A 72,089-nucleotide genomic window follows, 5' to 3' on the forward strand; every position below is an offset into this window, starting at 1 on the left:
ATGGTCACAGAACAAAACGAACTGGTTTGCAGAAGGAAGGATCGAGAGTGATTTTTGGTGTTCCTAAGCCTGGAAAGAAGAGAAAATTCATGGAAGTAAGCAAACATTATGTTGCAGGTCAGAGCAATAAGATTACTGAAGCAAATGACTCTTTCAAATTACTCAAATATTCGTTGCCTCAAGGATCAGGATCCCGTGGATGGAAAAATAGTTCTAAAAGTGATTTGAAGGGAAAACAGCTTACTGAAACCAAGCCCAGAGCTCTTAAGTCTGGAAAAGTGCAAAGTGTCCCTAGTAGAATTATTCCAGCTAAGGACAACCTTTTGAGTGCAGTTTCTGCTCCTGATGGTGGTTCTCTGACAGATCATTCAGCGAAAGGGAAGGATTCTGCAAGTCATGCTGAGAATTTAGCAGGAAAGAACAACAAGATGGAAATTGGATCACTTTCTAGCCCTGAAGGAGTCACAGAGGGCCCGCTTTTATTTACTTCCCTGGCTCCCTCATCTGACGGATCTTCCAGGAAAGTTTCCACTTCAAACAAGAAATCAGAAAGAGCGAATAGAGGAAAACTTGGCCCTGCTGGTGGAAAGTTGTCTAGAATTGAAGAGGACAAAGTTTTTAATGGCAATCCTGCAAGACCAACCTCTGAAACTGCTGAACCTCGTAGATCAGTTCGCAGAATTCAACCAACTTCGAGAGTAAGTGTTTAGAAACATTTGTCTTGTTCTAAATATATTTTCTTCCTGGAACCCTAACTCAAATGGCATCTCCTCTCCCTTAAAACGAGCTTGAGAGTGAAATTCTAATGGGTTTGTGGTCCATTAGGGGCAAGCAGGCGTATGCTCGAATGCTTGCAGGTCTTTGTGAAACCATTTTTAAAGAATTCGTTTGTATGTGAACTAAAGGCATCCATCCCCTTTCCCTCCCTCGTGTGACTCCCCCCCTCATATTCTTCTTGTACTGGGTAACACATTTATGTTCTTAAACTTTGTGCCTTTTGCGCTTATTGATTGTACTGGCTACAGCTGCTAGAAGGACTGCAAAGCTCATTGATCATCTCAAAGATTCCTTCTGTTTCGCACGACAAGGGTCACAAGAGTCATAATAAGAGTGCATCTAGGGGTAAGATGTTACCTGAGAATTCATTTTGGACATTTCCATTTTAGTGTCGTGGCAATCATCAAAACTTCTCTTCTCTGGTCTCTGGTATGTGAACCAGCATTCATAAAACTGATTGCTTGATTTTTTGACAGGGAGTAACAATGGTTGAAAGGAGAATTTGCTATGGAGGGCTCCAGTCCTGAAAATTTTAGTCTTTGAATGACCAACACACCAAGCTTAGTTTGTGTATATTTATAGTAGGGAAGGGTTAGGAATGGAAATTCTTGCTTCCTGTTGTTTAGTCAAATATCTAGTGGGTAGATAATATTGGTTTTAATTTCTTCAAAAGTATAATCTAGATCCTCCCCTAATAGGTTGTATATGGAAATTTCTCCATGTAATTGGGCTTGAAATTACTGAGGAAGTTTGTAGATGATCAATCAGGAGATGCTGCTCTGCTTCTTTTCTTGCTGATATCAACTTCTTCGATGTGCTCTCTGTTTTCGCGTGCGTGCATGTATAGTGCGTTCCTTCTGTATTTCGATGTGGCCTTTTATAGCTGTCAGCCGGAAATCCAAACCCACCCATTCCCCCACCCCTCCAAAAAAAAAAAAAAATAAATAAATAAATAAATAGTAGTTTGATTGTTCGGATCATTTAAAGTACTTTATTACTTTGTAACCCTCCAACGGAACATCTTTTAACTTTTGGCTTTGGGGCCACCTTAGATGATATGAACCCGTGGGAATGAATTCCCTTGAATCCACAATCAATTTGAAAACTCTCCAAGAAAGCCAAAAATCAAGTCAAGGATGGAGAATCTAGACCCGATGAGAACCCATTTCAAGAACCTAGATTATATTAAAATCTAGACCCGTTGAAGAATCCGTCTCAAGAACCCAGATTACAAGGGAGGAACGCCACAAATGTTGTGATTTACCTTTGATAAGTTCAAGAGTTCAATCAAGAACAAGAGGAGAAAACTCAACTCACAAATAAAATTCAATATTGTCTAACTCTCAAATGAGGCTACAAAGAGTTTTTAAAGCCAAACTTAATCAAAATCCTAGTCAAAATAATGTCCATTTTACCCAAAATTACCCTTGATGAACAGTACCGGCTACAGTACGCGCGGCTACAGTAACCTCAACAGTAAATTGATAAAACCCTAGTTCCTAAAATGTAATTTTCTAAATAAGCCCTTGGCCAAAATACAAGGCCTTCCCAAAAACATAGTTCAAAAGAAATAAGACATGTGAGCCAAGCATCTTCAAGCCCACTTATTCTAAACTAATAAAATAAATCATTTAACCAAATTGGAAGTCTCCAATAACAATAGGCCGTATCTTTAAGTCATGTCTTCCACAGCTTGAATAAAGTGGATCAAAGCTGGTTCTTCTTCTTTCAGACCCATCTTCAGTGTTGGGCTCTTGCTGGCTTCATCACAGGTAGATTGCACCAATCCTTGCATTGCTTCCTTGATCTTCTTGGCCCTTGATCTTGTAATTGGCCCATCTGGAACTTGCAAAGGATATTTAAGAGTAGGCCCACCTTGGTTCCTATCATTCCCCCTCTCCTCAAAAGGATTCGACCTCGAATCTTCACCTACATCAAAAGGAGAAAGATCAGAAACATTGAAAGTTGCAGAAACTTTATACTCACCTGGAAGATCCACTTTATATGCATTGTCATTAATTTTCTCAAGAATTTGGTAAGGTCCATCTCCTCGAGGATGCAACTTAGTCCTTCTATGGGCTGGGAATCTTTCTTTGCGCATGTGAACCCAAACCCAATCTCCTGGTTCAAAGATGACACGCCTTCGTCCTTTATTGGCTTGGGAAGCAACCCTTTCATTCTTTTGGGCAATTTGAAGCCGTACCCTCTCATGAAGTGACTTCACCAACTCCGCCTTCTTTTGTCCATCCAAACTACTCCTGTCATCAACAGGTAAAGGCATCAAATCCAAAGGAGTAAGTGGATTAAATCCATAAACAATTTCAAAAGGAGAGTATGAAGTAGTAGTATGCATTGTCCTATTATATGCAAACTCTATAAATGGCAAACAATCCTCCCAAGTTTTTAAATTCTTATGAACAACAGTGCGTAAAAGCTGAGTTAAAGTCCTATTAACTACTTCAGTCTGACCATCAGTCTGTGGATGACAAGTAGTGGAAAATAAGAGCTTAGTACCCAATTTCCCACACAACACCTTCCAAAAGTAGCTAAGAAATTTAACATCCCTATCAGAAACAATACTCCTAGGTACACCATGGAGTCGCACTATCTCCTTGAAAAACAAGTCAGCTATATTTGTTGCATCATCTGTTTTATGGCATGGAATGAAATGTGCCATCTTACTGAATCTATCCACAACAACAAAAATAGAATCTCTACCCCTTTTGGTCCTAGGCAGCCCCAAAACAAAGTCCATAGATATGTCTACCCATGGCTCACTAGGAACGGGTAAGGGTGTATACAACCCATGTGGCAAAACCTTAGATTTCGCCTTTCTATATGTAATGCACCTTCCACAAATACGGTTAACATCTCTCTTCATCTTAGGCCAAAAGAAATGTTCATGCAAAATGTCTAAAGTTTTCTTGACACCAAAGTGTCCCATTAATCCCCCACCATGTGCCTCACGCACCAATAACTCACGCATAGAACAATTTGGCAGACAAAGTTTGCTTTCTTTAAACAAATAACCATCATGCTTGTAAAACTTACCAAATGCCGCCTTATCACATGCCACATACACATTTGAAAAATCAGCATCATCGGCATACATGTCTTTCACGTATTCAAACCCAAGCATTTTGGCACTCATAGAAGTAAGAAGTACATACCTCCGGGATAGAGCATCAGCAACAATGTTCTCCTTACCTTACTTGTAACGGATGACATAGGGAAAGGTCTCAATGTATTCCATCCATCTAGCATGCCTTTTATTCAACTTACCTTGACCCTTGAGATGCTTCAATGATTCATGATCGGTATGGATCACAAATTCTCTTGGCCATAGGTAGTGCTGCCAAGTCTCTAATGCACGAACAAGAGCATAAAGCTCTTTATCATAAGTAGGGTACTTCAGGGATGCCCCACTTAACTTTTCACTGAAGAAGGCTATGGGCCGCCTATCCTGCATCAAAACGGCTCCAATCCCTATTCCTGAGGCATCACATTCAATCTCAAAAGTTTTGTTAAAATCAGGTAATGCTAACACAGGTGCAGAGCACAACCTTTCTTTAATAGTGGCAAAAGCATTCTCTTGATTAGCCCCCCAATGAAACCCAACATTCTTTTTAATTACCTCAGTGAGTGGTGCAGCAATGGTGCTGAAGTCTTTAACAAAACGCCGATAAAAGCTAGCTAACCCATGAAAGCTTCTTACCTCAGTGATGCTTTTTGGCGTTGGCCACTCCTTGATGGCCTTCACTTTCTCTTCATCCACCTCAATACCCTTTGTACTAACAACGTAACCAAGAAAAACAACTTTTTCCATGCAAAAGGCACATTTCTTGAAATTAGCATACAACTTTTCACATCTCAACACATCAAACACATATCTCAAATGCTCAATATGTTCATTTAAGTTCTTGCTGTACACTAAGATATCATCAAAGTACACAACCACAAACTTGCCTATGAATGCACGTAGGACATGGTTCATTAATCTCATGAAAGTACTGGGCGCATTTGTAAGTCCAAATGGCATAACCAACCATTCATAAAGCCCATACTTAGTCTTAAAAGCAGTTTTCCATTCATCACCCTCTTTCATTCTAATTTGATGGTACCCACTTTTAAGATCAATTTTACTGAAAATACATGAGCCATGCAATTCATCAAGCATATCATCCAATCTAGGAATGGGATGGCGATACTTTACCGTGATATTGTTGACCGCCCTGCAATCAATGCACATCCTCCACGTCCCATCCTTCTTTGGCACTAGTAGCACTGGTACTGCACAAGGGCTCATGCTCTCCCTCACGTACCCCTTGCTCATCAAATCCTCAACTTGCCTCTGAAGCTCCTTTGTCTCCTCTGGATTACTCCTATAGGCTGGTCGGTTTGGAATAGCAGCCCCGGGCACAAAATCAATCTGGTGCTCAATGCCTCGAATGGGTGGCAACTCATTTGGCATCTCCTCCGGGAATACATCCTCAAACTCCTGCAACAAAGAAACAGCCAAACTAGGAAGAGACTGATTAGTTTCATCAAGAGTAAGATAAGACTCTTTATAGACAAGAAAAATCATAGGGCGATCTGCGAAGAAAGCCCTCTTAACCTCACTCTCTCTTGCATAGAAACTCACTTTTGCCTTTCCTTTTCTCTCAGAAGACTCTCTTTCTTTTTTCTCTCGTGGCTCCACTCTTTTTTCTTTACTCTCAGCCACCTCTCTACTTTCTTTTTCACTCTTTCTTTCATGCTCATATTCACTCTTACTCTTTCTTTTTTGCTCAATCTCTTTTTCACTCTTCCTTTTTTGATCACTCTCATTTTCACTCTTTCTCTTCTGATCACTCTCATTTTCACTCTTTCTTTTTTGAGCAACCTCACTTTTCAATTTCAGTTGGTCCTCATAGACCTGGCTTGGAGTTAAAGGAGCAAGTTTAATTGTTTTGCCCTCCTTTTCAAAGCTGTACATGTTCTTGAACCCATCATGTGTCACTCTCCTATCATACTGCCACGGCCTCCCCAACAAAATATGGCCCGCATGCATAGGCACAACATCACAAAGCACCTCATCTTGATACTTCCCAATAGAAAAAGTAACCAACACTTGTTTATCCACCCTAACCTCTCCACAATCATTCAACCACTGCAATTTGTATGGTCTAGAGTGTTTTAAGGTTGGTAAATTCAATTTCTCAACCAAAGTAGTGCTAGCCACATTAGTACAACTCCCTCCATCAATGATCATACTACATACCTTATTGTTGACATGGCATCTAGTATGAAAAATGTTCTCTCGCTGTTGCTCTGCATCATCCACCTTAATGTGTGCATTAAGAGCACGCCTGGCAACAAGAGACTCACCTGTCACAGGGTATACCACTCCATCATCATCACTAGCATCATCCAACTCGGGCACCTCATCACTATCATCCTCACTCTCAGTCATCACCTCCCCATTGTCACGCATAATCATCACCCTCCTATTTGGACATTGAGAAGCAATGTGCCCTGAACCCAAACACTTAAAACATTTGATATCTCTATTCCGTGAAGGTTGGGATTCTACCTTGGGTTTGTTGCTAGTTCCCTCATCTTTTCCCTTAGGTGGTTCGGTCCTTCTCTTTGCTTCAGCTGGATCATTCCTATCCCATTTTGATTTCCAAGTAGTGCTAGAAACCGTAGTGTACCTTGCTGTCCATTTTCTCTTTAATTGCCTCTCCACATTCATAGCCATGTGCACCATGTCCTCTATCTCCACATAATGCTGCAATTCAATTACATTGGCTATGTCCCTATTCAACCCACTCAAAAATCTAGCCATGGTGGCCTCTCGGTCCTCCTCTACATTAGCCCGAATCATCGCCACCTCCATCTCCTTATGGTAATCCTCCACACTCCTAGACCCCTGTGTAAGATTTTGTAATTTCTGGAAAAGGTCTCTATAGTAATGGCTAGGAACAAATCTCCGCCTCATGAGAGCTTTCAACTCTCCCCATGTCTCTATAGGCCTCTCATAATTCCTTCTCCTATTGATCACTAATTGATCCCACCAAATAATAGCATAATCAGTGAACTCAATTACCGCCAACTTCACTTTCTTCTCCTCAGAGTAATTATGGCAATCAAACACCAACTCTATTTTTTTCTCCCACTCTAGATAAACCTCAGGGTCAGTTCTACCTTGGAAAGATGGTATTTTCATTTTGATGCTACCAAGGTCTCTATCTACACCATCCCGACCCCTTAGATTCCCCTCAAGTCCTCTTTCATGCCTAACTCCTCTATTTCTACCCGACCCAACGTCAGATGCTAAATCTTCCTCTTCCTCACCATCTCCTTCATTCTCATACTGATTTTCAACTCTATGCTCACGTCGCCTCCTATCCCTCCTACCTTGTAGATTTCTAATCGCTGCTTCTTGATGATCCATCCTATCCCTCACTTCACCCAACACCAAGTTCAACCGCTCAAACTGTTGTTGCATGGCTTGCAGCACAAAGGATGAGTTATCTGCTCTCCCCCTTGGTGATGCGCTACTCCGATGAGACATTATCAGGCGCTGCACAAGAGAATGTTAGTGGCAAAAAAAAAAATAAACCTCACACACTCCCTCACGTGTTTACACTCGAATAACGACACTCCACTCGTGTTTCACTCCTAATTGGCTTTTTCCGATAATAGTCTCACACTCTCTTTGCCTTTTACCTCAAGAGTTTTCCCACTCAAGTTCTTTAAGAACTAATTGACTCAATCAAGACAAAGCAACCTTATTTTATCCCAACTAGTAATTAGATCCAAGAAACAAGAACAAGAGAAACACGGAAGGAATGGAAAAAAAAAATGGCACGTGAATCAAGGAAATTATACGAATGAAACAGTAACAATAAGACAAGATACCAACTAGAATCACCCCCTTTGATGATAAGGCTCAAGAAAAAAAATCTCGAATTTTTTTTTTTTTTCACGATTTTTTTTTTTTCCTTTTCTTTCTTTTCTTTTCTTTTCTTTTCTTTTCCTTTCACCAACTGATTTGATCACAATCAAGAATAAGCAGTTGAGAAAAACCCTAACAATAACTCAAAAACCCTTGGGCAAGTGATATACGGCAGCCCCTAGAACAAGAGATTTCAGCCAACACAAACCCTAGAACAATGAATTTCAGCAACCCTAATAATAGTGAAGAAATCTGCTAACCACCACTATTTTTTTTTTTTTGTAATCAATCCTAGAAGAATGACGCCCTAGAATTAAATATGCAAGAAATAAAAGATAGAATAAGACCTGATTGGAAACCTTGCTCTGAATACCAAATGATATGAACCCGTGGGAATGAATTCCCTTGAACCCACAATCAATTTGAAAACTCCCCAAGAAAGCCAAAAATCAAGTCAAGGATGGAGAATCTAGACCCGATGAGAACCCGTTTCAAGAACCTAGATTATATTAAAATCTAGACCCGTTGAAGAACCCGTCTCAAGAACCAAGATTACAAGGGAGGAACGCCACAAAGGTTGTGATTTACCTTTGATAAGTTCAAGAGTTCAATCAAGAACAAGAGGAGAAAACTCAACTCACAAATAAAATTCAATATTGTCTAACTCTCAAATGAGGCTACAAAGAGTTTTTAAAGCCAAACCTAATCAAAACCCTAGCCAAAATAATGCCCATTTTACCCAAAATTACCCTTGATGAACAGTACCGGCTACAGTACGCGCGGCTACAGTAACCCCAACAGTAAATTGATGAAACCCTAGTTCCTAAAATGTAATTTTCCAAATAAGCCCTTGGCCAAAATACAAGGCCTTCCCAAAAACATAGTTCAAAAGAAATAAGACATGTGAGCCAAGCATCTTCAAGCCCACTTATTCTAAACTAATAAAATAAATCATTTAACCAAATTGGAAGCCTCCAATAACAATAGGCCGTATCTTTAAGTCATGTCTTCCACAGCTTGAATAAAGTGGATCAAAGCTGGTTCTTCTTCTTTCAGACCCATCTTCAGTGTTGGGCTCTTGCTGGCTTCATCCCAGGTGGATTGCACCAATCCTTGCATTGCTTCCTTGATCTTCTTGGCCCTTGATCTTGTAATTGGCCCATCTGGAACTTGCAAAGGATCTTTAAGAGTAGGCCCACCTTGGTTCCTATCACTAGAGAATAATAATGATCAACTGTAGTTTGCTGTTCTTCGCAGCTGTAAATTGTCTGTAATTGTGATAATCCGCACTTGGCGGGCAGTGTAGTTGAATAGGTGTGTTACACACCGGATCTGCACTCACTTCGACGGTGAGTGGCCTCCAAGAATTGCAGAAAAGAAAGAGAGAGAGAGAGAAGCGAACTATAAAGTAGTATTGATTTTGCATAATGGGAGAATTCTCTCGTACATGATATATACACTTCTCGTAACAAACTTCGCTTGAGCATCTACAGTGTTACCACACGTGATACCTAATTAAAAGACAAATGTTTGTAACTGGACTTCACAAGCCTAATTACTGATAGGCTCGAGGCCTTTTAGGGAACTATAAATAATATTACTACATACTTGACTTGAAGACTGAATTGGACTTAACTAAAGGCTTTTAACAAAGTAAATGGCCACAAGGCTAAACCCAACACCAACGCCCCGTAAGCCCTTGATGATACTTGCTTCCTTCCTGATCCTAATTCCTTCATTATTCACATTCGAAACCCTAAACACCAAGCCATCTTGACCCCCTGGCTGCGTCTGTCGGTGAGTAGCCTCGAACCGTCATAATGCCCCCCTCTTTTAGAGCATCTTACCCACAAGGAGCGAGAATGAAGCTTTCAACATATAATAATTTTCCCAAGTGGAGTCCTCTCAGTTTTGCCCTTGCCAGTGTACTAATAGCTTCATCATGGGCCGTTTGTTTAGGGGACAAACTCTTCTATACAATATCTCTTTGGGCTCTGGTTGTAAGACCCCTTGGGGTCCGATTGGAAGAATTACGGTCGCTATGGTGATGTGCTCTCCTAGGCATTTTTTGAGGTGTGAGATGTGGAAGAAAGGGCAGATTTGCACCTCTGTTGGTAGCTTCAATTTGTATGCCACCTTATCACGCTCCTCTACTTGGAAGGCCCCAAAGAACGACAGTGCCAGTTTCAAGTTCCTGCGTTGGGCCACCGTGATTTGCCTGGAAGGCTAGAGCCTAAAGTATACTTGATCTCCTACCTTGAATTTATGTTCCCTTCTTCACAAGTTTGCATATTTCATCATTCTCTCCTGAGCCCTATGTAGGTTATGGCGGAGGAGTTGAAACATTAGATCTCTGTAATGTAGAGTTTTTTCAATTCCTTCGACTCTGGTTGTACCAAGGCATAGGACAGTAGCTTGGGGGGTAGATACAAGTATAGAGCCTTAAAAGGCATAGTCTTTGTAGGTGCATGCTGTGGTGTTGTACCAATACTCGGCCAGTGGCACCCAATTCACCCAGTCCCTAGGTCTGTCACCCACAAAGCATTTTAAGTAAGTCTCCCAACACTTGTTCAGGCATCTGATCACCCATCGGTCCGAGAGTGGTAGGTTGTGCTAAATGCTAGCTGAACCCCATAGACCTTAAACAGCTCCTTCCAAAACTGACTGGTGAAAGTGCTATCCGTGTCTAAGACTATGGACTGGGGTAGCCCATGTAGTTTGAACACGTGATTTAGGAACAAATGAGCCACTGACTTGGCTAAGTAAGGGTGGCCCAAGGGGATAAAGTGGTTGTACTTAGTCAAGCAATCCATCACCACTCATACTGTACTAAAACCACTGGAGTTAGGTATAGTGTTTTCATTTTCGTTCTATTCCGGTCCGAATGGCAGAAATTTGTCGCACTGGAATAATAACCAGCACGACTTAGGTGGATGTTCCATATCAGCTAATATTCTAGCCATTTCGGTCTATTCTAGTCCATTTTGGTATTCTGGCCGAAAGTATTGTTCCGGTCCGAAACATGCTTTGAACATTGAGTTGAAAAGTTTGTACGAGAGAGAGAGAGAGAGAGAGAGAGAGAGAGAGAGAGAGAGAGAGAGAGAGAGAGAGAGAGAGAGAGAGAGAGCAGGGAGAGGAAGCGTTGAGCATACAAATCACTATTAATAAAACAGAAGGCATCCACAAAGTTCCAAACCTTAAAAACAAAAAACTTCGATGAAGATTGGGGTTTTTATATTTTGAAACAGGAAGATGCACAGGGCTCAAACTCGTTGAAGTATAGTTTCATAAACTAACCCCATGTAAACAAGCGAAAATTACAAACGAAAGGCATAACAATTAAAAAGTGAAACCCTATTGGGAAGGAAGAAGTAATCAAAGAGAAAAGAACTCACGGGGCTTCTAAAATTAAAAAAAAAAAAAACTTAGAAACTTGGTCACCCCACTTCTCTTTCTTCCTCTCTCTCAGCTTTCTTTCAAAAAAATAATTATCTTATTCTCTCTCTTAGGTTTATGGAGCAACGTGTACCTACAAATGAAAAATATCTATTACTTTCTCTTATTCTCTCTCTTAGGTTAGGTTTCTGGAGCAACCTGTACTCCTTCCTACAAATGAAAAATACCTACTGACAATACCGTGACTTCACTTTTTCAAATTACTTTTTATTATGTTTTCAAGTATTTGATATTTTCAAGACTTGGTATATAGTTTATATATATAAACATTTAATTTATCGATATAATGACTATCTCGGAACGATATACCGAAACATACCGGTACTGAAGTATTTCATTCTAGTACCTTAACCGGAATATTCACCAGAACGGAATTCAAAACTTTGGTTAGGTAACCCCTCTATGAAGTTCATTGTGATATGAGTTCACGACTGAGAGGGAATTTGGAGGGGCTGTAGAAGTCCCTTGGGGAAGGACTTTTTTTTCTATATTTGACAAACTTCACACTTTCTGATAAGGGTCTTCACATCTATTTTTAGCCAGGGCCAATAGAACTCTTTCTCACCTTATGGATAGTTTTTTCAAACCCTCAGTGAACCCCCAAGTGCTGCCATGTAGGAATTACAATAGTTTAGTTTTGGACTTAGGACAGTTGGCTATGTAAAGCTTGACTTTGTAGAATAGATACCTTCCCTTACATTATAATATGGGGATAATAGCCCTTGATCACATTTTGCCTTTAGTTCTTCTAAGCTAGAATCCAGAGCATACCCTTGCTTGATTTCTTCCATCCATTCCAAAGATGGTATAGAAATTAGTGCCAAAGTCACATCTTCTTCTTCCCTTCCAGACAAGGCATCTGCTGCCTTAGGGTCCCAATTTTCTGGTCAAGTAGGTACTTGAGACTATTGTGGTTAGTTCTAACCATAAAAGACCTCTCCAATAGATAGGGCCTCCACTTATAAACTATTGCCACCAGGACATACAACTCATTTTCATAAGTTGATAATAGGAGAGCCCTACCCTTCCATGCTTGACTAAAAAAATAAATGGGTCTATCCTACTGCATCATGACAGCTCTTACCCCCTGTCCCATGGCAGCACACTCAATTACAAATGATTGAGAAAAAATTAGGCAGAACTAACACTAGGAACTAGCTCATGGTAGTATGTGTAGTTGTTGTAACCCCATAATACTTAATAAATCTCCTATAATACCCAGTCAATTCTAGGAATCCCCTTTGGGCCTTTATGCTCCTTGGTCATGGTCATTCCACCATTGCTTTCAACTGTTCAGGATCAGTTCTCGCCCACTGACCAGAAATTAAATGGCCTAGGTGGTACCCAATCTCTTGGCACCCAAACATGCACTTAGATAATTTAGCAAACAACTGATGTTTCTTCCGCAGGCTTAGGGTTAACCTCAAGTGCTCTAGATGCTTTTCCTCAATTCATTCAACAATTCCTCTACTACTGGAATGGAAAACTTATCATCAACGATGACTTACTTGGTTAAGGGTCCTGTAGTCCACACATCCTCCAAATTCTATTTGTTTTTCTGACCAGCAATACCAGGGAGGAATATGGGCTTTAACTAGGCTGAGTCACCCCATAATTTAAAAGTTCTAGTTCAATCCTCTTGATTTCATCATTTTGGAAAGAATGATACCTATAGGGCCTCACAGAAACTAGCTTAGCCCTTGGCAGCAAGTTGATAGAGTGGTCATATGTTCTAAAAGGGGGCAGACCATGTGTTTCATTGAATACCTCAGCATACTATTGCAATATCTTCTTCATTGACTTGAACTGATTATGTTCTCTAGTGAGTTCTTCCTCCTCTATTAACTATATTATGACTCCATTCCTTTCTAATATGTTACACTTGTTGTAGGGAAATTCTTCTAGCAGCTGAGAAGATGTCATTCCTTGCAAGGTAACAAGCTAATTCTCAAAAGAAACTTGCATGGTAAGTTGTCTGAAATTCCATGTGAACGTGCCCAGCATTTACAGCCACTGTATTCCCAAAACCATATCACACCCAGCCAACTCTAACACAAATAAGTCCATAATGAATAGAGTTCCCTGAATAACCACCTTGACACTCACACATTTCCCTTCACTAACCAATTGGTCTCCATTACTTACCCTTACCTTCACCCTTTCTTCCAAATAAATTGAAAACTTAGACCTCTTGGCCACACTTGGGTCTATGAAGTTGTGGGTGCTGCCTAATTCTTTCGGCAGCACCACCCACTGCCTTGCCACTTTATCCTTAACGCTCATAGTCTGAGGGTTTGATGACCCCACTAAGGCATGAAGGGAAATCTCTTGTTTGTTGGTCACCTCAGGTAATTCCACCATTTCCTTGCCTACTTCAGCTTGAGAAAACTAAGTAGGCATTTCCCATTCTTCATCCCCTTTGTCTTCCACTTCAATAAAAAACAACTTAGAAGTCTTGCTTTTGTGGTCTAGATTCCACTTGGAATCATAGTAATAACACGACCCTTTTCTCTTCTTTCTTTCATTTGAGTGTAATTAATTTTATGCACATGTACTATAGCTTTACTATAGGTTCTATTGGGGTTAGGTGTTGGATTGTGAAATCCTTTTGTATTTCCAACATCCATGTAATTAGGGTTAGTTCCCCTGAGTCTTTTTTTTTTTTTTGGACTGAATTTCACATGTTCTTCTTGGATCTTAACCAATTTGAAGGTTGTTAAAAGATCAAGAGGGTTAAACATGGAGTTGGATTTCATTCCTCAGTGCACTCAAAAAACAATTGAGTCTATAAGGATCAGACATTTTTTACAGGTTGGGGTTCTCCATAGGATCATCATACTAGTTAGGGCCAAACCTGGTGAGGAAGGCCTTAACAAAAGTGTCATAGTTTGTGATGATTCCAGATTCCTCAAGATCTTAGAACCACACCATGTCCTTCCCTTCCATGTGGATGGAAGTTAATCTCAACTTATGTTAAGGCATTGTATTGTAAAACAGAAAGAATTGGTCAGCCATGTAGAGCCAACCCAAGGGGTCTTCCCCTTGAAATAAAGGAAAATCCAATCTTATTGACCTAGGTACCACATCATTACTGACTTCACCCGTTTTGATGGGAACCAAGGTGGACCTAGTCTTAAAGATCTTTTGCAAGTCTCAGATGGGCCAATTACAAGATCAAGAGTTAAGAAAATCAAAGAAGCAATGCAATGATTGGTGCAATCGACTTGAGACGAGTCTAGCAAGAGTCGAGTATTCAAGATGGGCTTGAGAGAAGGAGATCCAGTGATCATCCACGTGATACAAGCTATGGAAGAGTGCAACATAAATTATGGCCTATTATTATAATTATGTGATTAAAGGTCTTGGACTTGTTTATTTCATTAATGGGGCTTATCTTATTAGTTATAGGAATTAGTCTAGAATAATTGGGTTTGAGGATGCTTGGCCCACATATGTCTTATTTCTTATGAACTAGGATTTTTTGGGAAGACCTTGTATTTTGGCCAATGGCTTATTTAGAAAGTTACTTTTTAGGAACTGGTACTGTAGCGAGTTACTGTAGACGCGGTACTATTCATCCAAGGGTATTTTTAGAAGAAATGACTTTATTTTGGCTAGGTTTTTAATTAGGTTTGGGTTTAAATACTCTTTGTAGTCTCATTTTAAGAAGTTTATGAAATTTGATGAATTTATTCATTGTGAGTTGAGTTTATCTCCACTTGTTCTTGATTAAACTTTTGAACTTATCAAAGGTAAATCACAACCCTTGTGTCGTTCCTCCTTGTAATCTGGGTTCTTGAGATGGGTTCTTCAACGGGTCTAGATTTTAATATAATCTAAGTTCTTGAAACGAGTTCTCATTGGGTCTAGATTCCCCATCCATTGACTTGATTTTGACTTTATTGGGTAAGTTTTCAAATTGATTGTGGGTTCAAGGGATTCCATTCCCGCGGGTTCATATCATTTAGTATTCAGAGCAAGGTTTCTAATCAGGTCTGATTCTATTTTTCTTTTAATTCTTGCATCTTTAATTTTGATTCTAGGGCTCCATTGATCTAGGTTTGCAAAAAAAAAAAAAAAAAAAAAACAAAAACAAAAACAAAAAAAAAAGTAGACTACCAAAATTCTTAGGGTTTTTGGTTTGGCTGAAATTTGCATCACCTAGGGTTTCAAAATTCTAGGGTTTCCTGCATCTCTATGTTTGTCAATTGCTTGGAATGTCGTTCCATTTATTCTCTTTTATTTCATTGTCAATACTTGTGTGCTTGAATTCAATTGCTTGATTTTCACAATTGAGTATTGCTGTTTGTGATCTAATTAGAGAGAAGAAGAGAAAAGAAAAGAAAAGAAAGGAAAAAAAAAAAATTCGAAAAGAAGAAGAAGAAGAAGAAGATAAGAAAATGTAGCATATTCAAATGTTGCTACATAGTTACAACAAAGAGAAGGAAATACATTTATTGATTGAGCTTTATGATCAAAGGGGCTAAATACATCTTTTTAGTTGGTATCTTGTTTTATAACTACTATTTCCTTTATATAAATTCATTGAGTCTCATGTCATTTTATTCCTTCCTTGTTTCTTGGATTTATATTACTGGTTGGAATAATACAAGGTTGTATTGTCTTGATTTTAGTTCAACTAGTTCTTAAAGAACTTGAGCAGGAAAACTGTTGAGGTGAAAGACAAGAGAGTGTGAGACTCTTATTGGGAAAAATCCAATTAAGAGTGAAACACAAGTGAAGTGCCATTATTCTAGTGTAAACACGTAAGGGAGTGTGTGAGATTTTCCACTAACATTCATTTTGTACAAAACATTACGATGTCTCATAGGAGTGACTCATCACCAAAGGGGATGCCAGATAACTCATCATTTGTGTTACAAGCCATGCAACAACAGTTTGAGCTGTTGAACTTGGTGTTGGGTCAAGTGAGAGATAGGATGGATCATCAAGATGCCGTAATTAGAAATCTACAGGGTAGGAGAGATAGGAGGCGACATGAGTCTAGTGTTGAAAATGGGTATGAGAAAGAAGAGTATGGTGATTCTCTTGTTACTAGGCGTGCACTCAATGCACAAATTAGGATGGATGATACAGAGTAGCAAAGAGAGAACATTTTTCATACTAGATGTCACATCAATAACAAAGTTTATAGTATGATCATTGATTTGAGGAGTTGTATTAACTTGGCTATCATTACTTTAGTTGAGAAGTTGAATTTACCTACCTTGAAACACCATAGACCATACAAGTTGCAGTGGTTGAATGATTGTAGGGAGGTTAGGATAAATAAACAAGTGCTGGTTTCTTTTTCAATTGGGAAATACTCGGATATGGTGCTTTGTGATGTAGTGCTTATGCATGCTGGTAATATTTTGTTGGGGAAGCCGGAACATGTATTGTTTTGAAAATGATGGAAAAATAATCAAACTTGCTTCTTTAACTCCAACACAGGTCCATGGAGACCAACTGAAATTGAAAAGTGAAGATGAGAATGAGAACAAAAGAAATAGTGAGGCCGAAAATGAGAGAAAGAGAAAAATGAGAGAGAAAAAAGATGAGGGTGACGATGAAACCTCAATAAAAAAAAGAATGAGTTGAAAAAATATTGTGAGGCCGAGAGTTCAAAAAAATAGGAGAGTGAAAGAAAAAGAGAGCGTGAAACGAAAAAAGAGAGTGAAAGGAAAAAAAGGAATGAGGCCAAAACATCAAGAGAAAGAGAGAGTGAAAAAGAAAATAGAGAGGTGGCTGAGAGTCAAGAAAAAATAGTGAAGCCACGTGAGAAAAAAGAAAGAGAGATTGCGAAGAGAAACAGAAAAAAAGTCACTTTTTATACTAAGGCAAGCTTTTATACTAACGAATTTAACGACTCTTTGCCTAGTATTGTTTTTTTGTTGCAGGGATATAAGGTCATGATTCATAGTGGAGTGTTTAGTGGATTGCCACCTATTAGAGAGATAGAGCATTATATTGATTTTGTGCCAAGTGCGACAATTCCTATCCGACCTTTCTTTGAAGAACACGAGTCATTCACAGACTTGAAGGGACAAAGAAAGTAAGTTGTTGACTAGAATGCATGCTAAGTGGGAAGACTGTATTGAGATTTCTCATGTAACCAATTACACACATGGTGTGGAAAATTTTGTGGTTAATGCATTAGCAAGAAGGTATGTCCTTATTTTTATTTTAAATGCAAAGTTATTGAGATTTGAACATGATAAGAAATTGCATGCTAATGACGATGAGTTTGCTAGTTTGTATGGAATATGTGAGAAATCATCCTTTGGTAAGTTCTATAAACTAGATCGGTACTTGTTTAGAGAGAATAGACTTTGTGTGCCTACTAGTTTTATGCATAAGTTGCTTGTGTGTGATAGACATGGTAGTTTGTTGGATAACTTTGGTGTAAGGAAGACTTTTGATGTGTTGCATGAATGTTTGTGAGAGTATCATTCGCCATTTATTGACGTGTTGCACGAACGTTTGTGGAAGTATCATTTGTTATTCATTAACGTGTTGCATGAACGTTTGTAGGAGTATTGCTTGCCATTTATAGAGTTTGCATATAATAGGACCATGCATACTACTACTTCATATTCACATTTTGAAATTGTTTTTAGACTTAATCCATTTACTCCTTTTGATTTAATGCCTTTACCAGTCGATGACAAGAGTAGTAGCTTTGATAGACTTTTCTAAATTCTTAAACAAATTAATGATAATGCATATCAAGTGGATCTTCCGGGTAAGTATCATGTTTATGCTATTTTCAATGTTACTAACTTTTTTTCCTTTGATTTAGATAAAGTTTCGAGATCGAATCCTTTTGAGGAGAGGGGGAATTATGGGAACCAAGGTGGGCCTAGTCTTAAAGATCTTTTGCAAGTTCCAGATGGGTCAATTACAAGATCAAGAGCTAAGAAAATCAAAGAAGCAATGCAATGATTGGTGCAATCGACTTGGGACGAGTCTAGCAAGAGTCGAATATTCAAGATGGGTTTGAGAGAAGGAGATCCAGTGATCATCCACGTGATACAAGCTATGGAAGAGTGCAACATATAGGGCCTATTATTATGATTATGTGATTGAAGGCCTTAGACTAGATTGAAGGCCTTAGACTAGTTTATTTCATTAAATGAGTTTATTTTATTAGTTATATGAATTAGTCTAGAATAATTGGGCTTGAGGATGCTTGGCCCACATATGTCTTATTTCTTATGAACTATGTGTTTTTTGGAAGGCCTTGTATTTTGGCCAAGTGCTTATTTATAAAGTTACTTTTTAGGAACTATGGTTTAAAGAGGTACTGTAGCTAGTTACTGTAGAAGCGGTATGTAGCCGTGACACTATTTATCCAGGGGTATTTTTGGAAGAAAGGCTTTTATTTTTGCTAGGTTGTTAATTAGGTTTGGGTTTAAATATTCTTTGTAGCCTCATTTTAAGAAATTTATGAAATTTGATGAATTTATTCATTGTGAGTTGAGTTTATCTCCTCTTGGTTTTGATTGAATTTTTGAACTTATCAAAGGTAAATTATAACATTTGTGGCGTTCCTCCTTGTAATTTGGATTCTTAAGATGGGTTCTTCAACGGGTCTAGATTTTAATATAATCTGAGTTCTTGAAACGAGTTCTCATCGGGTTTAAATTCTCCATCCATTGACTTGATTTTGACTTTCTTGGGTGAGTTTTCAAATTAATTGTGGGTTCAAGGGATTCCATTTCTACGGGTTCATATTATGTTCCATCCGTTTTGTGATGGCTCCCATATGAGGATTCTGCTTGGTGCTGATTTGAATTCTTTTTTGCAGCTCAAGAGTCAAGCCTGCCAGTTGTTGAATCACAAAATTCGATTGTCTATTAAGTGACAACATCTCTGCCTCCAACATTATCAGTTGAGATTATGTTGCTCTTTTGAAACCATTTAATCCATCTTGTAGTTAATTAATACGTGTACCCTTTGCCATTGTAGTGAAAGCTACTGCCGAGGAAGGCTGGCTTTGGATACCAACTTGTTACACACCTAATCTACAAGTACTGCTGAGTAGGGGTATAACTGGTTCGGTTTGGTCTGGTTTTGGACGTATTTTATAACCGAACCGGTATACATCGGTTTTGAAAATTGAAGAACCGATATCGGGCCAATTCATCCCTGAAACCGATACTTTCGATTTTATCGGTTTCAGTTTAATTCAATTTCACTGATTTTTCCGATGTACTAGCAAGGTCAGGCACCTAGGAAATCGAGCTTGGAACAACAAACTGATAATTTTTTTTTTTTAAAAAATATCTAGATATAAAAATTATATGCAACAAAAAATAAGAATTGTAGTAAAACTATTATATTATATGTATATTATTTATAAGAATCATATTATCATATATGTTAGTGATAATACGATGGTTACATATACTAAAACTATTAGTCAATTTATATTGTAGTATACATATATTATTTTATAATAATTAACGCATACTAGTATAGTATTGAGTTTAACTATACTACTATACTCTATATAAGTTACACTATACACTTTTTATATGAGTGTATATGATCAAATATGTATAAATGTATTTATTAAAAAAATATATATTATAATTTATTATAACATAAAATGTATTTATCGTTGATATAATATATATACATATCAAAAGTAGGTTTATATTAATAACTTAATATTAATGTTCATATTTAAGATTAAAACTTTATATTATATTAATTTTATGTTATAAAATTAAAATTTATATGATATATCAAATGTTATATTAATTTTACGTTATTATATTATTATGTATGAAAAATAAGATTTTAAAATTTCATGTTATATTAATTAGCAATTTAGCATAAAATATATATAATATAATATAAAAATAATTATATATGATATAACAAAATCATATAAAAAATATTTTTATATAATATAAAAATATATATCTTCTATATATAAAAGTGGCTATTCGAAAAGCAACAATGTTTTTTGGTTCAATTTTATTCTAACAGTTTTATTTCTCTCATGGATTTGTTTGTTTTGTCTCTCATGAATTTGTCTGAAAGTTTCTTTGTCTGACACTTTTTTTCTCTCTCCATCTCTCTCTCTTTCTTCAGCCACTGCCATAATGAAGTTCTCTCTCTCTCTCTCGCTCTCTCTCTCTCTCCCCTACTGAAAAGGCTAAATCAAAACAGCGAAATCTTCTGTCTCTTCCGTTGCTGCTGGCTTTTGGTAAGTGTTTCTCTTTCCCTTTTGTTTCACACGAGCCTGAATTTTTTGGTGATTCTTATGAGTTTGGAAACCCTTTTCATCCAATTATTTTGGGTTTATAATTTTACCAATGATGAAGATGATGAGTTTAACTATGTGCTATTATTGTTTTTTTTTTAAATAAGGTTACTTTCTGGATTGATGATTTCGGCTGCTCTTTCGATATATTTTCATTTGAGATCTCATGGTTTCATATGCTTGTTTTTTTATTAAAGTTTTAGTATATTTGTTTTGTTTTCTCCCTCTCGTATCTGGAAGTAATTGCATTTGGAGCAAGAGTTTCCCTTCCATAAAGTAACAATCAATATATATATATAGCCACGTGTGATTCGCTTTTAAATGAATAGGTTTATTGTTTATAGGGGTGAATTTGGTTCAGTCCGGTCGGTCCCGAGAAGGTTTTGTGGATCGGACCAGACCTATTTGGTCCAGGGTTTTCCCACCCTAGACCGGACTGAACAGCATAAGGACCGATCTAGTCTGGTCGGTCCGTTCAGCCCCATTTGGGGCGGACAGTCCGGTCTGGTTGGTCCAACCTTGTACCAAATGGGCCAATGGCCCAATCCCTATATCCTATGTTTTTCGACCCAACAATCATTTTAACTTTTTGGCCACTAACATTTTATCCAATTTTAAATCCAAATATACTAAAAAAGAACTTGAAAGGAAAATAAAAATATTCATAAAAAGAAAATTTTCTATATATAATAAATTTAAATAAAAAGGATTTACTACAAAAGAATATAAATTTTCTATATCCATCCAAACAACTAAAACAAGATTAACAATCATAGTAATAAAATTAAAAAAATAGAGAGAAATTTAAAACAATTCCTAATCAGTGAAATCCCTAATAAGTAATAAGTAATCATCCAATTTATCCAAATTTCAAACTCCGAATAAAAAAAGAAAAAAAACACAAAACACAATTACATTAATACACAACTTTCACTGTCTCAGCCTCTCATATTTATATCAATACAAAATACAAATATATATATATATATATATAAACCGAAAAGTTACATTAATACAAATATAAAAAACATTAGTTAAATATTACTACATTAGTCATATTAAAGAAACAATGCGCTATAGTCTGCAGGCCTACTCCATCACTGTAAGAGCACAACTGTCTCCATGCACTGCAGTCTGCACATGCCAATGCTTCCTCAACTGTCTAGAGGCAACATATTACTATCAGACATCTAAGGGAAATTTGACATTAAGATTCATGAAAGGATAAGGGACAAACCTGGATAGGGAAGGGGAACACATAGAACCAACCCAATCTCTTTCTCATGAATCTCTACTGTGTGACGTGTCTAGGTTAACCTTCCGTGATTGTTGTCACCAACTTTTTTTGTTTTTGTTTTTCTTTATTCAAGATTTAGTTTGGTAAGCATTAGATATATTCTTTGATTAAAGTGATGTGTTTCTCAAATTCCAAGAATGTTATTTCCAAAAGCCAAAGCTAAGTGTTAAAAAAGCAAGAGCAAGGAAGGAGACCACAAACATTATCATCATCTTTATTCATAGACAAGGTCTCAAATCATGATTAAAAAACCATAACCAACAATCTTCTCGCCTCTTTAGTCTTTAATCAACATTAGGTGTAGGGTCGGTAGGCATTGAATTTGACGCCTCCACAAAATCAGCAAAGTGCCTAACAAGTTCTATCCATAAAAATTTAAAACAAAACAAGTTAAATAAAGTTACATAACATAGAAGATAAAACAAATAAACCACAAAAGATATCAAAAGTAAATGCATTACATACCCATATCCAATTGCTTCTCAAATTCCTCCACTTCATCCATTAAAGTCCTAAGGCTTATTGGAGTAGAAGAAGAACGAAGCCAGTTTTGTACACATATGAGACCCTCAACACTCATCGGATTTAAACTACTTCTGAAATGGTCAAGTATAAGACCCGCAGTGCTAAATGTACATTCAGAGGCCACAGTAGATACCGGTATTGCAAGTACATCGCGTGCAACCTTTGAAAGCATGCGATATCTAACTGAATTCACCTTCCACCAAATTATAAGGTCAAAACTATCATCTTGATCCTCACATCTTTCAGCTAGATATCTATCCACCTCTAACTTGCTTTCTAAACTGTCTTCTGACTATAATTGCTTAAATTAGGCCATCAAATGTGTCTTTCTACTCGCAATCTTGTTAGCTAAAGGACTTATATCTTCATGTGGGGAACTTGCGAACTGAGGAGAAGTCCTTTCTTCATTTCCCATGTATGCCTCATACATGCGGATAAATTCATTTTTCACATTCCAACTGAAATCAATTTTTTTTGTATGATCATGTGCATACATTTGTCCCAACCCAAACTCAAGATATTGCATCTTGTAGTAAGGATCAAGAAGAATCACAACATACAACAACATATTCTGATTATCCAAGTTCTCCCAATACTTTTCAAACTTTCTCTTCATGTTTCTGGCCATTAATCCCACCACAGGGTTTCATTTTTTACACTCCACGTTAATGGCATCTTTAATAGTAACCAACTCCGAAAAAAAACATTTCAAGTTACATATTCACCCTCGAGAAGCGTAAAGTTGCATCATGAAATAATTAGAAACCTCACAAACAACTTTACCTTTTCCCAATCGGATGCATTGGGAGACCCTAACTTCTTTGACTTTCTCCTATTCACCACATCTTCATCATCGTCATCATCATCATCTCCAATACTACCATGGAAGAATGAATCTTCTTCCTCCAACCGATCAAAAGCCTTTCTAAATTTTGAAGCCCTCTCCAACATAAGATAGGTGGAATTCCATCTAGTCGGTACATCTAGGCAAACTTGGCTTTTAGATTGAATATCTTCCAACCCCACACATTTCTTAAATGTACTCCACCTTTGAGGAGAGGATTTAACATACTTCACAACACCTCTCACCTTCGCAATAGACTCATCATATTCTTTCAACCCCTCACGAACGATTAAATTCAAAATGTGGGCATAACATCGAACATGCAAGAATTCATGTTCCAAGACCGTGTCTCTCCTATACTTGGTTTTTTTTTCAAATAAGAAACGACCTCAATATTAGAACTTGCATTATCAAGAGTGAGTGCAAGTATTTTTGGTCGCCCCCAATCATACAAACACATCTCTATGCCTTTACCAAGTGTATCACCCTTGTGATTTTCAACCAAAGAAAAGGAAAAAATCCTCTTATGTAGCTTCCAGTCATCATCAATAAAGTGTGCTGTGAGACACATATAGTTTAGGTTTAGCACGGATATCCATGTATCTGTGGTGACAGAAATTCGTTGCCCTCGAAGAGCATTTCTCAAATTTTTTCCCTAAAAAACAAACTAAAACAGTCATTGGCAATCGTCATACGGGATACAATTCCTACCCACTTAAGGCAAACCACAAGCATAAACTTCATGAAACTCTCCTCTTCAACATGGCTAAAGGGCAACTCATCAAGAATAATCATATTTGCTAAGGCTTGTCGACAAGCCTCAACACTAAATGCAATGGGCACAAGTCCCCCACTTCCACTTCCTCCCTCCACCTTCCAACCTAGAGTCTTCTGGGACTTATTTGTCTTCTTAAACATACATGTTTTACATTACTTCTCAATGCGATACTTCATGGATTTCGTACTGTTGGTCTTCATATCACATGCATACGAAGCACCATAATAATTTCAAGCAGCCCTAGGTTTAGTGGGATCACCTTTTGATATTTTTATAAAGTGATCTCAAACCATTGACCCTGCCACTTTGTGACCCACCAACAGATTTATTTATAACAAAGGATATCCATTGAGTTTTTAATTAAAAAAATACTTATTTCTTTCCCTTGTATCGGGACCATTTGTTGTGAATTTAAATTCATATCAAACGGTTTTATATTTTTTGTGGGGTTTTTAGATTCAACAAATACAAATTACAATACTTAAGATCAAAACAAATACATCAAGATAAAAAAGAAAAATACATCAACAAATACATCAAGGATTCAACATCAAAACAAATTGCAATGTATAAGTTTATAACCTTCGGCTTCAGGGGCTGTGAGTCGTGAAGGAAGGACCGGAGAGGGCAGCCTGGCAATGGTTGCGAGTTGCGACGGAGGGGCTAGTTTGTTGGAGGAGATGCGACGAAGAGGCTGGTTTATGGGAAGGCATGCGACGAATGGGCTGGAGAGGTGGCGGATGGACAGAGAGGCTGGAGAGGGGAGTGTGACAAGCAGACAGCGATCGAGTCACAGAGGCTGCTAGGGTTCTGGGTTCCTAAGGGCTGAGAGAGGTGAGAGGACTGAGAAGGTGATTAGGGATTATGGGAGAATAGGGGAATTGTGCCCTAAGACCAAAACGACGCTGTTTAGGGTTAAAATAACTCTAAACAATGCCGTTTCAATATAAAGAAATTTAAAAAAAAATAAACTGGGACGTCGTTTCACGCAACGTTTTAAATTTCCTTCCCACAGGTCCAATTTTACACTAAACGGTGCCGTTTTCTATAATGCATAAAATGTGATTTTCAATTCTTTTATCTTTTGGCACATAAATTAATAAAAAAATTATTTAAATTAATAAAATTAAAATTAAGTAAACCATTTAATATGGATTATTTAATTAACACATTAAAAAAATAATTAATTAAAATTATATTGATGTTGTTAATTTCTAATTTGTTACTAACTTAGAGTATGTCACATTGTCAATGTATTAATGAGCTATATTAAACTTTTTACATTTTGTATATGAAGCATAAATAATTGAATTATCCATAGGGCCATAGAGTCATAGACTCGTCACTCCATACATGCTTTATATTAACTTCCAAGTTAGGTATTTTACAAAAAATTTATCTAGTAACTTTAATTAGATTATAGATATAGATGTTAATAATTAGTTAATGGTGAATTGGTGATAGGTTAGTTAATGGTCCAGTCTCGAGTCAGTCTGGTCCGGACAGAAATGGCTCGTCCGGTTGGTTTTTTGGGTCCGGACCTACCGAATCTCACCCCTAATTGTTTATGCTTTGGTTATTCTCTTACTTTCCCAATAATGGTTGCATTTATTTTTTTCGACATAGTAAGCATTTTCCACATGAGGCTACCTATCTTATTCCTAACCAACACAACTTTGAGACAAGGGCATCAACATCTTCTCGAGGTAAAGACAAATTTAGAAATGGGTCATACTTCTTCTCGATTTCTTCTGTCTCATTTCTTCCTTCTTGTTCGACCATTGCTTTAATAACATTTTTTACATCATTTAAAAGTTTTATTTTTTTGTTCACTCTACGATTTCTTTATGCCATAGGAAAACAACATCAACGATCCGCTAACTTTAAGCAAATATTACAAACTGTACCACTTGAGGCAAATTTGTTATCATTGGTGTTGTTGTGTAAATATTGTTAGGTAAAAAGATTTTATCACGAGACAAATGGTTTCTATTATGCCGACGGGACAATTTCGTTAATTGCTAATGATGTTTCTGATCAATTGTATCAACTATTTACTTCCAACTCAGCTGAATCTAATGAGTTTCTTACCTATGTGCACACACATAATAATAAATTTGCTTTTACATAATTCAGAGTTAAATTTGATCAAGATCTATGCAAAAGAAACAAAGAGATTTACACATTCTGAGACAAATATATCATTACGTTAATAATTTAATCTTTCTGGATGGACGCCCTTCTTATTCACAATAGTATTTTTTTATATTGAACATGAATTAGAAAATCGTGTTTATGATTTGGAAGATTAAATCCTTTGATTATTGCGAGACTCATGGATATAATTGATGTTAATCCATACTCTGCTTTCTTCTGAACTCTTGGTGATGTGTCTAATTTGGAAAACCACAATATTCATATTAGATCAGATATTGGTTTGTATCAACGTGTTTATAATGCTCTATCGGTCTTGCAAGTAGCAGTTATTTAGATTGAAAATGAAGATTCTGAAAGCTTAGTGGGCCGAGACATTGTGGTCTTCAATCATGCAGGTAGAAGTTATATAGTTCAATATTGTTTTAGTTGTTATGATTCGCTATCATATCCATTGTTACTTCTTTTCGGTGATACTAGTTGGCATCAAGACATATATAGGGTAATGAAAAGGGAAAGAATCAATTGTTTCATGCTGTGAATACTACTGTTACAAGTTATAAATAAATAAATATAACAACTGGTGTATTTTGTTATTGTCTGGTTGTCTATTACAACAATTTGTTGTTGATATGTATGTTAAAATCGAAACATCAAAATTAGATTATTTTCATAATAAGTAATAACAGATTCAATCTGAGGTATATTGGTATTGTTGATAGTATTTCAATTCGACAAACTAAGGTTTCCAAAAGTGGCAAGCATATTATTTTGCCTTCATCTTTTATTGGAAGCCCAAGAGATATGCATATAAGATATATGGAAAGAATGACTTTGATCCAACATTTTAGAAAACCTGATATTTTCTTGACCATGACATGTAATCTAAGTTGAGAAAAAATTTAGATGAGTTGAGATCACAAGAAGAGGCACAAAATCGTCCAGACTTGATTGCACACATCTTCAGAGCAAAATTAGAAGAGCTCAAAGATGATTTGTTCAAACAACAAGGCTTTGGCAAAGTTTCAGCATATGTTTACGTAATTAAACACCAAAAAAGAGGTCTTGCACATGCTCATTTCCTGATCATACTACAGAGAGATTGGAAAATATATACTTCTGAATCATTTGATGAGATTATATCAGCAAAAATACCTAATAAAAACGAGAACCTGAATCTATATAAAACAATTGTTAAACATATGATGTAGACCCTTGTGGAATAATAAATCCAACCAATGTGTGCATTAAAAAAGATGGCAATTGCAAAAATACTACCTAAAAGGTTTTACAGCTACCACTACTGTTGGAATGGATTGTTTTCAACAGTACAAGCGTTGTGATAATAGAATAACTGCTAAAGTTAGAGGCAAAAATTTGGATTATCGTTAGATTGTTCCACACAATCTACATTTGATTTCAAAATTTGATTGTCATATTAATGTTAAGATTTGCTCTACAATCAAAGCGGTGAAATATCTTTACAAATACATTTACAAAGGCCACAATTGTGTTACTTTCAATTTAATTTCTGAACAAGGTACTGAAGATATTGATGAAATTTAGCAGTTCCAATCAGTTCAATGGATTACTCCACCTAAAACTATGTGAAGTATATATAGATCTACTCTTAGCGAAAATCTATATGGACTAAAAAAAAAAGTGTTTAGGACAGATTGATACAACAAACCCATTTGAATGAAAAGATATTATCTACGAATATTATTGAATCACATCAGAAGCTCTTTATCATTTGTTCACATCCAAATAGTTGACAGTATCATTGCACCAATATTTTGAGAAGTAGTTACTTTACATGGCTTGTTAAAAAGAGATAGCAGTTTATAAGATTGTTTACAGGAAGTTTATTTGTATCAAATGTCATACAAGTTAAGGTGATTATTTGAAACAATCTTGGTATATTGTAATCCTACAAACCCAAAGAAACTTTAGGAACTTTTTTAACACGATATGTTAACTGATTTTCAAACAACTGATGCAATACCAACAGATGTGAGAACAAATGTCTTGAGAAGTATTTCTTGTACACTTGAATCGATATAAAAAGACATCAATATGTTCAATCTTCTAGATAATGATGTTTCTTTTGATGAAGTCCAATTCTAATCTAAGGAAATCAATAATGAATTAACAGTTACAATTCCAGAAGAAAATCTTTTAGCATCAATGATTCTTAATCACAAACAACAACATGCATAAAAAAAATCCTACAAAAGATTAAATGAGGCTGCACTATTTTTTATTGATGGCCCTGACACTGCTAAGACATTCCTATATAAAACATTTTTTGTTAAAGTTAGATCTAAACAATTAATTGCATTCACAACTGCATCATCTGGTGTTGCAACATCTATTTTACTTGGAGCCCTTGACAAAAATAGCAAATGCAATGTTAGCAAATGAGGAGCCCTTGCCAGATTGTTGCGTATTTCGAATAAGTTATTTCTGATTATGTACAATTTGATTCTCCTTTTGGCTGTTCTTATTATTTTCTTGCACTAAAATTTATTATAATTATTTCATGAAATATAAATTTGATGCACTAATATATATTTTTCTTATGCATGGCTAGGCTTCAAGATGTGAACTATCTATACATCAATCAAATATATTACTCCCAGTACAAGGAATTGGAAGATCAAAATGATTGTAAGGGACAAATCACTAGCAAAGTATCAGAAGTTGACATTAATTGACTCCGAGGTATTACACTTGTTATTTTTACTATTTGTAAAAAAAAAAAAAAAAAAGAATTCTTCGGCATGTTCTATTCTTTTATAAAATATGTTTAAAATAAACACATATGGACCTCACAAAATGTGTTGCTCCCAACTATATTCTAAAGAGATTAGATTCTTATATCGTCTAAACTTAACCCTACAGTAAATTGTGTGTGCATAACTTAAAATGTATTGTGATTTACAGGGCAATCGGTTACAAGCAATCATCTTTGACTGAGATATAGATATGCATGATGATACACTGCATAAATTTTGATCTTATTACATCAGTAATGGATATTTCAAATTGCTGGACCTAAAACATAGAATCAAAACTCATCAATACCAATAGATTCTAAATTCGAGAACAATTATTAAGGATATACCAGACGATGACGAACCATTGCAGCCACCCGAATATAATCTTATCACCTTCACTGAGTTAGATAGTTACAAGGACACAATCACTGAAATAGATATTTCTCACATCATCATTCCAAGTTTCTTCATAGTTTTATTCATTTATAACTAACAAAACTTAAATATAATTAATCAAATCTCTTAGCTATTGCTATACACATTAAGCCACCTAGAAAGATAAGTATAATACATGAGCCGACATTAATTCAAGAAATATATGCAATCAATCAAAGGTAAAAACTATTTCCCAACTACATGTATGTAATTTTTAACCCTTTAATTGAATCTTTGACATGTTATTAGCCAATATTAAAGGTTTCGATATTCTTATTTAAATCTTACAGCCTTAGGCCAATTTACCTTACAATGTGGGGCTGGTTTGTCCATGTTGAATGTGAAACAGTTTCAAATATTATTGGAGCTAAGCTATAATATATGAGAACCGCTTCCCAACGGTCCGGCTACTTTTCACACAAAAACAGCCCTCCAATCCACTCATGACACGTAAGAAAAAACACACAAGGAAAAATACGGTATACCATAGAGAATCACTAGAAGTTTGGAAGCCCTTTCCAAATTACTAGCCCCTTTATCAACAACGGTAGACCATAGAGAATCACTAGAAGCTTTCTCGTTCCTGGCGATGGTGGGCGACGAAGATGGTGGCGCCAAAACTGGTGGCTGACTGAATGGTTGGCGCCGAAACTAGTGGCAGACGGAATTGGTGGAGCCGAAACTGGTGGCTGAAGGATCTATAATTTGTGAGGGACGAACTTTCCGTCTACTCTCTCTCTCTCTCTCTCTCTCTCTCTCTCTGTGAACGCAACCCAAAACCTATCAGAATTTTTCATACCGTCGAAGCCTCCAGCATTGAAGCCCATCGAAGCTTCCAATATCGGTCTCTCTTCTTTTTATTGCAGAAGAGTTAGAGGGGGTAATGGTTTGCCTTCACCTCTCAGTTTGGTTGCTGAGAAAGTAGAGGATTTAGTAAACAGAGTAGTATTTTTGAACATTATGTTCAGCTTAGCAGTATAATTTGCATTCTTTGTTTCCTTTGCTCAGCGACGAGGCAGAGCATTACTCTTCCTTGCAAGAAAAGAGTGGAAAAAAATAGTGAAACTGGAAGATGTTTATTTTGTTTGTATTTTAATTTTTGTGATTGATAATTATTGATAGTTATTTAGTAAGTTTTCATTTGCACGATATGTTCTTCAGTAATTTCAACTGGATGTATTTTTTGTCTGTCAAAACCTTGTGAAGAATGTTGATGTGGGAAGATGGGTTTTGTCAGTCATTTGTTGAAATGACGAACATGAGATTTTAACCTTCATTCCCATTTTGCAAGGTGCCAAGAAGGTTCAATTCAGGGACGAGGGACGAAGGGGGTGGGATTCGGGGTTGCGATTCGAGAGACGAAGGGGGTGCGAGGGACGAAGGGGAGTTTTTGTTTGAAATCGATTTTCTGATGTTTGTTGGTTTAAGATAGATATGGTGGAAGGCATATGTGTAACCGTATAAGTGGCTGGCTGTTTTTGTGTTAAAATCAGCAGAACAGGCCCTAAGGATTACTCATAATATATCCTTACAATACAGAATTCTCTCTTTCATTGCGACCAACCAGTGTGTTTACCATCAATCCTCTCATTCTTGTTGTAACCTCATTGCGCCAATGGTAATCTATTAACATATATCAAGATGCATTTGTCATATTAAAATTATTTAGTCATGATTTCCTACATAGATGTTCATACTTTTGTCCCCATGATTACTTTTGTTCTTATGGATTTCTATAAAAGTTTTAAGGGCAACACTTAATGATTCACAGCTCGAAAAAATAATTGATAAAAAAGATTACATAATCAATCAGCATTAGCCTCAACTATTAGTGTCCGCTCTATAATCAAGATTGGTGACGTCGCTAGCTTCCTTAAGAGTTTACAACCCATGACAGTAAAGTTTTACTTTTACCAATAAATTATTACTCCTTATGTACAAACATATATATATATAATACACTACCTACCTTGTAATTTAATAGGATTTCCTTTCAAAGTTTTTTAATATTTACATCCACTTTACACACATAATTGTTTCCAATTTGATATAAAAACCAAGATTTTGGATTCGAGCAAGAATCTTTGTGGTTGATCTCCATGAAGTCTTTTTTTACATGTCTTGCATTGGATGTAACAATGGGACATGATATGAACACAATGAGAGATTCATATGTTATCATTGCAAAAGTATGAGTAACTCACAGCCACGGTATACATGTTTTGTTCATATTTTAATTTGTGATTTTTGATATCACAACTTTACTATATTAATGATACATTCAAATTCACAACGGCACGTTCATTACTTTCAGTTGTCGAGCCTATGTTGAGGTAGAGGATGATAATGGATGACTGTAGCCATTCTATTTGGACCCATAACAGAAGAAGCAATGAGTTGCACAACAATTGAATTCAAGAATCACATCGGCGAAGTAATCAAATTATTTAAGAAAATTTTTTATGATACTACCGTTATAATAAAAAGCATTAGAAAACAATACTTCTTCCATTGGGGTTCATTTCTATGTATATAAAATTCTAACATAAAACTTAGGATATTATAAATTATAACAACTTCTTTGAAGCCATGCCATAAAGTCTATGGAAGCAAAATAAATACATTTGAATAGATGCATTTTTTTTAGATAACATTTTTTTTTTCAGAATTTCCTAAAATTCTAAATTTATTTCATGTAGGAACATTTATCGTATTTGCAAACTATTGCGACACAGGCTTAAGAAAAAAATGGATCATATACCTTGGCACGAAACTAGATGAATTCCAACAACAATTGTATAAGAGCACTAGCATTGGACTCATCAAATTCATCTTTAAATCTTGATGAAAAGTACATGTTTTACATATATCTAAAACCTCCCTATCCATAGCCCCACATTGAATTAGCTATTGGATTCATCAAAATAATAATATAATATTATTTTTTTTAATAATAATATTTTTATTTTTTTTCATATTTTGCAATTACACTAACCATATATATATATATTAATAATTTAATTTGATACTTAGATTATTGTTTCTCAACTAATTTTTTTCCTCAACCTAATTACAAAACAAACACAGTTCACAAACTAATTTTCAAATCCAAACTAGTAGTCTACTGCATATCTCTATAAATCTAACTAACTCAAGTTGCTACCATCAAACAAAATAAATAACAAGTATCTTCTCTCTCGAGCAATCATTGGTATTAACATATGATTATTGATGAATGGACAAGCTGAAATTACTCAAGTAGAGTTTGATCTAACACATATACAATATCCTTGGTATTGACAACCATGTCAATTCTAGTAGTGTTATGACTTACTCCAAACATATAAACCAATACTATGCTATGTCCATCAAATCAGACAGCCATTGGTTTACTCCAACTCGAGCAATATCTTCAGAATATAAGTTTCAGCATCAGAACCTCCAATGGTTCTTCATTCATCAACCCGATCAACATATTTTAATGTTTACAAGCAATAGCTCCTACATATTCTGTGTAGGGGAGAATGACTACTATCAAATCATCCACATAAAGGTTATCTTTAGTTGGAAAGCCACTTCTTGGCATATCAAGTGACTTCAAATAAATGACTACTATCAAATCATCCACACAGAGATGATAAACCTTGGGCAGCAATCTAACACCCAAATTACAATAATGTTTTTTACAAGTAACCGAAACTACAATAAAATGAAACAATATACCAACTGCTACCTCACCAATTGGATTATTGAAGGCCCCCGTCTGATGCAAGTGCAAATGCAATTCCACCACATATTCAGAATCTACTATTCAAAGCTTGAATCCAAACATTAAAATAAAACATGTACATGAAAATAAAACGTCAAAATATCCAACTAACAGAAAACATATAGGAGAACTTGGAGAGCAAGTAGTTCATAAACCACCAACATTCAGAGCAAGTAGTTCATAAATCCACAACATTCAGTATCACCCAACATTTCCACCAACAAACCAATTCATAAACCAACAACTCCAGTAGATTCACCAAAATAATGTAATAGCTCCACAAACCAATTTTCAACTGTTGGGCAACCTTTTCTGCTAATGATCACCTGATCCTGCAACCAGCAAAACATTAATTCATAGAAACCCAGACAGATGAAAATTTGATTATAGGAGAATTGATGAAACATTAAACCTTTTCTACGAGGCATATTCACTTGGCTTTCACAAAGCAAGAAATGATCATCGAACGCTACATATTTACTATGCCATAACCTTACAAGCAATACATAATAGACCTATTTCGGCAACTGGGGTTCATTTGTTTTATCCTTTTTTAGAAACTGGGTGTCCCTAATTTATAGCAAGATTTGTAGTAGATCCTAAAGAAATTAAAGAAACAAGCTAAGTCACACCAGGACTGCCTCTTTCAAGTCTATAACCAAAACCCACATACCTTATCGTAAAAAAGTGATATGCTAAAGTAACAATAGTAAGAGCAAAAGCTATTAGATCCAAAACGAACACCACGACAAGTAACAGCTTGGAAGCCAATGCCTTCAACCCAAAAACCCAATTTGAAGTTTAAAAAAATAGCAAATACTCAAAGAAGATTAGCTCATAAACCTAGTGATTCAGAATAGGAATGCAAGAAAAATGCTCTCAGTTTGGGTGCTTAGAAAAATGCAAGAAAATACCCTCAAGCAGTGATTTCCTGGATTGGGTAGTGATTTCCTCGACCACTCAAGAATGATTTACTCGAATGACATCACTAAGATTTTCTTGTGCTCCTCAAGTGCGATTTATGTAGGGAAGTGTGAGTTTATGAGGTTGGGTTTAGCGAAACCTAAATAAAAAATGGAGAGAAGGGGAGAGAGGGAGCATCGGGCTCTAGAGGGAAGAGAGAGAGAGAGAGAAAGAGAAAGGGAAGATAGAAAATTGAAAGGAAGAAAGGAAACTTTTTTTCGGATTCACAGGCGAAAGAAATGGGAGAAAGGGACAGAAAAGGAAGAAAGGGAATAAAGGTCTGGGAGAAAGAAACGAAATCATGGATGAAAATGGGGAGAACAGTTGGAAGAAGTATTTTGTAATAAAATAACGAGGATAGATTATGAACAAATTAAATTTCTTGTAGCTCAAAATTTGAGTTTTCATATTTATCGAATCTAATGCCAGCGTTTTAATTCCCAAACCATTCAAATTTTAGAGATTTCTTCATTTTATCGAGACCAATGCCAATGCTCTAAGAGATTTAATGTCTTGTCCATCTATCCAATGACTGAAACAACAACATAGTTCCAAATATATATTTCCTTCAAACTACAAAAATAACGTTTTGTTAACTTAAAAAGACTTTTGCGTTGTATATGCTATTGTTAAGATTCTGTCTTCGAAGAGCTTTTGTTACGCTTTTTTTTATACATGTTGTTATAAAATGATAATGTATTTTTATTTGGAAGATTTTACTTAATTTTGACACTTTTTTAGATGAATTGCTACTGTAATCCGCTTCTGTGAAGAGATTTTACTTTTTGGTAAGCATTTTTTTTTCTTCCAACCGGACGCTACATGCAAGGGGCATACATGCCTTGCATGTAGCACCCTTACTAGTGTGTATATATATATGTATGTATATGAACCGGTTTAGTCTGAAGTTGGAAAAAGCAAACCGGAACCGGACATGTTTGGAACCGATTTTGCAAAACCGAAAGCAGTACTAGGAGAGAAGGGCATAAAAGAAAGAGAGAAAGATAGGAGAGAAACTCTAATGTTGTATTGATTTTGCATAATGGGAGAATCCCCTCGTACATGAGGATATACACTCCTCTTCCTGTAACAAACTTTCCCTGAGCATCCACAGGATTACCATACGTAATACCTAATTAAAAGATACATTTGTAATTGGATCTCACAAGCCTAATTACTAATGGGCCGGAGGCCCTTCAGCAAACTTCAAATAACACTACTACTACTACTACATACTGGACTTAATGACAGAGATAGACTTAGCTAAAGGCTTAACAATCATGTAAATGGTTGCCTCTGTCGGTGAGTAGCCTAGACCGTCATAAGATGAATGTTTTTGTAGATTTAGCAATAGAGGATTCACCTGGCTAACGGTTGGATTGTGGATGGATAGGATTTTGTCATTCTCGGGTTGAGTCAGTAGTGCAATTTGTTGAACTTGTGTTTTACTCCGGCATCCATTAATTTTGCTATTAAAAATACATTTTAGCCAGTGCTCTAAATAAATAATTAAGAGCCACATTCTATTTATAAAAAGTCAATGATTTTTCTGACTATGTGATGGAAATGCATTACACGGGTTCGGGGGGTTTGACAGGGTTATAGACATGTTGTATTTGCACAATCTCCGGAACTTGTCAATATGAAAAAATGAGAAATGATTCTTGCAGTCATGTATGCAAGCATCATGTAGTCGTTTTGAAAAAATTGAATAAATATGAAATCCACATAAAAAGAAGTTAATTTTTTAATAATAGACCCCACCTTTTTCAAAGTGACTACACGACTGTATGCAGCATTATTCAAAAAAAATATATCTATAAACATAAACATCAAAAGTTCGTTAAAATTTTTGATAAGGTTTCAAGAAATAATATAAAATATCAATTTTGTCAATATTAAATAATTCGTGAATAAATTAAAAAAAAAAAGGTTATATTTACAACCCTTATTTTAAGCCGTGCCATTGAATCAGTTAGTGACAGAACACAATGAAGCAATCAATTAAATCAGTGCTATAATCTAAGAGAAAACGTCCAAATTGTGCAGAACCGTGGGGTAGCCCATGGTAACCGATACATTTACTTATACACTGAATTTGTAGAAACTGAAAAATAAAGTCGTCACACGATAAACATTTTGTTAACCCAATACTGCAGTTGTTATGCTTCTCGAATACCCTCAGCTATGTACCTAAGAGAAACTGTCTATAAACAATTGCAGTTCATCATTCCTTTCACGCCTATACATGGACCATAACGGTCAATTTAGCAATCCAAACAGAGATAAAGAACACCAACTAGATGTCATGGTCATGCTTGAATGCTGTTCCGAGTAAATTTAGCCCTGGCATGACAAACCAAAAACATTGCCATACTTGAATTGAAAGGGCGGGAAGAGCCCCGCCGTCTCTGGTATATTTAGAACCAATTCCAACTACCACATTACCTTGGGAAATTTCTTTTTTTTTTTTCCCATCTCTCCGCCATTCCTTTGGTCCTCATCTCCAATCATCTTAAAGAAATGCTTTGTCTTCATTATCTACCCAGGCCGTCGGCTCGAGCCATGTTTCTCTTTTTTGGTATTAGTAGACTCGCTCACTTGATTCTTATCATCGTATGTTGATTTAATCTTTGTTACAGATCCCATGGCAACTTGATCTGAGAGATGATACCCATTGTAGATGGTGCCATTATCATTGAACGGTTTCTCGCAGACACAAGAGTATGGAAATTCCTGAAACTCTCCTCGTCCTAGTCTCATCTCATCTGGATCTCCCATGAAGCCTCTTTGGCATGACTTTACCTTTCTTGCAAATGTATCCCAATCCATCTTTTGCCTCGCCATGAACAACGCACTAAGCTTCTTTGCATTTGGTCTTATGGTCCTCTTATGACCCATATACCTCCTATGATACATGAAATGTAATTAACAAAAAATAGTTCAGAATGTACCAATACAAGACTATACTAAACAAGCAGAACATTCAACAACAAATAGCAAAATAAAGAAGAGGATTACAACAACAACAACAATGACAATATAACGGGCAAAGCAAAGTCTCGAGTTCTGTCTGTTGTAAGGTAAAAGCATGGGTTTCAAAAGTAGCCTTATCAAGCAGAAACTAGTCATCTCCACATCCACAAACAAACATGTTCCGTAGTTATTTAAATCTAAAATCTACAACACTTGCAACTGGAGGGCACCTACCCTCCTTTCTCACCATTTGTGCCCTATTTGTATCTCGTGAGGAATCAAACAATCCAAAGTATATCTAAGATAACGGCTAATGGTATTGAGATAATGCTTGGTAGCTTGGACCAGGGTACACAATCAAATGAAAACCTAAACTCAGGCTTAAGTCTTTTTTTTATTATAACAGCAAGTAAATCTAGGAAAAGTTTTATATGAAAAGGTCTACTTGAGGTCATCAAAATGTAACAAGGTCCCATTTTTTCCTAAATTTTAAAAACAGAAAGGTTCGAAATTCGTCCTTGAATATTTTGATTATGAGCAACGTTGCTTTTCCTCTAAATTGATGAGACCCTCACCAGGATTCATCACGAAAGATGTACTTATTCCATCAAATTGCCCTATGAAATTGACCAGTAAAGGAAATTATCTCTGAGTGGCTGGCCCCTTAAGTAAGGATGATTGGAAAATCTTTCGGACCGCCAGGCTGCTCAGCCTATTGACATAGCACCTATTCACCAATTGTCACTATACAAGAGTACTTTGAAGGAAATCAAGCTCGCCTTTCCAATCCACACCTTTTAGTTGCCACTCCCATCTCTGAATGAATAGTCATCCTCAACCTAGCACCTACTCTTAGGGCAGGTTGGGGGCATGGGATGAGACATAAAATTATCATCTAATCTCATTTTATCTCATCCCCATCTTATTCCCAAACATAATTCAAATACAAAATTTTCAAACTAATCATTACAATTTTTTCAAATTTTCAAATAAAAATAAAAAACAATTCCAACTTTTTCAAATCTCAAATAAAAAAAATATTATAAAACTATATTCTTAAAATATTTTAACTTTATAATATTTTTTATTCAACTTTTTCTCTCTCCTTTCCCAAAACTCAAAAAATACTCAACTCAAAATATCTCACTATTATTCACAAACTATCTTACTATTATTCACAAAATTCTCAAATCATCTCACTCTCCAAACTTGCCCTTACGGGTTGTTTGGATGTTGAGATAGTTTCATCCCATCTCATCCCATCTCATCTCATCTCAACATCTAAACACCACTCAAACATACACTTTTTAATTTTTAATTTTTAATTTTCAAATTTTTCATCTAATCATTACCTAATCATTACAGTTTTCTCAAACTTCCAAACAAAACACAAAAAACAATTCAAAATTTTCATATCTCAAAACAAAAATAATATTAAAAAATAATATTCTAATACTATTTTAACTTTATAATATTTTTATTCAACTTTTTCTCTCTCCTTTCCCAAAATTCCATAAAACATCATAACTCAAACCATTTCACTACTATTTACAGATCATTTTACTACTATTTAGAAATTTCTCATCTCATCTTATTCCCCAAACATCCTCTTAATATTTATCCCAATGACACCCATTCTTTTACCTTGTTTGCAGCTGTGGAAATGGATATGACATGGCTCCTACGAAATCAAGTCTAACTTGGCCAATCCTTCAGATAGGCCTGCTACCCACCCTCTACGAGCAGGTAGTTGACCTATCCAGCCCAGGCACCCACCCCAGCCCCTGCCCACGCCCCTGCCCTAGATCCTGTCCATCCATCCCCGTTGAACGGGCGGGTGGGCAGGCTGCTCAGCCTATTTTCCCAAACCCCGTATAAATCTTTCGAAAGTCAAAATCAACCAAATTCCAGCACAAACTTTCTCAAAATAAAAATAACAAACCCAAGCAAAACATTGATCTCATCGAAGGACTCGGATTTTAGACAAATGTCGCAGATCCGACACCAACGGCATTGCAGAAGACGAGACCCATGGCCACGGTTGTGGCTCCACACCTCGGAGAAGACGTGACCCATAACCATGGCCACATGCCCGTTCGAGTGGCTCTGTTCTCATCAGTCATCAAGGGGCTCTGTGCAGTCTATTTGAGTGGCTCTATGCTCATCAGCATTGCGAGTGGCTTTGCACATCAACGTCATCGAGTGGCTCGGCTCATCACCATCGTCGAGGAAGAAACAAGAGACTGGCAGAGATGATAAGAGACAAAGATGAAAAGAGGGCGAGAGGGTAGAGAAGGAGAGAAGGAGAATAAAGAGTGTCAGCTGAAAATCAGGTTTTTTTTTTAATTTATACATGTATGATGGGTGAGCGGGTGGACTACCCAGCCACTATAAATGTTTTTAAGTTAGAATCTGCCCAACGGGCCCATTGGGTGGGATTGCCCACCCATATCCCAGCAGGTTGGGCAGGTCCAGGTGAACCGCCGCCCACCCCTACCTTCAGACAATTTTGTTTGGATAATAAACTCAAAATAACTCATAGGGAGCAACTCGAAGCATGACAATCCTCCACCCCGCAAGCAAGAGTAATGGGCACCTCCAGCTCTGCAGACCCTGAAATTCAACTTCAATGCGGCTGTTAAAAAGGGCTTTCTCATGTTAGCTGCAGTCTGTCATAGCTCAAAGAACAAACTTCTCCATGCCTAGACAGAGAAATGCCCTCCAGATGAGCCTAGCATCGACAAAGCAACCATGGCTCACCTTGCAGTCTTTGGTTCCAATGCCCAAAGAGTCAACAGTTTAATCATTGAAGGTGACTCACTTGATGTCATCACCATCATACAGAATAAGCACCTAACAACCAATTGGAAGATCACCTCCAACATTGGTGACATCCACACCACTCTCCAAGTCATCCCCCCTCCAAGACAGCCATTAGAGTTTAACATGGTGCCAACTATACGGCGCACAACCTCACCAAATAGCCACCTCCAGTTTTGTTACTTGCATTCCGTTTCATGTTCCCTGCTCCCCATGTCATAGATTCTAACTGTCCCTTTGACCCCTTTACTTAGGGAAAAAAGTAGATGGCATTGAAAATATTGAGACAAGCTATAGATCAAAAACTAATGTGAATGCACGATTCTGATAAACGGAAGGGCTCACTGCTCACTTATCAAAAAAGAAAATGAAGGGCTCATTGCTCGAAATAACTAAATTGGAACCTACAATATATTTCAGAAAGTTAAAGTATAGCTTAGCTAAAAGACAAAAAGAAAAGAAAAGAAAAACATACTTTGAAATGAGGACCAAATTTAGACACATCAATATTTGACAACTTACACAAAATTCAAACCCATATATCCCCCATTCTTTCTTTCAACCATGTGTTATCTTTAGGGAGACCTCTTTGATTACTTTGACCTCGAGACATTTTCTCCACATAGCTACTTTTCATCTTTTTTTCCCGTATCAGCCCGTCCAAATTTATTAATAAGTATATGGATTTCATAGCATTATAAATGAAAAATCTTATAGCTTTTCATGATGCATCTGCTCCATTTGGGCCCAGCATAGAGCTTATTGGCTTTACTAATAAAAAAAAGCTTGTGCCAACCAAAAACTCATGTCCTTATTTATCCCCCTCATGTCAGAACTGGGAACCTATATTGGTAAGACTCACGTACAGTATACAAAACAAGTGATGAAGAAATTGTTAGTGAGGGGTAGCTTTAATCTTAAAATGGATATATGTTAAGTAGAAACTCCCTCGTAAACATCAAGTATTATTGTATTTCACCTAGAGTACAAAAAAGCTATCAAAGGAGGCTCTTTTCAAATATTTTCTTCTTCTTTTTTCTTTGTGGAAAGGATGCAAGAGTTGGAATGGTGCTTCAAGTTTTCAGTCAACTGGAAGATTTTGACGATGTGACCTAGTTTAGTTTATCAAATATCATCAGCAGGGTAATTGGAAGCCAGGGTTCAGAATCCATCTTCATGCTAACTAATGCCTAATTATTGCCTAGTAAAGACAAAGCCAAAAAACAAATCAGTAGAAAATACTTTCTTGAGTTACCTGCTCAACCGTATATGTTTCTGCAATGAAATTATCATCCATGAAGTGAGTGCATTTCTAATTATATTGATAAGTAACAGGTAATTCAAATCAGTGCATTAGTAATTATCACAGGAAAATAATAAGAAAATCAGTGTGTGATATCCACTAGTCCCATGGCGTGTTTGATTAATGTAGTAGAGTTTGCCAGCATCAGCATCCTTGGTAATGAAAAAAAAAAATGAACTGGATTTCTTACCTTCGACCAGCAAGAACCTTGGCCATATTTCCATTGTTATTTGTGACAAATACATCACTTTTGTCACAGACTATGTAATCAATGGCAGCCAAGCGGGAAGAGAATGGAAGAAAAGGTTTCAACTCTTCACCAGCGAGCATCTCCTTTGTATAGAAGTTTGGGAAGAGTTCCCTGAGAGGCCGCAGAGTCTCTTCTCCACCATATATTTCTCCAGATGCAACATAAAGGTAAGTGTCATTTGCAAAACCAAGTGCCCTCAGCATCAAACCCACTTCATGAGGAGTAAGTGGGCATTTCCCTCGCTTCCGCTCTCCCTCGGGGCTTAAATCCTGCATAAAAAAACAAAAGAATGGATAGCATGTACTTCAGATTTAAAAGGAAAATATATGATCTTTTTTACAGGAAACTACAAGTCACAGCCCATACAAAACTAAGCATGTAACTCGACCCTCCACCACCCCCATCCTCATCTATTAGAGCTATATGTCATTTGACACAAAGACCATTGTTGAAAATAAATAGTTATCCATTTTCTTCAATACAATGTTAGAAAAAATTGTTCATTTCCATATTTTTTGTGCGCTAAAGATAAAACATGGTCTCAGATCTTTGATATAAACTTAAGCCTTTAGGATAATTGGTGAGTTAAGACTTCACAAGCATGGTACTTCTAGTCATTGGACAACAAGGTAATGCATGCACATTATAAAGAAAAAAATAATCATAAAAGGAATAACCAGATTTTATAAATAAATATACCTTATATAACTAAGTTAGCATTATAGAATAAAGAGAATTATAAAATAGTGTTGATGTTAGCATTTTGATCTCTAAAATCTTGGTTGAGCAACTTAATCTTCTATCCCCTTAATATCCTTAGTTTATATGTTAGTGATGAGAAACCTCACAAACTTTGTTTGAGTGAATGGAGGGACCAAGGACTATTTTTATAGTGTGCCAAAGTAAAAGGGCATAAGTTGATCAAAGAAAAAAGTAAATTTTAGGAAAACTAAAAGATTACTCATTTTAAATAAAAATAATAATTTAATTATATACATTATTTTTCATTTATAATTTCAACATAATGATATATATTATTTAGTTTTTACTTAATAATAAAATAAATGGGAAGTGAATGATGTGGCTTTGAAGGATCAAAGCTCTATGCTTTATATATATGTAATGACAGCAATCTCACCGGTAATGTAGCCCATCGTTTTCTAATTTCACCAAGCTCATATCTCTCCTTTTCACCCCCACCATAGTAGCATCCAGAAAATGCTAGCATATCAGGTTCAAACCTGTCATCAAAACAGTTTCAATCAAACCAATGGATCCATGGAAAGAATATTCAATTTTATGTATAAATGTGTCTGTGGTTAAGGATGCATGCCTTCCTGAATGAATATGTTTGTTTAACATTTTTCTGTAGAAAGATATGTGATTCAAATCCTTGGTAACTTGAAAGAACTTAAAATAGAAAAAACATGACAAAAATGGAACATTTTATCCAGCTATCTAAACAGAAAACAAACACAAGAGCACCCTGCATATGAAAACAACTACTGCAGGATAGTACATAAGATGCATTTTAAATAGATGAAGTAAAGGGTGGGAAGAAAGGTGCAGTCTTATCATTAGCTCTTCTGATTGGAATATTTGAATGTCAGTACCCAGTGCAAGGTACGGGCGATCTACAAATAATTCAATCTAGATATTCTCTGCATATAAAATATTGACTACATGAATTTTAATTTTTAAGGTTGTATTATCTTGCGGCAGTAAACTCCGCCAGAAATTGAATTTTTTAATAAATGCAGCCCTGAAGAGCGTAATGCCTTAAGAGAATCTTCAAAAAGGGGGAGAGCATTATGCAAAAGTATATTCCAATAATTTACAAGGTGGTAACAATAAATCTGCAAACACGGCCTTTGATGAAAGTAAAAACAGAGTGGAGTTCAAAATGTCTGAATGCTCATAAATTCTGCCTTCCTCTTCCATATATGTGTGAGAAAGGATGGGCCGGTAAACCATTTGTTAAATAATAAACACAGTTGTATATGTATATATCAGAGCTGTATCCAAGCTGGCACTTCATATATACAGAGAAGTGTTTTATATTAGTGTGAGCAAGCACCAAACAAAGCAAACAATCCCCACTTCCTTTCTCGAATTTCCATGGTTGTCAGACAAATCTATGTTAACCACCATAATCATTATGAGCATCCAATGAAAAGAACGGTTCTTTGTTTTAGACTTACTGCAATATTGATGAAAACATTATACAAATTGGTCAAGGTAAAAAAAAAATGATCAAGGTAAATAAGGAAAGTTCTCAGATACAATGTAGGATATTTGTTTACTAATTTAATTAGAAAATTTGTTTTATCTGATTTTATTGCAACCTAAGCAACATTCTATTGATTTTCACAAGGCAATGAAAGTGTTGTAAAATATAGATAAATGACAATACTGAGGTGGGTTACATTGGTCACAAATGAATGTGCTCTGTTTCAGCATCCAACCTCCAGGAACTCTACATGCCAATTAAATTTCAAAGTTAGCAGTCCAATCTTTTAACTGTCAGTTACAGGGACAAACCTCAAGTGAACTGCAATAAAACGTTTTGCCATCTCTTGCATTCTTAAAACAAGTTTTTGACCAAGCCCTTTTATGGGTTTTGTGAATCTTAAAGCACGATAATTAACACGGCAACGCAACTTTTGTAGCTCCTCATCAAGATTATTTGCAAGTCTATAATCAAATTTTGTCAATTGCACAACCTGCAAAATTTACCAAGAGTTAATTGCCTCACTGCAGCAAACCATAACCAAATCAGCGTAAGTAACTCTAAAAGACCAGTTTAGATCAGGGATTATAAAATTAGAAAACATTACCATAACACCACATTGACAGTTTTAGAGGATTAAACACATGTCAGAAAAATCAAGTGCTTGAACTTAGACACTTGAGGTTGTGCTGAAAGTGATTTTGAAACCAAATGTTCTTTTATGCATATATCAATCAATTTAAAAGCATGCCTTGCAAATTGAGTAAAGTGGCCTTACACGTCTCTTCAAGAGTAAAGGGAGAACTTGATCAAGATAATATTCAGGGGCAGACTTCCTTGGGACACGCATGCTATAAGGAGGTTTCTCCATTGATCGCATGACTTTATCAGGAACTCTTTTGACAATAGTCACATCTTTTGCAAGGGAAGAGATGAACCAATCAACATCAAAAATGCTGATGAAGTCACTGCATGCCAAATGAGGTGCTCTTGGTAAGATAGTTATAGTGAAGTTGAAATATCATCACAATCATTGGGTAAACAATCAAAATCAATTAACACGGCTAAGGAATTAGAATCCCCACTTACCTATTATCCTTCCAATAAGAATGATGATCCAACTCAGGTACAACTAATGTAGCATTAAGAATGCGTGCGACAACTACAGCATCTGTTATCTGAGCGCAGGAAATATATTGTCATCTCCAAAGGCTAACGTGTTAATTGTTTGGTAGCCCAAATTCATTAATTGAAACAAATAAGGAAGTGAAGATGCAAAATAATTCATATGTAGAGTTAATGAAGCAAATTTATATCTTCTACAAAAAATTTCAGGTGAAAATGTAGTACAACAAAAGATCTTTCACTTACTCCTGTTCTTTGTTGGTTCAGCCCTCCACTTGTTGCAATAAGTAAATAGCCATTTGATGATCGCTCACGAACAGCAGCTATATTTCGTATTAGCAACATTAGCAGAGAAATATATGAGCATATAAAAGTATATTTCGGATGTCAGACTAAAACCAACCCCGATGTTGGGCATAAGTATTGTTAGAGCATCGATACACACCCACACCCATGTGTGTGTGTGTGTGTGTGCGCGCGCGCGTGTGTGTGTGTAAGTATATGTGTGCATGTATCTATATGTATGTATGTATATGTATATACGTGTGTGTATATAGACAGACAGAGTGAGAGAGGAGGAGAGATTTTCAGAAAACGTAAAAAAAGTGCAGGAGATGCTTATGAAAATGGTCTTATCATAGCAGCAGAAAAATGGAAAAAAAATACTGCTGTAGTGTTACACTGCAAATTGTGCTGAAAAAAAAGTAGCATCAGAAATATTTTTACGTTTAAGATGAGTATTAACAACAATACACATCACACACAGCCGCATTGAGTAAAAAATGTGTAATGTTTTTAAAGACAGCAAGAAGAAGAAACTCAGCTTGTTTGACCAGCAAAGAATTTTCCATAAAAAAAGACAAACTTAGGTAAAACTTCACTTTGCACCATGAACTACCACTCAACATCTAATTTACCCTCCAAACTTTCAATTTTAATAAATAGCACCCCCAAACTACCAAAACATTGCCTATTAAAAAATAGCAAAAAGTTGCATGTACCCTTATCTTGAGAAAAAGGAAATAATTCGGGAAATTGTACTTAAGACTGATTTGCATGTGGCAAATACTTCAATTGAAAGTTTCAAGCGGACACTAAAAGGGGACATAATTCAGTGGTGCAAACTGAAGTTTTCCCATAAGCTTAAGTGCATTTGAGCAACCTTCAAACTAACAACATGAGGAGCAAGGGTGGTAAATTGCATAGTAGTTCACTTAAGAAGAAAACTCCCTTTCTAACATGAGTGGTCTAGTAGAACTCACTCATTGCATCAAAAGAATATGATACCTAACTAATTAGGCCAAATCGATGTTTGATGGACCTAAAAGAAAGTTTAGTGAAATTGAGGCTGGGATTATCCCACTATGACTTCTAAAACCAATGTTAGAATATAAAATTATAGCTAACAGAATGGTACTTACAACACTAGTACAGTGCATTGCAGGACATTGATATGTACTAATATAGCTCCACTAGTTTAAGTAATTACGGTAAAAACCTTCCAATGAAATTAAAAGTAAAAATAACTTACGAGCAAAATGCCGCCCTCGCTCGCTACAGCCATAGAAATACTTTGAATATTTGGATTTCCATATATCAATTGGCTCACGCCGACCCCCATCCTTTATTTTCCACAAATAAAAAATATTAGCGTAATGTCATAAAAGCAAAAGTCTTCAAGGTTTCAAAACTGGCAGAGCTAATGACACATAAATATATCCCAAACCAAAACCATTTCAATTCAATTCAAACAACGACCGTAAAAGAAGAATTTTTACCAGCCTAGAGTAGAAGCTTCGGTTGACTAAGCGCTGCGAGTACCATTCAAGATCAGAGGCGACGTGGCCGGTGAAGAGCGAAATCAAGCCCAAGCCGAAGAGCATCAACCCGCAGACGAGCGACCAGGAGATCGGCTTCCTCTGAAGCGGCGTCGTCGCAGTCGATCTCCAGCACGCTTGCAGCTTATTGGCATTATCATCATCATCATCATCATTATTATTGCCGTTGCTACCGTACCCGTTCAGGTTCTGTAACAGAGCCAGCTTGTTCGCCGATATCAAGCTTAACCTCCAGGCCTTGGAGACGCCCATCAAGACCTAGATTCAGCCAATCACCGGATTCCACTACATACTTAACCGAAACTCCATTGCAAGAATCTGAGTCGGAGGTCCGGTGATAATCAGAGCGGGAATGAAGTAAATGCGGAGGTGAGAGGAAGTTGAGGGAACCCTAACTAAGTTTCTCCGTGGGAATGAATCACTGTGAGGGAGTGAAGTGAACGAGTGAGGTTTCGACAGAGGTTTGAGACTTGAGTGAGAGACTGTGAAAATGTGTGCAGGACTGGAGAGTGAAAGGGAAATGCGGAAGAAATTAGAAAACAGAGAATATAACTAACCCCAACCCAACGGTGGCTTCGCTGACTCCGTTTCGGGTAATTGCTGAATTTCTTTTCGGGGCAAAGTTGAAATTCCGACGAAAACATCTCAATTCTATACATCCCATCATTATTCTATTTTTATCTTATTATACAAAATACACATTTATTATTATTAAATAATTTTTTATTAGATATTTTTTATTATTCAATAATAATAAATATATCACATTTTATATAACGAAATGAAAAGAAAATGATGATGTGATGTATAACATTACTCATTTTAAATTATATTTTTATATTAAATAAATGAGAAATAATAATTACAGTAGTGAGTATGCAAATATCATACAATCGTTTTAAAAAAATTAATAAATAAGGAACTTATATGAAAAGAAATTAATTTTTTAACAGTAGACCCTACTCCTTTTCAAATCGACTGTACGATATTTACATACTCCACAACTGTACTTAACATTAATCTAAATAAATATATACAAGTTTCACGAGTACAAGTCTAGGATATTGGTATACTTTGAATTTGTACAAATATTATTGTTATTTATTTTATATATATTTTTCATTTCAAGTGATTGTTCCAGTAAATCTATAAAATTATTTAAAATGTATCACGTCAATAAATATGATTATGATTAGAAAAAATTAAATAATAAATAATATTATTTTTTAAAATAATATTAAATGTTAATTGCTTATATAAAATGACACTATAAAATGCGTGCATTAACCAATAATTGTCATGGGATTTGAATCATAAAATAGGTACACATTTAATTGAAGTTGTAAGCCATTCATCACTTAGGCCACGTTTATCATTATTGACTGGTCATTGACGTTCAACTAATGTTCTAGCTACTTGCAAGAAAAACCATTATCACTCTTTAATACGTGGCAAAGTTTCGAAACAAACACTGGGTTTTGATCCGAAAAAATAAAAATGGTCCCTGAAATATGAAACAAATAATAATAATAATAATAATAATAATAACAACAGTCCTTCAGTTCAACCCCTTCTTTAATTCCTCTAAAAATTGAACTTCCAGCTCAGCAAATTTTCAATTTACGATTAAGAGTATACGTGGCATGACAAGTGTGCATTAAAAAAAGTCAAAAAGTATAAATACCCATAAATCATTAATAAAACATAAAACAATTAAATAACCCAAAAAAAAAACTAAGAACTATACATAAAAAAGAAAATAAATAAATAAGAACGATATTTTAAATCTTTTATATCATGCACTATTTACGTGATATAATTTAATTTTAAAATTAAAGTTAAATTTTAAATTTTATAAATCAAATTTTATTATTGAAATAATTTGAATTGTGTGCTCCACGATCTAACTAGCTTAATAATAAAATAATTCTAAAAAAAATAAATTGTGTAAAAAAAAATCCAAAAACATAGGCAAAACAAAAAAAAATAACCTTAAAAAAAGAGGCACTAAAAACAAAATTCATTAAAAAAATAGAAAATTACACTTTAAACCTTCAAAATTATTCTGGAGTGAGAGTGATGGGTGAGTCGATCGATATATTTTGGAGTGTGCGGTTGTTATTGATTTTAAATTCCCATAGGAAGGAAGTTAGGGCACACAGATCGCTGGGGACATGAAACGATGGTACCCACAAACAAACATAGAGGACGCAGAAGCACTGGTCATATGGTAAAGTTGAATCATCCTTTTGAGTACGAGGCCTGGAGGGCGTTCCGCCCTTCTTGTTTTTCCACGACCGTCCAATGTGTGTTTGCCACGAAAGGGCTGATCCATGATGTTCCTCTTCTCCGGTGATGTTGGTTGGTGAGACAGCCGACCACAATCTATTCTATTCACACCTATGGTACATCACTTTTGTTTTGTTCTCAGGCTCTGGTCAGTGGACAGAAAAAAATAAAAAAAAAAAAGACAGAAATTTTTTAAATGAGAAATATGAGATTTGGTAAAAATAAAATTTATAAATTGATGTGTTTTCATATAACAGATAAACATTATTATATATATTGGCTTGATCCGTTCAAGACTTTACTATGGGTTATTTTATATGAAGCATGATAATGAATTATCGATAAAGTATCAAGCTTCTTCAAAAAGTAAAAGTTTGAATTATGAGTTACAGTAATTTTAAGTACAAAAAATTTATTTGCACTTGGGAGGAGTACCCCCCCCATACACAAGCCTCCACGTGGATAAATGAAACTCTACGTTTCATTTGCAAATTCTCTTCCCTGTTTCAACTTCAAATTCCCTTCCCTTCGACGCAACACAAAGCACATCTCTGCATTCATTTTTACATACAAAGAATGTACCCATCCCAAATGAAGAAGCTTCGCCACCAGAACCAAAGCCAAATACCAAGCCAGTACCACCATAAAAAATCTAGAAAAAAAAAAACTGCATAAAACAAAGTTGTTCATACCCACGATGAGGAGGAAAATGAAGAGGATGAAGATGAGATGGGGGTTCAACGGTTAGCGGCTTCTTGCGCAGTAGAGCAGTTTCAACGGCACGAAGACGAGATGGTTGATGCATGTTGCTCAGATGGCCAAGGAATGAAGAGGATGAAAATAAGTTCTGAGATGCAAAACGGGGATGAGTTTGGTGCATGGGAATTGGGAAAAACCTGTGAGAAGTTGCAACAGGAATACCAGAACAAAGAAAAACCTGATCTTGAAGCCGACATAACCTACTTTCTGGTACTTTACAGCTTCTGCAAGAGCCAAACTAATCTAAGTTTCTATGAAAATAATAGAAATTTTCGATAAAGATGGAGACTTTTGCAAGGGGCTAGAATTTGAGGTAGGTGAAAAGCGTGCTTGGCAGAGAAAGTGTTGGAAAAAATATGATTTGCAGGAACAATGGAACGAGAGAAATATATAATGGTTTCTCAAGACATGCTTTGTTTGCAGATTAGTGATCGAGTTTTTTTATAATTAAAATAATAATATAATGCCACGTCACACGATTCCGCAACAGGTTCCCAACGACGGGTACCTATAGTAGAATTGTTTTAAGTATATCTTTAAATTTTAAGATGTATTGTTCATCTTCAAAAGTAATATTTTATTGTAAAAATTATGCCAATTGTTTTGCTTTTTAGTTTTCATTTCTCAAGATTTTCACTTTCCTTGAACGCTCTTTCACTTTTATTTTGGTGTTCAGTTTTGAAATATTTGAAGGAAGAAATATTATTATTAATTAACATATAGTTAGTGTAATTGTAAATTATAAAAAAATTAAAAATATTATTATTAAAAAAATAATATTATATTATTATTTTGATTAATCCAATATAAGATTATGGCTAAGGAGATTTTAGATATATAAAAAATATTTTTTTTTATCAAAATTTAAAAATATTTTTGATGAAGCGAATCCTACTGCTCAGGCCACATATTTGACCTAGTAAAAATATTAACTGTCTCATTCATCCGTTGGATCTTTTGGGAGCTTCGGATTTTAGTTTAGAGCGACCAATAAAGAAAAGCAGCTTTCGAAATCATATATATTTTCTAAAGAAAAGTTGCAATCACAATTTAATTGGAGGTTGGGGTGTGTCTCTCGCAGAATCTTTTTGAAATCGAGACCTTTTCTTAAAAGACACAAAACAATGTCTTTGATGGGAGGATTTGTTTGCTTATACACAAACAAAAGTGGACCCAAGAATATTAATTTGTTTAAAAGCTATCAACGCTCTTTTTTCTGAAAATTACATCTTTAAATTGTTTGTAATGAACATCGTCGTCTTCACTCGTCAAAAGTCTATGAGAAAAGTGTATAATTCAAACTACTAGAAGCTCTTTCTCTTAAAAGAAAATTCTCTCTCTCTCTCTCTCTCTCTCTCTCTCTCTCTCTATCAAAATAAGGAAACACTCCTTTCCTCTATTCACTATCCTCCTCTTTTACTACCGCATTGTAAAACTAATTTGTCTTTTCGTTAATTTTATTTCCTAACTTTTTTCTTGTCACGTTGAAAATACGATATGTGGTACTTTCCGGCCACCCAAGTGATGTACGTGACCCCTTTAAAAAAATTCAAAAACCACTGATTTATAACCTCCTTGATTGGTATTTCAAACAAAGCAGCGCGTGAGTTACACATGTCAGTTAAAGTTACGTGTATGCTTGATGCATTATTGCATATTCATGCAGGTTAACAATATACAAGATGCACCATTCGACTCTCTAGTCTCAAATCTTCTAAAAACAATCTTCGCTGCCCATTAATTATCAATGCGTAAACCACATTTGCTAGTATCCAAATCTCCAACAAATGTGTCAAAATGGTTATTTGTAGTGTGCCAGTTGTGGCTTTTGATCCTTTTTTTTTTCCTATTCTTTTTTGTTTCTTTTAACTATTAGAAGCACTATAATGAGATGTTTGTTTGGGACATCTACCTCTTCCTCTTGTACTTCTAATTTTACTTTATGGCAATTTCCTTATAAAAGAAAAAGTCTATGAGAAACATTTTTCCCTTGAATTTTTTAAAATTATCATTTTGCTCTAAGAACTTCATAATTTATCAATTACTTTATATTTTCATTAACTAAAATTTTACTTTGTATGTGTCTTATTATTAGAATCATTCTTTCAAAATAAAAAAGAATCATTTAAAATATACTAAACTAATTTCTTAAAAGACAAGACAATTAAAAAGGCATCTTAAAATTCAAAAATATCAATTTCTTGAAAAGATATAAATTCAAGGTTTCAAGAAATGAATTGAAAAATAAAATTCTAAAATATTTCAAAAAAAGGCAACCATTGGCGGAGGGAGGACCTTCCCCCTCAGCATTGGTGGCCAACCAAGGTGCATTTTTTTTTTTTTTTTTACTTATAGTGATTAAGAAAGTATTTTTTAATGATGTTGTAAATTTTTTATTTTTTTAAAAATATTTATGATGATTAAAAAAATATATAAAAAAAAAACAAAAAAAAAATGAAATGAACTACTCAGTAAAGTGATTCGGGCTACTTCTTCGGTAGCTGTAGCAGAACTCTTTAATATATTATAATGCTTTCGAAATATTGTGTTTTTTAGGTTTTTTTATGATTTTTTTCTCTATTTTCATATTTTTATTTATATGTGCTGACACGCATTTCTGTCATTCTTTTGATTTGTTTAAAGTTTTTGGGGCTTTCAGTTTTCATTTTTGTTTTTCGATATAATTCTACTTGTCTATATATTTTTAAAATGATTTTTCAAAACAAACGGCACTTCTTGTTGATATTATTATTATTATATTTTTTTTATGGACAACCAAATTAAATGTATAATGATTCGTACAAGTGCCCGTTGAAGGTAATTAGGTAAGTCCTAGAAGAAAATGGATAATGAGATCCTTACATTTTATTTACTATTATTTTACTTTTCAGTTATTTGTTTTGCCTTTTATTCTTTGAATTCGGATTAATAAATCTAAGAACATAACCTTCTTGCATAATTTAAAAGAAAATAAATTCAATCAATCAACGCAATCATGTAATTTAATTAAAAATAAATTTAATTTTTTAATAATTGACTTTATTTTGCTTTTTGATTTTCAAAAACATTGTTATAAAGAAAGAGGCTCTTTTATTACGTTGATTGATTGAATTTACTTTTATTTTAGATTATACAAGAATGTCATGTTATGGGATTTTTAATCCAAATTTAAAGAGTAAAAGGAAAAAAAATTAACTAAATAGTAAAACAATAGTTAAAAAAGTGTAAGAGTATCATGGGGTATAGGTTTTGGTTTAATTCAGCAAGTTAAGAATACTTGAAAGATCTCGTTTGAGACATACTTTGCATATGATGACGTGGTAGACATTGTTAATGTCAAAAATTGCACAGTAGATCGGAATAAAAGAAAGAGTCATTCCTTATCTACTGAGGTAATTCAAGACTATATAAGGTGGTTTGAAACTCATATATATATTCTGAGATTGTATCCTAGAGAAGATTATCCTGAATTTTTCGTTCTAAGATTGAAAATGATATCTGTGTTCTCGTAATAGTTGCTTAGCCGTTTGGAAGAAATCACTTTTTCATCTGTCTTTATTCTAGCCCTTAGAAGTGGTGAGGAATGACAACTTTATGTCTCTTCTTACGTGTTTAATTTGCTTTCTTCTCATTTCTTCTATTTGACACCTCATTTTTCTTATTTCCTTCTTATCTGTTCTTTACTTTCTGATGTGGGCTGGGCTTGGGATGCCATAAGGGCAGGTATATTTTACTAGGACGACCTCATTGTTTGTTCCAAAAATCTAATCAAAATTCTAGACGAAAAATCAAACCCAACCAAATTCAAACAATCATCAAGTCCACGAAATCCAAGCCAGATTCGAAGCCAAAGCAAAAAGATGAACCAAACCAAGAATCGACTGTAGGCTGTAGCATAGGAAAAGAATTTGAAACCTAAATGAATAGATCCGGCTTGAAGACTAGAGCACATGAAAACCCTTGCCCTGCCCACCATATATGATAGAAAAAATATCTCTATCTCCACTTATTTCCATCCTCTCTAGCCACTCTAGCAATGCTTGAAAGATTGTGTTGTAAAATGTCCTCAGGGCCACAGAAAGAAATCTAAAGAGAGAGGAAGTTCATCAATCATCTTTGGTGATATTTCTATTCTTTCCTAGTTGCATCTCTCACTTCATAGCAATGTGACCACATCTGTCAAACTACCAATATTGTTTTTGTATTGAGTCCTGTTACGGTCCCGAATTCGAAACTCAAAAATTGTTCCGAAAAGAGTACATTTTTTTCTTTTTTTTTTCATGTATTTTTTTAATCATCATAAGCATTTTTAAAAAAAAATAAAAAATTCACAATATTATTAAAAAATATTTTTTTAATCATTTTGTAAAAAAAAAAAAAAAGTCTCATTCGGGACATTTTTAATTCGAAACCCAAAGCATTTCTCTTTTGTATTAAACTAATATCGTATGCTTTCAAATCAATGTTATGGTCGATCGGTCCTATATCGATAAAAATTTCTGCAAATAAATTTATTCTTTTGTTTTCTTAATTGATTGAATGAGGTAAGAACTTGGGCATTTCACTGAAAAATATGGCAACTGCATTTCTTCTCAATTGATTGCAGCCTGCACCATTCTGGCATCCAAGCCACATGGTGTGTGTATTTAAGGGACTATATTAGGCTTTCAGTTGGCATATTTAACACAAGTATATCATAAGTATTCAATAATAATTTGCAGGTTATCAACCTAATAAGATAATTTGCAGGATATCATAAGTATATCATAATTTGAGATGAGATGAGATGAGATGAGATATTTTAAATAGTAGTGAGATTTTTTGAATTAAGATGAGATAAGATGTTTGTAAAAAATTGTATGTTTGGATAGTGAGATGAGATGATATAGTTTTGACTTTTTCGGATTTGATAAAGGAAAATACTAAAACCACAACTTGGTATTCCCAACTGGGATCCCGACTGTTTTTTTTTTTTCACTTAATGATTAAATAAGTTTTTTATATTGATGTTGTGAATTGTTTTTTAAAAATGATAAAACAAATGCATGTAAAAAAACCAAAAAAAAAAAGAAGAAGAAGGAAACACATTGGGTAGGATCCCAGTCGAGATCTCCCATGTGGGTCTAGAAGCATTCTGTGATTAAGGTGTGAGTCTTTTCTATGATTAAGTAATAATTATGAATATATTAATAAAAATAATATTTATGAGTAATTAAAAAATTTATCATAAATAAATTTAAATCCCAAAATATATTGGAAAGTTGTTAGCCAAAATTACTCTATAATTCCAATAAATAACTTTTTTTAAAAAGATATTATTCTTAAAGATATCATTATTCTAAAAAATAATTTAAATCCCAAAATATATTGGAAAGTTGTTGGCTGAAATTTATAATTTTTTTATCTATTTATTTTTCTATATATAAGAAATCCATCATTTTTTATTAATTCTAATTATAAGTTATAATAATTTTGATTATTGTAATAAACAAGTATATGAATTATGTTGAAGATTTTTTTTAAATAATTTATTAATTTGAAATTTTCTAATAAAAACCCAAAATGCAGTTATTCAATACTCACAAAATTATCAATTTCTTTGTAAAAATATATTATTCTAATAATGATTTATTGATTATTCTATTTTAATCACAAATGAAATTTTTTTTACTGTGTGAAATTCTTTTTACTGTTTATGTCTAAAAGTAACAAAATGAGTTTAAAAACTTAGAGATGAAATAGAGATGTGAAATTAACCATTTGAATATACAAAACTATCTCATCCATATAGACCGTTTCATCTCATCTGGCAAACCAAACTGGGCTTGTGTTTTCCGTTAATTACGGTCTATGCCATCTCATTACGTACTCCATTGCATTTGCCCCATTAGACTTCCCCCATGCATGGTAAGATTCTCAAAACTAACTTGCGAAGTATCAATTAAACGAAGAAAAGAACAATAGTAATGGAAGGGCCCTGTCCAAGCAAGTTTGAAGAGAATTCAACTTGCAATTTGCAAAGTAATAAAGTTTAAACACTAGTGGACGTGGGCCTTGACGAAAAATTACATCAACAGAAAGCAAACATTTTACTAGCAGCCATAACACCCTTTGCCGGTATAATCCCTTAAAACCAATCCAACCCCTGCTTTTCAGTTATTCACAAAAGAGTAATGTCAGAGAGAAGTTATTATAACAGTGCACACTTTACACTCACTGCGTGGCTGCTTCTAATTGATTGTTCTCAACACTCACTTAGAGAGATGTATAGTCTAAATGATGCCACATCATATGTACAAAATGGATGCTCTCAATAATGACTTTTATCTATTTTTATTCTTCACAAAAACTGCCCCATCCACATCGAGTTTTAGAAACCCCGTTGGTGGTAAGTATGGCTACACCTATGTTTCTTCCGTAGCATGTGAAAACCTTAAATCATTGAAAACCTTAAAGATAGACAATGCATGATTCACGGCCTGTAATGGTTCCACCAAGATCAGGTTCTCCATTAGCATCTTGTTTCGCCTAATTAATTGAACTTACATTATATGTGAAAGTGAGACCTTTTTCATAAGTTATAGTTTATTTTTCGTGTCTAAAACATTTGAAGAAAAATGTTAGTATGACTTTCAAATGTGCCCGCTCGTGTATTTTATTTTATTTTTAACTTTTTAATAGTTAAATAAATTATTATTAGTGAATTTATATTTTTTTTAATGATTAAGGATGTTTAAAAGAAAAAGTAAAAGAAAAAAAAACCATTTACATATTTATTTAAAACTAAATTAAACTAGTTTTTATGTTTTTCAAAACACTCCTAATGTATCTTTTTTTAACTCTTCCACATTCTATATTCACCCTCATTTCGTAAAATCCTAACTAATATACATTTGAGTAAAATAATATATTAAACGATGGGCTGATTCCATTGCTTTTGAAATGGGTTTGGATAGTAAAAGCTCAATAAATTGGCAATTTTAACATAATGGATTAAAACATGCTACCCAAGATCCTAGCCATATTCAGGAAAGCTGACTACTTAATATTAAGTATTGTTGTTAGAGCATTCTCATTAGATTAGTTAAAAATTAAATTTATTGAGTATTTAGCTATTAGAGAATAAAATATGTTCACAATGAATTAGCTAAATACAGTGACTTTCAAAAGTTTTTCTAAATTTAAAAGTTACTGTATATACATCAAATACATATCTTATTAATTATTTCTCTCTCACTTTCTTTCTATCACATATTTTATCACAATTGGTATATTAATTTGATTTAGTAATATATTAATTTAATAAGAATATGATTATTAATTAATATATAATAGGTAGAATAGTAAAATATGATAAAATAAAATACATTAATAATTAAAAAAATTAAATATTTTTGAGATTATTAGTTATTCATTACTATATAATAAATATATGTATAATCTAATGTGGAGATTTGATGTGAATAACTAAAATCAAATTCATCTTATATTATTTTATTGTTATATAATGAAAAAATAGCTATTCCAATGTGGAGATTTATATGAATGGAATAGCCAATAGCCAAAAGTCAAATTTCTCTTACATTCATAAAAAAATATCCTTTAATTTTGGCTAATCTAATGAGAGTGCTCTTAGAAAGTAGCTACCAACCAGTCGGGTGACAATCCCTCTTTTACACCCACCAATAAGACATTGCTAGGTATGGGTTGCAGCAAATTAGAGAATAAATCGCATGCATATGATCACATTATTTTATTCTCTTTGCCTGATTTGTTCCCCCACCCTCTCCTCCTCCCCTACACCCGTCTCCTACTCTCCCTTGTCTCTCTGATCTCTCTCTGTAAAATACTCTCTCTCTCTCTCCTTAGAAACCCTCCTCTCTCCCTCCCTCCCTCTCTTCCGATTTGTTGCCCCTCAACCAGACTCAGATCATATCTTGATTTTGTTGTATTTTAATTTCTGTTTAGCTGCTGAGAAAATGTGAAAAATGAATGGATTAATATGTCATATAGTATGATTTTGTACTAACTAATAATGCAATGTTAAAACCCAAGACACCCTGAAATTGATGCTTGCACTTGAAATTAAGTTTTTAGCTTTTGATACCTGCACTTGAAATTCATGGGCATGTAATATAGGAACTTTTAGGACAACACATCACTTGTTGTCACAATTTTATAGAGAAGAAACAGACAATTTCCATAGTTATTTGAACAGTACCAATATACTATGTTGGTGGGTGGGTGGTTGTTAGTAGGAGATTTTAACAGAAACCATGAAGATTTCAATGTTGTATTGATTGTTGAAGATTTGCTTTTATTGGGTGTTTGTAGAAGATTTGTTGTATTGTTGAAGATTTGTTTAAGATTTGAACGCATAAGGTTAGGATGTTGTTATTTTGGAATGATGAAAAGGAAAAACACTAGCAAATAAGAGATTATTAGAATGTTTTTGTTTTGGCGCTAGGGAGAGGAAATCAGTAGATGCTGCTGGTGAGAGAGATAAAGAGAAAGAGAGGAGAGGAGAGGAGAAATGAGAGGGGAGAGTGCTCGGGGAAGATGAGAGAAATGAGGAGGAGTTATTCAATACACCAGTTCACATTATAAATTACATAAGTCTCACATTTGCAAAGATGTTATTGGCCAGTATAAAAAAGGTAAAGACACCCGACCGGGCTGAGTTTTTTACTTGTAGTTATTATCACCAAATTTTATAATTGGAAAATGTTAGAATCATAAAAAGATTTTATAAAAGTAAATTGACAGACTAACATAGTTTCATATGACACGTTAGATCTAGTTTACAATAAAAATATATTTAAAACCTAATGTATTATATTAAACTACGTCGTTTTGTGGGTCGATTCTTATAGAATCTTTTTTGTGACTAATGCATTTATCTTTATAATTATGATTTGATATATTTTTTTTTTCAAATTATGGAAATGAAGATATTTAAAAATTTAAAATGATCGTGAATTGGAATTGCCTGATTTTATTTCTTTTTAAACTGAAAGTGTAAAAAAAAAAAACAAAAAGAGTGACAATTCCGACCTGCCGGATTCGAACCAGCGACCTAAGGATATCTATTAGGAATATTCCCACTACAGTCCTCCGCTCTACCAACTGAGCTAAGGTCGGTTGTTGTGCTTTATCTCTCACAAATTAAATATATTCTTTTTTTAAATTGTATATTGCGTTGCATTGGGCATTGCCATCGGTCCAGCTTCCAGTTTTTTAATCACAGTCGTGGTTAGGGGAGACTCGTCGAATGTTCTTTACCAACTACTGAAATTCAGACTCTGTTGAAGCCTATGAATATGACCTTCCGGATGCCCAGGGCAGACAGAGTCACGCTCATCGGCCTCGGCTCTGGCTTTTATTCCGCGTCTCGGGCGTTTGAGTCCCAGTGTCCCAACTGCTGGATTAAACTCCAAGTTCCAAGTCATGTCTTGAATACTTTCCATAAAATTTTGGTTCACTGATTTGCACCTTAATTCTATCAGAATCTCACCGTCAAGATTGTACACATGTTTAATCTCCTCGGAAATGATTAACGTTACGCATTTTTCAAATGTGCATTGGACTCCTCCACCAATGGGATACAAATTATGAACTTTCATGCGGTTGTAAGAGAAGATTATGCAGTGATAGCAGCTATATGCGAGGATTATAATGGAAACATAGAGAACATATGGATAAAAAATCAACGTAAGCAATCCATGTGTTGCAGAAGCGAATGCTGCCTTATTGGCCTGTTAGGGAGCAAAGCAAATCGAAATGAAAGAAGCACAGATTGAAGATGATGCCCATGAGGTAAAAAAGGCCATCAACAATGGAGAGCTGCTGGAGAATTTATTAACAGAAGATTACACAAAAGTAATTCTACAAACTGACGTAATTACATGTAATTTGTTAGATCTATTTTACAATAAAAACAACTTTACAATCTAACAAATTACATCATGTCACATCAACTTGTAAGATTACTTTTGTGTAATCTATTTATGATTAAAATATTTTCTTTTGTAAATAGGAGCAAATCTTCTATCTCTCTCTCTCTCTCTCTCTCACTTTTTTTTTTCTTCTTCTAATAACTGAAACAAATTCATTCATCAACAAACATTACAAGAGTACTACCATTACATAGAAATTTCAAGAATAACACATCGTTTGACAAAGTCTATGTGATAATATCTGAATGAGTTTTAAATATTTTGCCTTATTGAATATTGTGCAGGCCTTGTATATTTATAAGCGTAGATAGTACAATAGAAATAGAAGTTTAAATACAATAGGAGTCTGGAAGTCTATCTAGAAGATAGTTGCTGTGTTGCCGTGTTGTGTTGCATCTTTATTGGAAGGGATGAGTGGTACTGATGCTTATCCGTTACTGAAGATTTATCATTAACACACCCCCTCAAGCCCAAGGTGGTGGACACCACGTTGAGCTTGTCCTTGAGAGTCATGAACCGAGTAGTAGATAGTGCTTTGGTAAAAATATCTGCTAGCTGATCTCGAGTTGACAGGAACTGAACATGAAGCCGTTGTTGAGCTACCATATCGTGGACGAAGTGGAAGTCAATTTCCACATGCTTCGTGTGGGTATGAAAAACTGGGCTAGCCGATAGGTACGTAGCACCGATGTTATCACACCACAAAATTGGTGTCTTAGTTTGAGAAACACCCAGTTCAAGCAGCAGAGATTTGAGCCATTGAAGCTCGGCAGCTGTGTTTGCCAAGGCTTTGTATTCAGCCTCAGTACTAGAGCGTGCAATGGTTGCCTGTTTTTTATAGCTCCAGGAAATAAGATTGTTACCAAGAAAAATGCAAAAACCACCTGTTGATCTTCTGTCATCGCGCGAGCCTGCCCAGTCCGCATCCGAGAATGCTTGGAGTTGAGTACTGGTGGATTTTGATATTCGAAGACCAAATGTGAGTGTTTGTTTGAGATACCGGAGTAGTCGCTTGACGGATTGCCAGTGAGGTAACTTGGGGTCCTGCATAAACTATGAAAGCTTGTTGACAGAATAGGCAATATCTAGGTGAGTGATGGAGAGATATTGTAGAGCACCAACAGAACTACGATATAAAGTAGGATCTGAAAAAGGTTCAGCATCAAAAGCCAAGAGACTTGTTGTTGTTGCCATGGGGGAACCGACTGGTTTAGCATCAATCATATTTGTTCTTTTTAACAAGTCAAGAATGTAACGATGCTGTGAGAGCACAATGGCTCCTTTATCACGGACAACTTCTATGCCAAGAAAAAAATTTAAGCCACCCAAGTCTTTAATTGGGAATGATGCAGACAGTGAGTGCAGTAAGACGTCAATAGCAGAGGGCTTGGAGCTGGTGATAATGATATCATCGACATAGATCAAAATGTAAGTAGTGATGGTATCGGTGATCTGTATGAAGAGAGAAGAATCTGACTGGCAGCCACGAAAACCAAGTTCTAGTAGGCGGTTTGTCAATCTAGAGAACCATGCTCTTGGAGCTTGTTTGAGGCCATAGATGGTCTTATGTAATTTGCAAATATGATGTGGATATTGAGGATGAGAGAAACCAGGAGGCTGCGACATGAACACTTCCTCAGAGAGTTCCCCGTGCAAAAAGGCGTTATGAACATCAACTTGCCAGATTGACCATCCTCATGAGAAGGCTAGGGATAACACAGTGCGCACGGTAGTGGGTTTAATGGCAGGACTATAAGTTTCAAAATAATCAATACCAAATTGTTGATGATAACCCTTTGCGACTAACCATGCTTTGTACCGATCAATTTGGCCATCAGCTTTCCTTTTGATCCGAAATACCCACTTTGACCCAATAACATTATGAGCTTTATCTGGTGGAACAAGGGACCATGTATGGTTACGCAGCAAAGCATCAAATTCATTGTTCATGGCCTGACGCCATTCAGAGTGTTTCACAGCAGAGGAATAACAAGTGGGTTCAACCAAAGCAGAGTGAGTTTCAGCAATGAGGGCTTTGGGAATTGGGTAGCGGGTGGAGCCATCAGTAAAAACTTTGGGTTTAGTTATATGGTTGCGAGCACGAGTTATCATGGGGTGTGTGGAAGCAGTTACGAGTGGAGTAGGTAATTCAGGTTCAGGTTCAGGAGTGGGTGAGGGTGAGGTTGACGATGGTGTTGCAAGTGTTTGAGTTGGGTCTGGTGCTTGAGGAGAGGGAGGTGACGGGCATATGAATGGACTATTTTCTGGACGAGCAGTATCAAATCTGGCTTGTACGTGTGGGATACAGAGTGGTTGATGAGAGGAGGAGGCTGTTGGCTTAGAGGAAATATGAGTTTCGGTTTGGAATGGGAACTAAGATTCATCAAATATGACATTGCGGGAGATTACGTATTTTCCAGTGGAGAGATTAAGACACTTATAGCCTTTGTGATGAATACTATACCCAAGAAAAACACAAAGAGTAGAGCAAGGTTGGAGCTTATAGCGGTTGTAGGGTCAAAGATTTGGCCAGCAAGCAGTACCAAAAATACGAAGAAAGCTGTAATCAGGAGTGAGTTTAAACAGACTTTCAAAAGGTGATTTATGATGAAGAAGAGAGGTGGGCATTCGATTTATTAGATAGCATGCAGTGTGAAAAGCTTCATCCCAGTAGGTTAGAGGGATGTGACGTTAGAGGGATATGACCGTGATGGAGAAGTGCAAGACCAGTTTCAACAATGTGGCAGTGCTTTCGTTCAATTGCACCATTTTGTTGGTGCGTGTGAGGACATGAACGTCGATGAACAATGCCGAGAGTGTCAAAAATTTTGGTTAGAGGGTGGAACTCACCACCCCAATCAGATTGGATGGATTTTATTTTACAATTGAAGAAAAGCTCAACATATGGTTGGAATTTGTTAAAAATGCTAGTAACATCACTTTTGCAAGAAATTGGATAAAACCAAGTGTATTTGCTATAATCGTCTAGAAACGTAATGTAATAACGATTTCCATTATTTGAAAGAATAGGGGAAGGACCCCATACATCAGTGTAAATTAACTCAAGAGGACTCAAAGAATGACTAGAAGACCGAGAGAAAGGTAATTGCTTGCTTTTGGAACTTAAACATGAAGAACATGTAAGTTCTGACTTATTGGACTGTACTGGAAGGTTGAAACTAGGAGATGACTCTTCGAACAATGTTGAAAGCAGGATGGCCTAAGCGAGAGTGCCAATGAGAGAAGGAGGTACGTTCACCAATGAGAGCTGAAGGAGAGGACTTTGTGATGGGTGAGAGTGGGTACAACCCATGTTTACTCGGCCCTTGAAGTAGAATTGTCCTTGTTGCTTGGTCCTTTACAAAGAAACAAGTGGGATGAAATTCAAAATAGGTGTTAGTGGCTGCAGTGAATTTTTGGACTGAAATAAGGTTGTTGGTGATGTTTGGAACATGTAAGACGTTGTGTAATAAGAAAGAAAATTTTGGTGTGGATATTCGGGTAGTGCCCAAGTGATGAATAGGAATTTCATTACCATTACCCATTCGAATCTAATCAAATCCAGTGTATTCCTCAGCGTTAACATTCAGATTGGCAAAGTCAGAAGTGAGATGATGCGTTGTGCCAGTGTCGGGATACGAAGAAGGATCATAATTTTGAGATGAGGAGGCAGCATAGGCTTGTATGTTGGATGATTCACTTTGGTAGTTGTCATCGTACCTGTGGTAACAACGGAGAGCAGTATGACCAGCTTTGTTGCAGACTTGACAAACCAATTTGGAGGGCTGAGAGCGACCACCCCCCTGCCTCGTGATCCTCTGTAAGAGTTGGGTGCACCTTAATGGCCAGAGAAAGATTGAGAACGCCCCCCTCGGTTAGGACGAGGAGGGGCAGATTTACCAGCAAAGTTTGCGCCAGCCACTGATAGATCTGCGGGAGGCTGATGTTGCTCCAGGTGGATCTCATTAGCAAGTAAGTGACCATAGAGATCCTGAAGAGAAATCGGCTCCACACGGGTGGTCACTGAAGTGACAAACGGGTCATATTCCGGACCGAGACCTACTAAAAGAAAAGAGACAAGTTTGAAGTCATTAAGCAGCTGATTTGCAGCAGCCAAGGTGTCCGCAAGAGATGTGAATTTATGAAAATAGTCAGCTATGGTGGAACTGCCCTTCTTGAGCGTTGCAAGCTAGTAGTGCAGGTTCATAGATCGAGCACGAGAGGAAGCAGTGAACATGTTTTCTAAAGTAGACCACACATCACGAGAACTAGTGCAATTGACTGTATGAGTCAATATTGATTCGGATAATGAGGAGTTGAGGGCACTCAAGATGAGTTGATCCTGAAGCATCTAGGATGTATAGGCTAGATTGGGTATTGGCTGATTTGAAGAGGAATTGATAAGCAGGGGTGGGCAGGTGAAACTACCATCGACAAAGCCATAGAGATGTTGGACTTTCAAATATGGAACTACTTGCGCCTTCCATAGAAGATAATTGTCCGGTGTGAGTTTAATGGTAATGAGATTGTGAAGGGGAACAACAGAGGTGGACGTAGGTGGTGGGAAAGGGGGGTTATGTGAAGAAACAAGAGGAGGCATATCAGAAGTAGAGGAAGAGTCAGCCATGAGAGTTTGACGTAAGTCTATAGACTCTTGATACCATGTGATAATATCTGAATGAGTTTTAAATATTTTGCCTTACTGAATATTGTGCAGGCCTTGTATATTTATAAGCGTAGATAGTACAATAGAAATAGAAGTTTAAATACAATAGGAGTCTGGAAGTCTGGAAGTCTATCTAGAAGATAGTTGCTGTGTTGCCGTGTTGTGTTGCATCTTTATCGAAAGGGATGAGTGGTGCTGGTGCTTATCCGTTACTGAAGATTTATCATTAACATTCTGGAAATTAATACCACGATCCTAGTATACTCCACCTTTTAACAAAATCTAGCCTAGGTATGTAATACATAATTTGCTTCGTGAGGAACATGACGAAACTCGATAACTTGAAATCCTGAACTCAAGTGCCTGATATAAGCTAAAATAGCACATTGGACTTACAAATCCACATCACTAGAATTCAATCTTGTCACAATGATTTGTGAATCACTTTTAAGACTTTGAATGCCCATATAAGAAATAAATTGTAAATCCCTGAGAATGGCAAAGGCTCCAACTGTGTCAATTGCACAAACGCCATTCACTACATTGCACACAACATGCAAAAAAGATCCACAATCATCCCTTAAAATAGCACCCACACCAAACTTATTTAAATAAGAAAAAGAGCCACATCCACCTTTAACTTAACACTAGGAATGTAACCAGTCCTGTTCCATTTTAGACAAAATTTATGATTGAACTAGTGTGCACCAGTTTTGCATTTTCAAAAACTGATTACGCACGAGTTACGTACCCTCCTAAACCCTTTTCTCCGATTTTACTGGTTCCAATCCGGTTCGGTCCGGTATTCCGGTTTTAATAGTATTAGTATTATGGTATAAAATGTAATTAGTATACTAATATATATTAGTATACTAATGTATAATAATTAATTAAAGTGAAATGTAATTAATATTACTAATATATTATGTATTTATTAAAATGAATATGTTGAGAATTTATTAGGCCATAAAATGTTATTAATATATATATATTGTATGTTTAAAACATATGATCAAATAATTTTGCATGTTTAAGATTAAAATTTTATGTCATAAATTAAAATAACATTATCTTATATATAATTATAATTTATATTATTATATATATATATAAATTTTATATAATATAAAGAATATTATATATAATATTAAAAAAAATTTAAATATAATATAGTGAATCGGTCCGGTCCTAAAAAGTATAGAACTGGAACCGAACTCGTACCGGCTGGTTTTGGAATTACGGAAACCGGTTCCGGACTGGACCTGTTCCCCCGGTTTGTGCCGATCCGGTCTGGTTTTTTAGTTAAATTTTACACCCCTACTTAACACTAGTAGAAGAAGGTTTTTGCCACAATAGATAATGTTCTTTATCGACTAATGTTCATTGAGAATGTATCTGTTGATAACTTCTTAGCAAACTAAAAGAAGAGTAATACTACATATAATAGTAGAATGTGCAAGCGTCACATAATTCTTTTGAAAAAGAGTTGGGTCTATTATTAAAAAATTAATTTTTTTAATGTGGATCTCATATTTACTCACTTTTTCAAATAGATTAAGCGATGCTTCTGCAATCAGTGCCTGTAGATATCATTTCTCTTAAAAAAATCCTGAACAGCAACATTCAGTCATGCAATGTGTGTTTGGTTTGAAAAATGGCCAAATTTTTTATAGAGTTAGTCTACATATTTGATGGGGACTGCTCATGTAAACCCATATAATTATGTTTAAAAAAATTTTTAAAATTACAATAATATCATTTTTAAAATAATATTTTTTTTCTTTTTTTATCCTCATTCATCAATGAGATGCACACACAATTTCTCACTCAAAACTACAAATAGAATTTCTCTTTTTTCTATACCATAAACTCCAAGCTATTGTAAAGAACTGATCAACAAAATTCAAATTAAGCACTTGCTGCTGCAAACATAGAATAAAAGGACCAACATCTTGACAAGGATGAAACTCTAGAAAGATGCTACGATATATAGCTCTTGAGCCATAGCTCCTGTTACGTGTTCACAATAAAAAAAAGCACGAAGACAACTCTCCACCTGCTTATGACATAAAAGACAGCTTTCATCCGTCACTAAATATTGAAGTTTTGCTATACAACTTCTATCACACTTCACATTCTATATTTTCTTAAATTTTTAAATTTTTTAATATTTTTTAATATTTTTTTAAATTTATTTTTTTAAAATTATTTCAAATTTTCTATTCATTATTCATATAATAAATATTTGATAAAAGAAAAAAATAATAAAAATTAAAAAAAAAATGGAGTGTGAAGAGGTTGTGAAGATTTATTCCTAAATATTATCTCCTTTTAAACAATTGGATGGTAGGAAGAATATCATTACAAACTCGCCAAAACTCTCCAAGTAAAATTCTTTACCATTCCTAGGGCATGCATCTTATGTATCGATTTCCAAACTTGTTTCCTTCCATCAGCAATCCAATCTCCCCTACACAATGACTAGGATATGTTTGGCAAGTGAGAGTATCTAAAGTACTCTCATTATTATTCTTTACTTTATTATTATTTTTTACCTACTTTTTTACTATTCATTACTTTTCATCTACTTTTTACTACTATTCAATATTTTATTATTACTTTTTCACTACTATTCACAAACATTCACAACACTTCACAACACTTCTCACTATCCAAACGTACCACAGACTTCGCTATGAAGCTCTTTTTTAACCAAATTTTACTGAAAATAAACTATTTTTCTGATCACCCCAAATTAATTTATCATCAAGACAAGTAAAACTCAAGGGGATCTTCAAAATAGTCTCTTGTGTATGTAGAGTTGAGCAAAAATTCAAAAATCTGACTCCGCACTGACTCCGATAAGTCGGAGTCGGAGTACGTCGGAGGCCAGCGGCGATGTACTGACTCCGACTCCGACTCCGATATTGTACATATTTCATAAAAATATATGTATTTTTTATATATTAATCATATGTATTTTCTATAACTATAACTTATATTGTTAATTAAATTCAATAATATACTAGTATGAGCAAATTATTATAAAATAATATGCTTATAATATAATATAATTAAATAGAATAAATTGACTAATAATAATTTAATATATGTAAATACCATACTATTAACTATTACTACCATGTAACACTAATGAATAAACACTAATATATAATAACATGTAATACTAATTATATAATAACTAATGTATTGTATCATTTAATACTAATGTATTATGTATAAACACAAATATATAAATTTATAATAACATGTAATACTAATGTATAAACATTAACATAAGAGTTAGAAAAAAAATATAAACATTAACATATAATACTAATGTATAATAACATTAATTTGTACAATGATTTAATTTTTTAGTTTTGGTTATGTTTTAATAAAATTGAAATTGAAAAATATTTAAAAAATAAAATTGAAATCTAGAAACCCAAATCCGATTAGTGAAAGCCCAAATCCGACAAGTCGGATTGGAGGCTATGCGAATCATAGTTGGAGTCGGAGGTCGGATTTGACCTCCAACAAAGTCGGAGTCGGAGTTGGAGGTAGGGCACTCCGGCTCCGACACCGACATTGTTGGTGCTCTGCCCTACTTGTGTAGCTTTCAAGAAGTTTCACGACAATTTCTCCCTCTTCCACTGAGGTACTCCCATGTCTATGAGTTCACTTACTTTTGCATCATATATCAAGGTCACCCCCTTGTGAAAATATAATATTTCTGGAAGTCAACGATCTTTCCAAATTCTAACTTCCTGACTAGTCCCTATATAAATATAAATATATATATATATATATATATATATATATATATGCGCCACTTACAACCAGCTTGTTGCAAAATCCACTAAGAAAATCTCATTTAAAGATGATTGAGTACTTAATTCCATATCTATGGAATTACATATTACATTGGGAAGCTCAAGGAAAAGAAGCTTGGTTGCGCGTTGATCGACTAACTAGCTAATTAATTTATGCAATCATAACACCTTGAAAGTAAAATCCCACTTTCTAATTTATTCCAATATCCACCCACCTAGCTACAATTGCAAAAAGTCAAGCTTTCTGATTAATTCATGACTAAAACTACTGGCCTGGTAAGTTAAGTACTGAAACCTAACCATGCCATCGCATCTAGCTTTTAATTATTTGCAGCCATATAACTATTGTGCCTAGCTAATTGGTGATGATATTCAAGGCAAGGCAGATCGGAATTTGAAAGCTTTTTTGACAAAGGCAACAGGCTTGGAATTACATGAAATAATTGGGATCACGTACAAATTCATTTCACTACAAATTCATTTCACTAAGTTGTCCCCATAAAGCTAGAACCAATAAGAGAGATGTAGAGGGAACTAGATAGGACCCAGCTCACTGATCAGCTAGCATTGAAAGTGAGACATCTTATTCATCTTAAGCTAATGGTATAAATTTGAGTCGCCCAAGATAGATAACTTCATATATATGTTGTTGAAAACGAAACTTAAGGATGTAGACAATTAATCATGACTATGTATATATATATATATATATATATAATAATAATAATAATATGTAGAGACTAAAATATATATAGCTAGGTTGCTGTCTCTATATTTGTGTGTATATATAGGGATCGTGATAATTAATACACTTAAAAAAGAATCATAACAATTCTCAGTAAGCATTATACGATTCATGACTTAATATATTAATATGTCTATCTTAATTTATTAATCTGCTCTAAGTCTTAAACTCTAAAATATCTCAATCCGGATTCATCATGTGTTGCTCATTAAGCTTTTGAGATGATCAGTCTATAGTATTATACGTTGCAATTATAAAGCATTAAAAAATAGCTAATAGTTAATAAAAATGATATAATCTCCACCAATTTCGACCATATATCAGAATTATTATATACATGCTCATGATGTACGTAAGCACAGGAATAAGGATAAGAATGACATGGGACCAAATAATAATTAATTACCTCCGAAAATGTCCTCTATATATACATATTTTCTTCTCTTCATTGATTAGACAATAAGTGCAGTTATAATTATAAATAATGATCTAATTTAATTTTGAATGTACTTTCCCTCAAGTGTGCACTCTACAATATGATTTTTTAAAAAAGATGCAATATTATTGCGTGATTGTGCATCCATGTAATATCAACAAATTATTAAATGTAATATGGTCAGCCTCCAAAATGGAGGTTTTTGGATTCGAAACCCTCTCTCAAATATATCAAATATATATATATATATATATATATATTTATATAAGCCTTCCCTAGCTAGAAAGTTATATGATGAGAAGATGATGATCACGCAAATTAACACACCAAATTCTGGTCAACCAACCGAGCAAGCTTAACCTAAACTTGAACAAATCAAATCAATTTATTTATTCTTTAAACATACCACTTTTTCCTAATTAGTTTCGACTGAGAAAGAATGAGAGAAATTCATGATCCTATACTTATTCATTGACTAAGAGGGAAAAAGAAAATCTGGATTAATTTAAATAAAGAAAAACAGAGTCAGTGGTTAACCCACCATGACACAATCAATGGCTCACACGCCAGAATCTTCTTAGCTTTCCCATTATAATTTTCTTGTGCTTCGATCCTATCTAACTCAAACACCTTCCACAATTACTATTGAATTCATACAATTAATTATTATTATTATTATTATTATTTATATATAGGATGATCATAAAGCTTTTCAAATTTTCGAAGATCCTCCAAAAACTTTATCCTTTCCAACAATCCCAAATTAAGCTCTGTTCCCTAAAAGACAACTAACTGAAATAACTATGTTTCCGTTTTTCAGTTACCCCTGCATCATATTCTTCTTCTTCTTCTTCTTCTTCTGTGTTTCCCGCCCTTGCTTTCCCGCTAGAACCCCACCAGGCCTATCAACTGTAATAAACGTCGATGCCCACAACTCTACGTGGCAAGACTTCGTTAGGTTCCTGCACGCCGGGAAGGGCAGCCACGTCAGCGGCATGTCAGAGCTCAAGAGGTACTTCAACCGTTTCGGTTACCTTCCCATACCCGGCACTGATTTTAACGACATATTCGACACTAAATTCGAATCAGCCGTTGTTCTCTACCAGAAAAACCTTGGGTTGCCCGTCACGGGAAAGCTCGACACCGACACCATATCGGCCATCATGTCGCCGAGGTGTGGCATGAGCGACGACGCCTCGCATGCTTTGCACAGGACGCGTCACTTTGCGTACTTCTACGGCAAACCGAGGTGGGTCCGCGGGTCTCGGAAGACTCCGATGACGCTAACGTACGCTTTCTCGCCTTCTAATATGATCGATTACCTGAGCTCGTCTGATATTCGGGCGGTTTTCAGACGTGCCTTTTGTAGGTGGGAATCGGTGATTCCGGTGAACTTTACCGAGACGGGGAACTACCAATCGGCGAATATTAGAATCGGGTTTTACCGGGGGGATCATGGGGACGGAGAGCCGTTTGATGGGGTGCTGGGAGTGCTGGCTCATGCTTTCTCACCGGAGAACGGGAGGCTCCACCTGGATGCAGCAGAGACGTGGACGATAAATTTTAAATCGGACAAGTCAAAGGTGGCGGTTGATTTGGAATCGGTGGCCACCCACGAGATTGGGCATGTACTTGGGCTGGCTCATACTTCGGTGAAGGAAGCTGTTATGTATCCGAGCTTGAGTCCGAGGACAAGGAAGGTGGATCTGAAGATAGACGACGTGAAGGGAGTTCAGGCTCTTTATGGGTCAAACCCTAATTTCAAGTTCAGCTCTTTGTTGGCGTTGGAAAATTCTTTCAACCAAGCCAGTCATGGCCTAGATACAAGATTCTCCAATCTGTGGACCATTATTTCTTTGGCTCCAACTCTTTTATGTTTGTTTCTGCATTCATGAAGGGTTTTTTTTTTTTTTTTTTTCATTTATATATTTGATTCCATATATACATGTAGAGAACTAGAGACACGCCTGCATTTTAATTTTTTAATTTTTTTTTAATGTTATTGGCCGTGTAAAAAGAGTCACACTCAAAAGGCCGAAGGAAGCTTAAACATAAATGAAAACATTCTTTGTTGTATATGAACATGATCATGTGGTTTTAATTAATTCTGTATATATGTGTAAATCATTTTGTAATCAGATTATAATCTGAAACAACTAATTAATGGAGGTTGCAGTCACTTTTTATGGACATGCATGGGAGGATCGATGCCGAAAGAGAAACAGAACCCTAAATAATTAGGAGAACAATTAACGTACGTACGTACCTACGTCAAAGTTGATGTACTATGCATGGCTAAAAATGGACAAGAGGGTTCGGATCGCCGACCGGTTAGAGACCCATTGAAAGAGCACGCACTTCGTCAATTGCAACTAATTCAACATTGGAACCGCGCGCAAAGAATATGCGTAACCTAATGATATAGACGTAGTAGATCCCAAGTGGCAAAGTATCACTTACTATTCAAGTATCATCAAAATATATACTATTAGAGCAATGATATACTTACAACTCTTTTACCATCACTTTACTACTTTTAGTGTATTTGTTTTTCTTTTTTTATCTTTTAAGTATTTTTTTAATGTCTTTAATCATTAGAAAAAAGTTAAAAAATATACAATTTTACTGATAGTCACTTTCTTAACCATTAAGTAAAAGAAAATTTTTTAAAAAATTAAAAATAGTAGTAGAAGTGTAACACCTGGGTTCAACCAAGCACGCTTTACAAAATTTTTAGATTTATAGATAAGAAAAAGCCATTTAGAATTTTGAGTAAAATTTTTTAGAAGAGAGTATGGGCTTAAAATATTTTTGAGAGATTATAATTTTTGGATAAGTTTAAAACTTTTTTATGGATCAATTGGA

At 35.3% G+C, this 72,089-nt stretch overlaps 3 protein-coding genes and 1 non-coding gene across 11 annotated transcripts in view; 2 read left to right on the forward strand and 2 right to left on the reverse strand.

Moving 5' to 3' along the window:
* LOC108989928 overlaps window positions 1–1,599 on the forward strand; it is a 20,913-nt gene extending 19,314 nt beyond the window's left edge. For all 6 annotated transcript variants that reach the window (XM_018963693.2, XM_035687524.1, XM_018963694.2 and 3 more), the window contains 3 exons: window positions 1–698; window positions 1,026–1,122; window positions 1,254–1,599. The exon at window positions 1–698 is cut by the window's left edge and continues 187 nt beyond it. In XM_018963693.2, coding sequence (XP_018819238.1) covers window positions 1–698; window positions 1,026–1,122; window positions 1,254–1,270 — 812 coding nt within the window. In that variant the 3' untranslated portion in view covers window positions 1,271–1,599. The remainder of the gene's footprint in view (window positions 699–1,025; window positions 1,123–1,253) is intronic.
* A 34,389-nt stretch (window positions 1,600–35,988) lies between these two features.
* On the reverse strand, window positions 35,989–47,067 carry LOC108989941 (O-fucosyltransferase 29). The gene is made up of 9 exons (XM_018963718.2): window positions 46,478–47,067; window positions 46,231–46,321; window positions 44,946–45,022; window positions 44,664–44,752; window positions 44,353–44,542; window positions 43,886–44,067; window positions 42,483–42,585; window positions 41,285–41,613; window positions 35,989–36,903 (listed from the first exon to the last, which is right to left on the reverse strand). The coding sequence occupies exons 1-9, from the start codon at window positions 46,787–46,789 to the stop codon at window positions 36,537–36,539; spliced, it is 1,740 nt and encodes a 579-aa protein (XP_018819263.1). The 5' UTR covers window positions 46,790–47,067; the 3' UTR covers window positions 35,989–36,536.
* Window positions 47,068–58,633: 11,566 nt separating this feature from the next.
* Window positions 58,634–58,726, reverse strand: TRNAY-GUA. The gene is made up of 2 exons: window positions 58,690–58,726; window positions 58,634–58,669 (listed from the first exon to the last, which is right to left on the reverse strand). It is a non-coding gene; the product is annotated as a tRNA-Tyr (tRNA).
* Window positions 58,727–69,962: 11,236 nt separating this feature from the next.
* LOC108989922 (metalloendoproteinase 4-MMP-like) lies at window positions 69,963–71,186 on the forward strand. Of its 3 annotated transcripts, none has more exons than XM_018963689.2 (2): window positions 69,963–70,512; window positions 70,579–71,186. In XM_018963689.2, the coding sequence occupies exons 1-2, from the start codon at window positions 70,028–70,030 to the stop codon at window positions 71,117–71,119; spliced, it is 1,026 nt and encodes a 341-aa protein (XP_018819234.1). In that variant the 5' UTR covers window positions 69,963–70,027; the 3' UTR covers window positions 71,120–71,186. The 3 variants fall into 3 exon arrangements, with proteins under 3 accessions (XP_018819234.1, XP_035543741.1, XP_018819233.1); XM_035687848.1 differs by having other exon boundaries at window positions 69,963–70,473; XM_018963688.2 differs by having other exon boundaries at window positions 69,963–71,186.
* Window positions 71,187–72,089: the final 903 nt, after the last annotated feature.

Source organism: Juglans regia, chromosome 2, assembly GCF_001411555.2.
Source record: "Juglans regia cultivar Chandler chromosome 2, Walnut 2.0, whole genome shotgun sequence".
Lineage (NCBI taxonomy): Eukaryota > Viridiplantae > Streptophyta > Magnoliopsida > Fagales > Juglandaceae > Juglans > Juglans regia.

Coding starts and splice junctions, on each gene's coding strand:
- LOC108989941 (XM_018963718.2), bottom strand. CDS start 46,789: ATGGGCGTCTCCAAGGCCTGGAGGTTAAGCTTGATATCGGCGAACAAG. Junction 44,068..44,352: donor CTTTACTCTTGAAGAGACGT/GTAAGGCCACTT, acceptor TAAATTTTGCAG/GTTGTGCAATTGACAAAATT. Junction 36,904..41,284: donor AAGGTTCTTGCTGGTCGAAG/GTAAGAAATCCA, acceptor CATGTATCATAG/GAGGTATATGGGTCATAAGA.
- LOC108989922 (XM_018963688.2), top strand. CDS start 70,028: ATGTTTCCGTTTTTCAGTTACCCCTGCATCATATTCTTCTTCTTCTTC.